Source organism: Spea bombifrons, chromosome 5 (assembly GCF_027358695.1).
Source record: "Spea bombifrons isolate aSpeBom1 chromosome 5, aSpeBom1.2.pri, whole genome shotgun sequence".
NCBI classification, from domain to species: domain Eukaryota; kingdom Metazoa; phylum Chordata; class Amphibia; order Anura; family Pelobatidae; genus Spea; species Spea bombifrons.
In genome coordinates, this window is record NC_071091.1 from 96,428,697 (window position 1) to 96,489,644 (window position 60,948).

The following is a 60,948-nucleotide window of genomic DNA, read 5'->3' on the forward strand; positions in this document are numbered from 1 at the left end:
ATTATACTTAAAGCAGTCCAGAGAGCCATACATAGGGTCCAGCCCGCTATTCACATCATATCTACTTCTAGCATTGAAAGGAGACGAAGGGGTATTGCCGGCCAACACCTCAAGTAGCCCCCGGGGTAGCTGCCCCTCTCGCCCCTAGTAGTTCCAGTCCTGGAGCACCATATTTAATCAGGTAGTTTATCTTTTCATCTCACAATAAAGACCCAAAATCACCGTTTAGTAAGTCGATCTCAGTGTCTGGTCTACTTAAACACACAATAGGCCGTTACACATAGATAGAACTAAACACATCCGGTACACGGCAGATCCGTGATCTGTTCCCATCCTCACATGGGGTTCATATGCACACCGACAGCCTTGGATATCTAGAATGTATAATGTAGACTTTACATTACAAGTATTAGGGTAAATACTTACGAAATCATCTTCTGTTATATCAGGGGGCTCTAGAACAGAAAAAGAGGAATGTTTAAGATAAGTTACTGTCCGAGATGTTACTGGGGGCCGGGCTGATGACTTCAAACAATATAACTAGGACCCAATCAAAATACACTGAGCAAACCAGTATGTGCGTTCTACTTCACTCAACTAAATAAACAGTTCAACAATTGGTTAGTTAACCATTTCACAGCACCAAAAGGGTTAAACATTGGTAAAACCCTTGTTAATGTTGTGTTAGAAACATTTAGCAATTTCTTTTGTGATTATCTTTTCTTTGTGTTTCTCTTATTTATATTGTGCTCCATGTATATTGTTTTATTGTTAGCACAGCACCGATAACTCCGCAGTATACAATAGGGATGTATCAGGCATTTTTTTGTAGGAGACTTTTCCGATCAGTGCATGTAAAGTATTGCCCTAAAGTATGTGGGGCGAGGGCAACTGATTCCTTTCCGTGGGTTTATATGTCTCCCATACAATATATATACCGTATATATATATATATATATATATATATATATATATATATACGGCCCTTCTATGTGAGCACAGACCTCCTTACCTTTTGTTTTTGTACCTCAAAATTGTTATGCACTACGTTTTATGTCCTGTTTACCCACTGTGCACCGCTGTGGAATATGGTGGCGCTATATAAATCAATAAATAATAGAGGAGTAGATGTATATCTGCGATACATTGAGTCACGTGGGAAGCCACTGCATCTAGTTTTCGGAACTCGTTATTTTGTTCATGTTTCAGGCAGTCTGGTTCGAGGTGTATCTTGGGGACCGGCTGTCATTAGAACTTTTTATGTAACTTTGTGACCCTGTGCTAAATGAACTGGGTGAGGCGCATATAAGAATATATTTTATATACAGGTACTTCATTTCTTTCACATTGCTTCCATACACATTACACAAGAAACGCCGTAATAACTTCATACCCTCCCCCCAAATATTCTGAGCTGCCACAAAAAGGGGCATCTGGGGAGGAAAGGGGCAAACAATGCCGGGGCACTTGGGGGATAGGTTTGCTAATGTTTTGCAATTAAAAGTCCTGGAAATGACAGGAATGGTTAGTATGAAAGCACCAGCGTTAAAATCAAACATATATCATTGTCAATCTCTTCACAGACTTATTGGTGAAAATAATGACACTTTATAACATCTGTAATATAATAAAATAATAATAATGGCAAAGAAAATAATAATAAATCATAACAAAAGCTGCCTCATTCCCAGATCCTCCGCTTTTTCCCACTCAGCCCCACAGTGGATTTAAATGCCCAGCTGTTAAAAAAAAAAAAAAAAATCTATCACTCGGTCATTAAAACTTTATTATTTTCTACGGGAGGTTAATGTATTAAACCGGAGTATAAAGTAAACGGATCAGTAGCTGTTTGTTACACAAAGTGTTGCCCAACTCCTGGCACGGCGATTCCACGGTGTCTGTCCTTATACCAGGCAGCTGAGTGCCCGCAGCCCACGCCAACCACAGCCCACTCTTACCGGTTGTCAACGTCTTCAGCCTCATGGTGAGAGACACAGGTCCCGCGCGGGATCTCACTGGGCTGAGTGGAAGTGATTAGGGCTCATGGTGGGATCAGGGTGGGTCACTGGGGCTGGGATCCACGCACTCGGTGCTGCGTGGGAGCTGCCTGCCCTCTTCCTGTGTGTAAATCAGGGTTGCTATGGAGTCCCTCTCTGTGGCATGAATGGTGAGACTTCCTCTCCTCCCTACTTTGTTGTTATCCCTCTCCAAGGTGCTGTCCCTGTGCTGTGAGACTTATCCCGTGATGTGAGGCTGGAACCGGCTGTTCTGCTTTTCACATGTAGCTGATCTGCAGGATTACAGGACCTTAGCAAAGGCTAGGCGTCATAGAAAGAAATTAACACGTCATTATTTATCATACACTGCCCAAAAAACACTGAACACTGACGTCACATTCCAGCTCAAAAAAAGAGCACTGACATCACAGTCCCGTTCAAACACAGACACTGACATCACAGTCTGGTTAAAAAAAAAAAAAAACACTGGCATCACAGTCTGGTTCAAAAAAGAACACTTACATCACAATCCAGTTCAGTTCAAAAACAGAACACTTACATCACAATCCAGTTCAGAAAAAGAACACACTGATATCACTTGAATGTCCAGTTCAAAAACAGAACACTGACATCACAGTCCCGTTCAAACACAGAAAATTGTCATCACAATCCAGTTCAAACACAGAACACTGACATCACAGTCCCGTTCAAACACAGAACACTGACATCACAGTCTGGTTAAAAAAAAAAAACACTGACATCACAGTCTGGTTCAAAAAAGAACACTTACATCACAGTCCAGTTCAAACACAGAACACTTACATCCCAATCCAGTTCAGTTCAAAAACAGAACACTTACATCACAATCCAGTTCAGAAAAAGAACACACTGATATCACTTGAATGTCCAGTTCAAAAACAGAACACTGACATCACAGTCCCGTTCAAACACAGAAAATTGTCATCACAATCAAGTTCAAACACAGAACACTGACATCACAGTCCCGTTCAAACACAGAACACTGACATCACAGTCTGGTTAAAAAAAAAAACACTGACATCACAGTCTGGTTCAAAAAAGAACACTTACATCACAGTCTGGTTCAAACACAGAACACTGACATCACAATCCAGTTCAGTTCAAAAACAGAACACTTACATCACAATCCAGTTCAGAAAAAGAACACACTGATATCACTTGAATGTCCAGTTCAAAAACAGAACACTGACATCAAAGTATGGTTCAAACACAGAAAATTTACATCACAATCCAGTTCAAACACAGAACACTGACATCACAGTCTTGTTCAAAAACAAAACACTGACATCACAATCCAGTTCAAACACAGAACACTGACATCACAGTTCAGTTCAAAAACAGAACACTTACATCACAATCCAGTTCAGAAAAAGAACACACTGACATCACTTGAATGTCCAGTTCAAACACAGAACACTGACATCACAGTCCCGTTCAAACACAGAAAATTGTCATCACAATCAAGTTCAAACACAGAACACTGACATCACAGTCCCGTTCAAACACAGAACACTGACATCACAGTCCCGTTCAAACACAGAACACTGACATCACAGTCTGGTTAAAAAAAAAAACACTGACATCACAGTCTGGTTCAAAAAAGAACACTTACATCACAGTCTGGTTCAAACACAGAACACTGACATCACAATCCAGTTCAGTTCAAAAACAGAACACTTACATCACAATCCAGTTCAGAAAAAGAACACACTGATATCACTTGAATGTCCAGTTCAAAAACAGAACACTGACATCAAAGTATGGTTCAAACTAGACTTGGGCACCAGGGGGCTCTTCGTGTTCGTCTTCGTGCTCGTCTTCGGGGGAAAAAAAATCTTCGTATTCCGCGAATATTCGCCCGTTCCTGTCTTCTCTTCGGGCGAATATTCGCGGACATTCTTCGTGCTCGTTTAATCTTCGTTTTCCTCCTGGTTGCCTAGCAGGGGTTAATACGGGGTTAATAACACATCACAGCAGCAGCAGCTGCCGTGAAGGTACGTGTGTGCAGCTCTATTGGTCGTTTCGGCAGGGGGCTGGTCTGGCATCAACGAGTGAATTGCAGAACTGCAGAATGCACTTCATTCGTTGATGGCAGGCGAGCCCCCTGCCGAAACGACCAATAGAGTTGCACACACATACCGAGGTGTACTGTCCATAGATGTTTAATAAAAGAATAGGGAATATTTTACATTTTTAAATTGATTTTGGACCACTTTACATGCCTAACATTTGCTACCTATTTACAATGGCATACTTTGCAACAACCCAACTTACTTATTGGACAGGACTGGAAAATAGCAGGACTGTCCACCAAAATCTTGGGTGTGTTGGCAGGTATGCTGATGGAAAAATGTTGGACAAGAACTAAAAAATAGCTTAGGGTTAATGTACGGTTATGTTTAAGATTAGTAGCAGTGCACTGGTTTGGTTAAAGATGGATTATGTCTAAATAATAATAATTTAATTTTAATGTTTTTTTTTAAAAAAAAATAGGGGTTTATTTAAATGTATTTTAAAGTTAGATTTATTATTTAGTACTTGATTATATTTATTAAATGTTTATAGTAGCGTTACCTACCGAGCTATACCTACCTATGTGTATTTGCATTTTGCATACCTAGTTTAGCTAAATTAGATGGGACAGGACTGGAAAAAAGCAGGACTGTCCCTGAAAAAGTTGGGTCTGTTGGCAGGTATGTGGATGGAAAAATGTTATAGGGTGAAGTGTGAGTTATAGTGTTAATGTAATGCTATTAGTGAGTGAAGGCCAGGGCAAATAACAAGGAAAAGGTCCTTGTGTTTTGTGCATTGTAAGTGTGTGTGTATGTGTGTTATGTGTGATGTCACTGTGTGTTATATGTGTTATATGTGTTATTGTGTGTGTTATGTTTGGTTGGTTGTGTATCAGAAGGAAAATAATGAAATGGAAAAGGAAATGGGAAAGGCAAATGAGTGGGCAATTGGCGACCCGCTCACCTGTTTCACCCCAGGGCAAAGCACCCAAACACTGTCAGTCTTAGACGTTTGGCAGCAGACTTCCAGAGCTCAGACACAAGGCCCTAGCGTAAGCTGGCCACTCCGGCGGAGGTAGCAGGCGTTGCCACACCGCAAACAGAGGCAGCCAGGGGGGAGAAACTGCCCTTACCATTAGGGACATTTTGGGCATGACTCTAGCCAGGAAGCGAACTGGCAGAGAAGAGATGCTGGCACCACCACCAGCAGCAGCATTGAAAAGGCGAATGAGTGGGCAATTGGCGACCCACTCACCTGTTTCACCCCAGGGCAAAGCACCCAAACACTGTCAGTCTTAGACGTTTGGCAGCAGACTTCCAGAGCTCAGACACAAGGCCCTAGCGTAAGCTGGCCACTCCGGCGGAGGTAGCAGGCGTTGCCACACCGCAGACAGAGGCAGCCAGGGGGGAGAAACTGCCCTTACCATTAGGGACATTTGATTCATGACACTAGCCAGGAAGCGAACTGGCATCGAAGAGACACTGGCACCACCACCAGCAGCAGAATTGGGAAAGGCGAATGAGTGGGCAATTGGCGACCCACTCACCTGTTTCACCCCAGGGCAAAGCACCCAAACACTGTCAGTCTTAAACGTTTGGCAGCAGACTTCCAGAGCTCAGACACAAGGCCCTAGCGTAAGCTGGCCACTCCGGCGGAGGTAGCAGGCGTTGCCACACCGCAGACAGAGGCAGCCAGGGGGGAGAAACTGCCCTTACCATTAGGGACATTTGATTCATGACACTAGCCAGGAAGCGAACTGGCATCGAAGAGACACTGGCACCACCAGCAGCAGCAGCAGCAGCAGAATTGGGAAAGGCGAATGAGTGGGCAATTGGCGACCCACTCACCTGTTTCACCCCAGGGCAAAGCACCCAAACACTGTCAGTCTTAAACGTTTGGCAGCAGACTTCCAGAGCTCAGACACAAGGCCCTAGCGTAAGCTGGCCACTCCGGCGGAGGTAGCAGGCGTTGCCACACCGCAGACAGAGGCAGCCAGGGGGGAGAAACTGCCCTTACCATTAGGGACATTTGATTCATGACACTAGCCAGGAAGCGAACTGGCATCGAAGAGACACTGGCACCACCAGCAGCAGCAGCAGCAGCAGAATTGGGAAAGGCGAATGAGTGGGCAATTGGCGACCCACTCACCTGTTTCACCCCAGGGCAAAGCACCCAAACACTGTCAGTCTTAAACGTTTGGCAGCAGACTTCCAGAGCTCAGACACAAGGCCCTAGCGTAAGCTGGCCACTCCGGCGGAGGTAGCAGGCGTTGCCACACCGCAGACAGAGGCAGCCAGGGGGGAGAAACTGCCCTTACCATTAGGGACATTTGATTCATGACACTAGCCAGGAAGCGAACTGGCAGAGAAGAGACACTGGCACCACCACCAGCAGCAGAATTGGGAAAGGCGAATGAGTGGGCAATTGGCGACCCACTCACCTGTTTCACCCCAGGGCAAAGCACCCAAACACTGTCAGTCTTAGACGTTTGGCAGCAGACTTCCAGAGCTCAGACACAAGGCCCTAGCGTAAGCTGGCCACTCCGGCGGAGGTAGCAGGCGTTGCCACACCGCAGACAGAGGCAGCCAGGGGGGAGAAACTGCCCTTACAATTAGGGACATTTTGGGCATGACTCTAGCCAGGAAGCGAACTGGCAGAGAAGAGATGCTGGCACCACCACCACCACCACCACCACCACCAGCAGCATTGAAAAATTGGAAAGGCGAATGAGTGGGCAATTGGCGACCCACTCACCTGTTTCACCCCAGGGCAAAGCACCCAAACACTGTCAGTCTTAGACGTTTGGCAGCAGACTTCCAGAGCTCAGACACTAGGCCCTAGCGTAAGCTGGCCACTCCGGCGGAGGTAGCAGGCGTTGCCACACCGCAGACAGAGGCAGCCAGGGGGGAGAAACTGCCCTTACCATTAGGGACATTTGATTCATGACACTAGCCAGGAAGCGAACTGGCATCGAAGAGACACTGGCACCACCAGCAGCAGCAGCAGCAGCAGAATTGGGAAAGGCGAATGAGTGGGCAATTGGCGACCCACTCACCTGTTTCACCCCAGGGCAAAGCACCCAAACACTGTCAGTCTTAGACGTTTGGCAGCAGACTTCCAGAGCTCAGACACAAGGCCCTAGCGTAAGCTGGCCACTCCGGCGGAGGTAGCAGGCGTTGCCACACCGCAAACAGACGCAGCCAGAGGGGAGAAACTGCCCTTACCACTAGGGACATTTTGGGCATGACTCTAGCCAGGAAGCGAACTGGCAGAGAAGAGATGCTGGCACCACCACCACCACCAGCAGCAGCATTGAAAAATGGGAAAGGCGAATGAGTGGGCAATTGGCGACCCACTCACCTGTTTCACCCCAGGGCAAAGCACCCAAACACTGTCAGTCTTAGACGTTTGGCAGCAGACTTCCAGAGCTCAGACACAAGGCCCTAGCGTAAGCTGGCCACTCCGGCGGAGGTAGCAGGCGTTGCCACACCGCAGACAGAGGCAGCCAGGGGGGAGAAACTGCCCTTACAATTAGGGACATTTTGGGCATGACTCTAGCCAGGAAGCGAACTGGCAGAGAAGAGATGCTGGCACCACCACCAGCAGCAGCATTGAAAAGGCGAATGAGTGGGCAATTGGCGACCCACTCACCTGTTTCACCCCAGGGCAAAGCATCCAAACACTGTCAGTCCTTGGCGTTTGGGAGCGGACTTCCAGAGCTCAGACACAAGGCCCTAGCGTAAGCTGGCTACATTGGCGGAGGTAGCAGGCGTTGCCACACCGCAGCAAGTGCAACCAGGGGGGAGAAACTGCCCTTACCATAAGGGACAATTAAGGCATGACACTAGCCAGGAAGCGAACTGGCAGAGAAGAGATGCTGGCACCACCAGCAGCAGCAGCAGCAGCAGCAGCATTGGAAAAGGCAAATGAGTGGGCAATTGGCGACCCACTCACCTGTTTCACCCCAGGGCAAAGCATCCAAACACTGTCAGTCCTTGGCGTTTGGGAGCGGACTTCCAGAGCTCAGACACAAGGCCCTAGCGTAAGCTGGCTACATTGGCGGAGGTAGCAGGCGTTGCCACACCGCAGCAAGTGCAACCAGGGGGGAGAAACTGCCCTTACCATAAGGGACAATTAAGGCATGACACTAGCCAGGAAGCGAACTGGCAGAGAAGAGATGCTGGCACCACCAGCAGCAGCAGCAGCAGCAGCAGCAGCAGCAGCAGCATTGGAAAAGGCAAATGAGTGGGCAATTGACGACCCGCTCACCTGTTTCACCCCAGGGCAAAGCATCCAAACACTGTCAGTCCTTGGCGTTTGGGAGCGGACTTCCAGAGCTCAGACACAAGGCCCTAGCGTAAGCTGGCTACATTGGCGGAGGTAGCAGGCGTTGCCACACCGCAGCAAGTGCAACCAGGGGGGAGAAACTGCCCTTACCATAAGGGACAATTAAGGCATGACACTAGCCAGGAAGCGAACTGGCAGAGAAGAGATGCTGGCACCACCAGCAGCAGCAGCAGCAGCAGCAGCAGCAGCAGCAGCATTGGAAAAGGCAAATGAGTGGGCAATTGACGACCCGCTCACCTGTTTCACCCCAGGGCAAAGCATCCAAACACTGTCAGTCCTTGGCGTTTGGGAGCGGACTTCCAGAGCTCAGACACAAGGCCCTAGCGTAAGCTGGCTACATTGGCGGAGGTAGCAGGCGTTGCCACACCGCAGCAAGTGCAACCAGGGGGGAGAAACTGCCCTTACCATAAGGGACAATTAAGGCATGACACTAGCCAGGAAGCGAACTGGCAGAGAAGAGATGCTGGCACCACCAGCAGCAGCAGCAGCAGCAGCAGCAGCAGCAGCATTGGAAAAGGCAAATGAGTGGGCAATTGACGACCCGCTCACCTGTTTCACCCCAGGGCAAAGCATCCAAACACTGTCAGTCCTTGGCGTTTGGGAGCGGACTTCCAGAGCTCAGACACAAGGCCCTAGCGTAAGCTGGCTACATTGGCGGAGGTAGCAGGCGTTGCCACACCGCAGCAAGTGCAACCAGGGGGGAGAAACTACCCTCACCATCAGGGACATTCGAGGCATGACACTAGCCAGGAAGCGAACTGGCATTGAAGAGAGACACTGGCACCACCACCAGCAGCAGCAGAATTGGGAAAGGCGAATGAGTGGGCAATTGACGACCCGCTCACCTGTTTCACCCCAGGGCAAAGCATCCAAAAACTGTCAGTCCTTGGCGTTTGGGAGCGGACTTCCAGAACTCAGACACAAGGCCCTAGCGTAAGCTGGCTACACCGGCGGAGGTAGCAGGCGTTGCCACACCGCAGCAAGTGCAACCAGGGGGGAGAAACTACCCTCACCATCAGGGACATTCGAGGCATGACACTAGCCAGGAAGCGAACTGGCATTGAAGAGAGACACTGGCACCACCACCAGCAGCAGCAGAATTGGGAAAGGCGAATGAGTGGGCAATTGACGACCCGCTCACCTGTTTCACCCCAGGGCAAAGCATCCAAAAACTGTCAGTCCTTGGCGTTTGGGAGCGGACTTCCAGAACTCAGACACAAGGCCCTAGCGTAAGCTGGCTACACCGGCGGAGGTAGCAGGCGTTGCCACACCGCAGCAAGTGCAACCAGGGGGGAGAAACTACCCTCACCATCAGGGACATTCGAGGCATGACACTAGCCAGGAAGCGAACTGGCATTGAAGAGAGACACTGGCACCACCACCAGCAGCAGCAGAATTGGGAAAGGCGAATGAGTGGGCAATTGACGACCCGCTCACCTGTTTCACCCCAGGGCAAAGCATCCAAAAACTGTCAGTCCTTGGCGTTTGGGAGCGGACTTCCAGAACTCAGACACAAGGCCCTAGCGTAAGCTGGCTACACCGGCGGAGGTAGCAGGCGTTGCCACACCGCAGCAAGTGCAACCAGGGGGGAGAAACTACCCTCACCATCAGGGACATTCGAGGCATGACACTAGCCAGGAAGCGAACTGGCATTGAAGAGAGACACTGGCACCACCACCAGCAGCAGCAGAATTGGGAAAGGCGAATGAGTGGGCAATTGACGACCCGCTCACCTGTTTCACCCCAGGGCAAAGCATCCAAAAACTGTCAGTCCTTGGCGTTTGGGAGCGGACTTCCAGAACTCAGACACAAGGCCCTAGCGTAAGCTGGCTACACCGGCGGAGGTAGCAGGCGTTGCCACACCGCAGCAAGTGCAACCAGGGGGGAGAAACTACCCTCACCATCAGGGACATTCGAGGCATGACACTAGCCAGGAAGCGAACTGGCATTGAAGAGAGACACTGGCACCACCACCAGCAGCAGCAGAATTGGGAAAGGCAAATGAGTGGGCAATTGACGACCCGCTCACCTGTTTCACCCCAGGGCAAAGCATCCAAGCACTGTCAGTCCTTGGCGTTTGGGAGCAGACCTACAGAACTCAGACACAAGGCCCTAGCGTAAGCTGGCTACACCGGCGGAGGTAGCAGGCGTTGCCACACCGCAGCAAGTGCAACCAGGGGGGAGAAACTACCCTTACCATCAGGGACATTCGAGGCATGACACTAGCCAGGAAGCGAACTGGCATTGAAGAGAGACACTGGCACCACCACCAGCAGCAGCAGAATTGGGAAAGGCGAATGAGTGGGCAATTGACGACCCGCTCACCTGTTTCACCCCAGGGCAAAGCATCCAAGCACTGTCAGTCCTTGGCGTTTGGGAGCAGACCTACAGAACTCAGACACAAGGCCCTAGCATAAGCTAGCTACACCGGCGGAGGTAGCAGGCGTTGCCACACCGCAGCAAGTGCAACCAGGGGGGAGAAACTACCCTTTCCATTAGGGACATCTGAGGCATGATTTCAGCCAGGAAGCGAACTGGCAAAAGATACTGGCACCACCACCAGCAGCAGCGTTGGAAACGGAAAAAGGTGAATGAGTGGGCAATTGACGACCCACTCACCTGTTTCACCCCAGGGCAAAGCATCCAAAGACTGTCAGTCCTAGGCGTTTGGGAGCGGACTTACAGAGCTCAGACACTAGGCCCTAGCGTAAATTGGCTACACCAGCGGAGGTAGCAGGCATTGCCACACCGCAGCAAGTGCAACCAGGGGGAGAAACTACCTTAAACATTAGAGAGAAAAAATTTAACTTTCCAAGCTAAGAGCTGGGTAACCCAATTTGGGCAGATTGAATTTAAGAAAGGCAATCTGCTCCATCAGATGAGGTGCCATGCGTGAGCGCTGTGGACTCAGTATGTTTCCAGTCATAGAAAACACGCGCTCACTTTGAACAGTGGTTGGCGGACATGATAGAAGCTGCTGCGCAACCCATGAGAGTGCAGGCCACACACTCTTCTTTTCATCCCAGTAGCTAAGAGGATCAACATTAGGAGCAGAAGGAACTTCACAGAGGTAAAGTTTGACCATTTCAGCAGCACTACTCTCCTTTCTGCTGCTAGCTCTGTCAGATGGTCCAACTATACTGCCAAGTGCCTCTTCCCAAAACGCAGCTGCTCCACTCAGCTGTGTTGTGCTGCTTGTGGCACTGCTGCTGATGCTGCTGCTAGGGGTAGCAGACCACATCATCTCTTCCTCCTCCTGCACCTCACCCTCCTCGGACAGCATTCCCATTTTACGCTGCCAGTCACGCACCTTGTTGACCAATTGCTCCCGGTAGCTACTGAGAACATTGAATTTCAAAGCTAGCTTTCCCTTAATTCTTGGATCACAAAGGCACGCTAGCATCATTTCGGGACTCTCTTCCATTCGCTTGCGAAGGTGTACTTTTAGCAGATCCTTCAGCTTCCTGACTATGGCTGCTACGTCAGGATGTAGAGTGCCACCTTGAACAGCCTCACGGTTTCCAAGGAACACATCCATCTTGCTGCCTAGATGGGAGAACACTGGGATTACCTGGGCCAGACTGGCAGTGTTTGAGCTTAAATTTTCTGTGGCATCCCTGAATGGTTTAAGGACTGCCACTAGCTGGGCGATCACTGTCCAATCCTCCCTATTCAATGGAGAGGTAATCCCAATATTGTGCTCTGAGGCAAGATTATGGATTGCCCTCTGCTGCTCCAAAATCCTCTCTAGCATGTCTAACGTGGAGTTCCACCGTGTACTGACATCCTGACGTAGGCAGTGTACGGGAAGACCTGACCTCTCTTGCTCTTCCCTCAAAAGTTGGCTAGCCTTAACACTATGGTGAAAGTGCCCAGCGATCTTTCTGCAGCGGGACAGAACTACTGCTGCCACATTAGTTCCTTCTGACATTGCTGCCTTCACTACAAGATGGATGATGTGGGCTGCACAGCGCACACCAACAATATGACCATCTCGCAGCGCTTTCACCATATTGGCACCTCCGTCAGTTACCACAAAACCAACTTCAACATTGGTGCCCGCCTCTGCTCCCACCCAAAGGCTAAACATTTTCCTCATCGCATGCAGAATGTTTTGGGAAGTGTGCTTTTCATCCATCACTTCTGCATGGAGAAGGAAAGATCGGTAGCCTGCTGCAGCAGCTTCCTTAGACACACCGGGCTGCCACCAGTGTGCTGTCAAAGAAAGAAAGGCATGCTGGCCGCTAGGTGCACTCCACAAATCTGTAGTGAAATGAACAGACTGACCAGCAGCCTTGGAAAGCTCCTCTTTCACTGCTGCAACACAGGACCGATACAATGAGGGGACAATGTTCCTGCTGAAAGTGGAACGTGACGGAACTGTATATTGTGGAGCCACAGCCGCCATCAATTGTTTGAAAGGCTCCCCTTCGATCATAGAGAAGGATGCCCCTCCAACAGCAATGAACTGACCAATCAGTCGCGTTACTTTATTGGCCTGCTGTTTGGGCATTGACCTTTTGGATTGGAATGCCACAAATTGTTCCAGGGTGGGCTGGACATGCAGTGCTCCAACCTGCCTTGGTCTCTGGCTGCCAGCACTAGTTGCTGCTGCTGCTGCTGCTGCTATTGGCTCAGAAGAAGAAGCTGTTGGGGTTTTTCCACGGCCACCAGCTATGCTGCCTGCACTAAGTTTTACCTCTGCATCTTTCCCCAATAGCACAGCGTTGTGTTGAGTGCTGAGGTGATGCTTCATGCTAGCACTGGTAAAATGGCCAGACACTTTCCCTCTGCTTATTAGCTTCCCACAATGTTTGCACTTTCCATAGCGCCCTTCTTCAACATTTTCAAAGTGCTCCCAAATTGGGGCGCGCATAGCCTTGGAGTGTGCCTTGGGTGCTGCTCTTACTGCTCGGGGTGGATCAACAGAGGCAGAACTAGTGGTGGTGGGACTGGTGGTAACAGTACTGGCCATAGTGGGACTGCTAATTGCTTTAGATTTGCTAGGTTTTGCTGCTGCTGCTGGTGGTGGTGATGGTGATGATCGTAGCGGAGAAGGTGGAGGCTCAGGGGAAAATTGTGCACTAGTCATTTGGACACTGCTCCCTGAGGAATCTGATTCCTGACCACTCATCTCCTCTACTTCCTCTGGCTCATAGTCTAGCTCTTCATTAGCCAGATCGAATGGAATTCCTGCTAGGCTGGAGCTAAGACTGATATCGTCGTGAGACTCGTGACTAGTAGTAGTGCGAGCAGGAAGAATAGACTCTGCACTTGGCCTCTCAGTCTCAGGCTCCTCTGCTACCTCGCTAGGTGGAGTTCCACTATGTGTAGCCCTCTCTCTAACTGTCTTTACAAAAATTTTGTAAGGACTTGGTGGCTTGCTAGAGGTACTAGGAGGACATGGCGTGGCGGTACCAGTGGGAACAGTAGGCGCAGCACTAGTGGTGGTAGAGGCGGGGGTGGTGGTGGTGGTGGTTTTCCCTACAAAGGAATGAGATCGCTTTGGTTTGGGACCCCTCTGAGTCTTGCTGCTAATTTGGCTCTGCTTGGTACCTTGCATGCTGCTGGTGGATGGGGAAGATGCTGCTTGGGGCAAAAGGCACTTCTTTTTAGTCACTGGGCTGGTACTACTTGTGCTACCCTTTAACTTTGAACGTGCTTCTGGTGCTTTAGGCTTTCCGTAAAAAACCATAGAGCTTGTGGGCCTAGCCGCACTACTACTGCCTGCTTTTGGTGCCTTTCCTTTACTTGATGATCCTTCAAGCAATGCTTCCCCAAATGATAAGCGAGAGCTTGGCCTACTTGGCCGACTAGACTGACGCAAAGGCTGCATCTTAGAGCTGGTGGTGGTGCTGGTGGTGGTGCTGGTGGTGGTGGTGGTGGTGGTGGTGGTGGTAGATGGAGCTTGTCCCTCCTTAGTCCCAAAAGGAGGATCCATTTCAAATTTTGTGTTGTGTGTGTAGTGTAGTGTAGTGTAGTGTAGTGTTTAAAAAACTATAAAAAAAAAATAAAAAAATAAAAATAAAAAAAAGGAAAAACGAATTAAAGACAAAAAAATTAGAGGAAGTTCTCTTCAGTGCTACTGCTTAAAAAGTAAAACTATGCACTACTGCACTGTGCTGTGTGCAATCTGCCAAAATCCTAAAGTTATTTAAATTATTAACTCAAGATTAACTATTTAATAACTAGCAGTATTTTATTTTTAATTTGAATTTACACGGGCCTAAGAGCTTAGCCTACTACTATGCTAGCCTAAAGCTATATTTCCTTACTATAAGTCTACCTCTAGGCAGACGCTCTCAAACCCACTAAGCTAAAGTGAGGTTAAATCAGATTCAGTATATGATTTATTAATTAATATTAAGTTATATAATATTAATAGATTAGAACTAATTTACTTATATATTATGTATTATAGATAGAAGAATATAGATTATGAATTAGAATTTAGAATTAGAATTACTTATATTATAGATTATGAATTAGAATATTATTATTTATAATATATTATAGATTAAGATTAAAGAAGATTAGAATTATTTTAGTACTACAGCTAGTAGCTTGAAGCTTTGCTTAGTACAGCTCGTCACAGTCAATTTTTCTTGAAAAGAATTAGAAATAAAATAAAATGTCACAGCAAAACAGTTATCTTCACTGCTTGCTGCACTCACTAGCCCAACAAGTTCACTTCACTGATGGACTGAGGTGAGCAAAACACTAAGGGTACTTTTAATAAAATTGAAATAAAATGTAAAATAAATGAGAAAATCTTTGCAAAACAGTTAACGTCACTGCTTGCTGATCAAAAAAAAACACAGCACTTATGCGGCTGCACTCACTAGCCCAACAAGTTCACTTCACTGATGGACTGAGGTGAGCAAAACAAATGAAATAAAATGAAAGATTAATTAAGAAAAATTGACTTGGTCTCTTACTGTTGCTAAAACAAAGCACAAACTATAGAGCTGCAGCACCAGTACTAATAAGATTAGCTGAACTATACGCTAGTAGTAATTAATTAATATTATTACTTTTATTTATAGCTAATTTAATTAACTATTAAGATAAGAAAGAATTAGAGAATTATTGATATTACTGATTTTAGATTAGACACTAGTAGATGTTCTGAATGTCTACAGTACACTCTACACTAGTATACTATTACTAACTATAACTGACAAATATATATATTTTATAATGAATTCAATTATTAATTATATTAATTAATATTACTGATTTTAAATTAGACACTAGTAGATGAATGTCTACAGTACACTCTACACTAGTATACTATAGTATATATATATATATGACTGACAAATATATATATATATATAATATTATAATGAACTATTAAATTATAGATTCTATTAAATTGTAATTTATAAATTCTATTTAATTTATTTAAGCAGGACAGGCAATAGGCACTAGTGCCAGCCCAGGGCAAGGGCACCCCAGTGCCACTGAGGCACTGGGTGCACTGTCAACTCAACAGCACTTACACTAAAGTTGATGACAAATTAATTTTAAAAAAATTAAATTAATCAAATTATTATTATTAAATTAATTATATTAAGTAGCACTGAAGTGAGGATGAAGTACACTGTGAGAAAGGCTTACCAGTCTCACACAGAACAGAACAATCTCTCTCTGTAACGCTCGGATGCAGCACAGCAGTGTTGCCAAAGCAGTCACAGCGAAAAATGAATGGATCTCTCAGGCAAGCTCTGGTCTTATAAAGGCGCCTTCAGAATTCAAAAAACAGCAGCACAGGCATTGGACGAGACCCTTAGCGTTACGTCACAAGAGTGAGCTGATTGGACAGACGAGGATCAGCTCACTCCTGTTTGAAATTTTGGCGGTTGCGCGGCAAAAACGAAGACGATCACGAAGAATCTTCGATTCTTCGTGATTGTGAGTCTTCGTCTTCGCCTACGGTTTGCCGGCACTGTATTCTGTTCTACGTTCCTTCGGAACGAACAAAAAAACGGCCTCTTCGTGCTCGTTTTCATGTTCGCCCGAAGACGAATGCACAAGTCTAGTTCAAACACAGAAAATTTACATCACAATCCAGTTCAAACACAGAACACTGACATCACAGTCTTGTTCAAAAACAAAACACTGACATCACAATCCAGTTCAAACACAGAACACTGACATCACAGTTCAGTTCAAAAACAGAACACTTACATCACAATCCAGTTCAGAAAAAGAACACACTGACATCACTTGAATGTCCAGTTCAAACACAGAACACTGACATCACAGTCTGGTTAAAAAAAACACTGATATCACAGTCTGGTTCAAAAAAGAACACTGACATCACAGTCCAGTTCAAACACAGAACACTGACATCACAATCCAGTTCAGTTCAAAAACAGAACACTTACATCACAATCCAGTTCAGAAAAAGAACACACTGATATCACTTGAATGTCCAGTTGAAAAACAGAACACTGACATCACAGTCCTGTTCAAAAACAGAACACTGCCATCACAGTTGCGTTAAAAAAAACAGAACACTGACATCGCTTGAATGTCCAGTTCAACATGAGTAACTGGCCCAGGCTGCATTTAGGCTATTATGCTAATGTGAGGTTGCTGTATGACTACATGGACAATTCATGGCAGTTGTGTTTGTTTATTCAGTTTATAAAAAAAATATGTATTATATAGGAAGGGAGTAGGACACAGCGGCCATTATATACACTTTAACGCCTCTAACAGCTGCGTGGTCTCTAAATCTACCCCATATCCGTTTGCTCCTGGAAATGTAACTTTAACAATCTTTTTAGACGTTGTGGGGGTCCTCAACCGGGTCCTACACCAAAGATACATTCAATGGGAGGCTGTGCCAAACTGCGTCTGGTTCTTTGGGGTGTAGTCACTCACATTAACCCGAGCCAACTGCCCACAAAGAAGAAAGAAGTCCATCCAATTCCCTATATGCTGTGTATATATATATATATATTGTATGTTATGTCTTGCAGGATTTTTTCGCAGATTGCCCCGTATTGATGTCTAGAAGTTGTAGCAGTCCTTGTGAGGCGTGATTTGCACACTTTGCCCCAGGCAGACACGCATTCTGTATGTGTCATTCACTTGTTAACGTGTCTCCCAGGAGATGGAACACGCTGCATTCTCACCACACAAAGAGAGGTGGATGGGAAATTGAGCCAGAGATTGCCCCACACCCAGATCTCTTCACTGTAGCGTGTGTTTTGAAATACAGATTTAGGGTTTCGTCATGCATGGCCCCTCCAATAAATGTTTTGTCTGGTGAAAGAAAATATACTTATTTGTTCTCCCTGCTCAAACATTTATATTAGAATAAATGAGGATGTGTTATTCCCCTCTGTGCTTCGTAGTTGACCCCTTTGCTTCCAGCCCCAGCTCTAACTTTTGGAGAGGGTATGATTTACCCGCATGCCACTCTGATTGTGTAAAGGACTCCTACACCGCCATTTCCTCTGTATTTATATATCAAGCACCTATATGAATTTGTTGGCTATCCCATTCCAAAACCCTTCTATAACAGCTTCCACTCTACTGGAAAGGATTTCCACAAGATTTTTGGGTGTTTCTGTGTGAATTTCTGCCCATTCATCCAGTAGAGCATTTGCGAGGTCAGGAACTGATGTTGGATGAGAAGGCCTGGCTCACAATCTGTTCCAGTTCATCCCAAAGGTGTTGGATGGGGTTGAGGTCAGGGCTCTGTGCGGCCGGTCAAGTTCTTCCAAACCAAACTCATCCAACCATGTCTTTATGGACCTTGCTTTGTGCACCATTATATGGACAAAAGTATTGGGACACACCTCGTAATTACTATAATCAGGGTTTGCGCCCCTTAATTTCAGTGAAGGGAAATCTTAATGCTTCTGCATACCAAGACATTTTGTCTTTGCAGGACGTTTGGAGGATACCCTTATCTATTCCAGCATGACTGTGCCCCAGTGCACAAGGCAAGGTCCATAAAGTCCACAGAAACTTAGTTTCAGAAGGGGTGTCCGAGTCTGTTTCCCCATTAGACTTTGCTGATGTTTTGAGTCAGATGGTTCCTAACTGAAAAAGACTTCTTGGACCTTCTGCTAGTCATGGGGTTGCCGAGGCTGTACACACACCTCTGACAGATAAACTACCCGCTGAACGAAACCCATCAGGAATATGCCTGCCAATGCCTTCTTTCTATAATGTCATGCATGCTTCTGTTTTCACAGTCTTTTTATTTTGCTTTTGATTATTTTGGGAGTATGATGTCAGGAAACTCTAGACAATCGTAAACAATGAGTTTGAATTGGGGATTACATCCTATATCATGACGTATTACACATTTTAACCCCTGCATTTCAAAGATCTCTCTTCTAAATTTCAGGTTGCGAGTCAAAAGATTTTTTTTAGAATACTGTTCCTCTGGGAATCTGTAGGCAAGTAAAAGGGATCAGTAGATTGAATATTACCTGGAATGCATACACCACAGCCCTATATGTATATATTTAAACCGCGTTATAATACAGTTTAGCTCATTCTTTCTCTACATGTAGAAACGTATGTGCGTATTGATAAGTGTAGCTATCCTAAAAGAAGTGAAGGAATGAGTGCTTACGGCATAAAGTGGATTATAAATAACAAGCAAAGGAATGCACGTAGGGGACTAGATGTTCTACTGAGTTCCAATGCTTCTGATGGCGGTGATTAAGTGATGACCTGGCATAGTGGTTCATTTTTAGCTCTTTGCACACAAATTGTTTGTATATAACCCCTATTGTGCCTGAACATATGAATGAAAGTATCCATTTTTTAACCTGGACACAAATTGTGGCATCAATATACACTAAACTGCAGTGCGATGATCTTAATACCTGGTCATAATAATGGGACCTACAATAATGGGAAATCCACCTTAACAGTGAAAATATGGGCATCCATTGTACAACGTTGCAGAACATGATGGTGCTATATAAAACAATAAATAATTGTTTTAAGTAATCTAAAAAAACAAACATGTTTCCAGTAATATAAATCCAATTACTTACTGCCCTCCAGTGGCTGGATCATTATATTGGAATAAGCAGAAGACGTGATTGGTTATTTGGAAAGATTTAAATGGAAAAGGATGTTAGAAGCAAATGTCTTTTACTGGGGTCTTTGAAAGCGAGGGCTGTCAGAGTCAACACATATGGTTTTCAGTTTAACTTATAGGATGTGTGGCATAGGCTCTGCCCATCCCAAGTGACACATCGGTCTCCTACATCCAAAACATTTTTGAGAACTCAACAGATCTGGCTAATGGTGTTTATAGATTTAAATAATGTGACAAAAAAAGGATTTTTACTGATAAAAACAGTTTCCTGGCTATCCATGACAAACATGGAGCTCTTCCCCTCTCGGCTGATAAGACAGGGAAACTGAAAGAAGTATTTTTCCTGTCCTCTCAGTCTGACAGGTGATCTTCAACTTGGCTTGCCTGTCCTAGTCTCACTCTCCTTGACGCCCTCAGCATTTACCTCCCATACCGAGAGCAAAGGGCCAAAACAGAGACATGGTAAATATGTTCGATCTGAATATGCCAAGACAGAATACTCAACCTTCCCCCATCCTGATTGAGATGAATCTTAATCATTGTTGAAGATTGAAATTTCCACAATCTTCAACAATGTGGGGTAGAAGGGAGATGCTTGGTGATTTTGTGGGAGCAAGTCACTGGCCTGGCCCAGGAATAGTAGCCCTTAGGCAAGAAAAACAAAAAAACAAGTTTCACCTAAACCCTGAGACTCCAGTACAGTAATCCCGCCAAGAGCAAGATGACAGGCAAAATGACTCCGCAAAATTGTCTGCTGGCTAAAAAGTAATTGATCAGATCCCCATTCATGCTGTTGCATTCCAAGCATGGTGCTTAACCCAGCTTCAAGGAGCATATAGCATCAAAGTGCCATTAAAATTAAAAACTTTTAGAACATAAAATGAACAAAAAATAAAATGGATACAATGAAAAAAATCCCTAGCTGGACAACTGAGTAAACTGGCATAAAAGGCACATCTGCAGTAGGCCAAGTCACCAGAACGACTGTTTGGTACCACACCCCACCGAAGAGGGGAACATAAATTTTAAAAATTAAACTGGTAAAAGAATTACTATTGCAACAACGCATAAGTTGGGTAAAACTAACCTACCTCATGACTAATGACAGAAAGTGTGTGTGTGTAGACTTATTTTGTACATTAATCTACTGAGAGCCAGTGTTTTATGGGTATTATGGAGGCATCATTCCTGTGGTGACCCGTTCTGCAATGAACAACAGAGGAGGAACGTCCTGTAGGAAGTCATTGTGTAAATCGTAATAGAAATAGCGTTTCATTATTTACTTAAACTGAAAACACACACACATACACACACTTTAGGGAAAAAAGGGTTGAATGTTAGGATATGCTCTACAGAGACAGAGGGTATATCTAATAAATCTAAATACACATCCATGTTTAATTGTCTACATATTATATACACACACACACACTTAAACTATTGAACAATTAACAGAATAGAAGAGATCTGCTAAAATATTTTTATTAAAAATAGACTTCAATAAAATTATATAAAAAAACAAGACATTAAAAACAAGTTACAGAATATGTGCAAGTTAATGTATGTACACAAAATAAACGAGAGATCATTTAAATATGCTGATACAATATACAGAGCTAAAAACACCCAGACGCGAGAGAGCAGTAACAAGTGCTATACATGAAATGCATTAATTGTGTTATATGCCCCTGATCTGCAGCAGTGTGTCTAGCTGAATGCATTGCGGTCCTTTACATTATAAATTAAAAAACATATAGTCAGTCAGATGTGTACGCCACCATTGTCCTCCAAGACACGGATAAAAACTGGAAAAAGGGTCCCAAGATGAGAAGTCAGAGTCTTCTGAGGTTCCGCTTACTCTGGGCACTACCAGGAGGTGCATCCTTTTTGTGTATTCTCTTTGCAGAACCACCACCACATTCTTTTGAGCCATGAAAAGCACACAGACACAGACCGCAGAAGTTAAACCCACAGTCTTTCCTACTGCACGTGCCTTGCTTCTTCAGCGGCTGGTATTTTGCAGGGTACTGGCATCGTGGGCAAGGCTTTAATGCTTCATCTGTAAAGAGCGTTTTGGCTACCTGCAGATCAAGGAACACAGCATTGCATACCTCTTTATTTACAGAGAAATAAAACCGAATTGGCACTTCATTCATTTGAACCAACAATGAACATTTATTATGGTAGCAACGCTAGAGACATGTCAGTTTTAAAGAGAAATCCTCTATATTCCAATTACAAGCCACAAAAATTGTAAAAAAAAATAAATTTTTAAACTATACAAACCTTAACATACTCTTGTTGTTTTCTTGATGAATGAGCGATGGCACTTGTGTCTTTTGGAGTGAAAGTAGAGTTTGGCGTCTGAAAAGAAGACCTTGCCTGTGCCTGAACACATTTCAACGCAGAGCGACTTAAAAGGTTTAATCTGGTTGCAGCATCTTCTGAAGACAGTGATCGCCCATCCTACAGTGGAATAAAAAAAAATCTGTGTAAATCTGCCATAACTGCGATAGATTATGTACTTGTGTGTAATAAGCACCCCGGTCCAGTGATAAATAAAAAAAAAAAAGTAAAGAGATCGTACAGTAGTCTAAACAGATTGAGCGACATCACTAAATAGTATGACGCGGGGCGAAACCGGTTCGTAAAACGTTACCTGTGCTTCAGCTCTCTGCTTTTTCAGGAATACCTTTCTTCTCTGATGCGCACTTTTATCTTGAACTACTATTTCACGCCACTCTTTGCTGACTTTCCAAACGCTGTAAAAGTAGACCGTTTTCTGTTAAGAGTCTTAAAAAGTCTAATTACGCTGGAATTGACCAATAATATACATCATGGTATCATTTTGAGACGTTTAACTATTTTGGAGTAGCCATTTAGACTTTGCTAGGAAATTGCCAGCAACAAAAGTCACTTAACGATATGCATAAAAAGAATTAACAATTTAAACCTCACATCCTCAGTTTTATACCAGCTTACATGGAAACTCTCACAGGAAAGAAAGGCTTATATACTGCCCAATCTCATTTAATTTCTTCTTAATAAAGCTCAATATAGCATCACATGCCAGATTACCAAAATTGCAAACCTGAGTGGACTGGAAGTTGAACAAAATTTATATAAAATAATCATATATCCAGCTGAAGATATCCACAAGCTCCTATTTTCTCACACTGGCATAAAAAAAAACAAAAAAAAAAAACACAAGAGTAATAGGTGGGAACCTCTTTAAAAGAAAAGAAAGTTTTTCTGCATTATAGGTGGGCAGAGTGACCAAGAAATGGCTTAGGACAATACACCTTTCCAAATTGCTGCTCAAGCTATCTGGTACTTGCTCATTTGACTTTTTCTTACCTGCATAGACTTTCTACATTTAAAGAGTCAAATATACAAGCAATTACATGCTTCAAATTTCTGTATTTCAATTCTGCTAAAATATCTAGGTTTTCTAAGCCCATTTTCCTGCCGATCAGTCTTGTAAGGGAATCGTCTGACAGCTCAGAACTATCCAGGCTTCCCAAGATATCTTGCACCGATGCATGTGGTTTCCGTTTATGGCTGCTTCGGACAAACATCTCACGGACTATACGCAAGGCAGGTGTCCCGGTCAAATCTTCAATCTTTAGAAGAGAGCCCTCCCTGCAATCATCAAGGCTGGATTCAACTTCTTCATCAACTGACTCTCTTGCCACTTTTGACTTGTATTCGAAACTCAAGAGTTGCGTTTCAGCCCATTCTTCTTCTACTTCTGACTGTGAGCCCCTCTCTCTAAGTGTAGATAATCTTTTACATCGCTCTAGTTTCCTTAGACGATTTTTATTCTGAACTGCCTTTGGGGTCTCCTTTTGTTTTTGAATCAACTCTTGGAAAGAGCCCTCATGATCGGTTAAAGAGTCTTGTGATTTATCAAAGCTGAGAGAGTGAAACGCGCTGTCCTCTGCCGCAGAGGAATCAAGGTCAACTGCTACAGGGCCAGTAGGCGTACATAAATCAAAGTTAAACTTTGCAACAAGACTGCTAATAGGAGTCTGAAATTCTTCTTTTGCCCTAGAAATTAGGTTACAAATTGGAGTTTCGGGTAATTCAGTAAGGTTTTCTTCATTAATGCTCAGAATGCTATCGTCAGTCACACTGTCTGAAGAATGTTGGACCGGAGATAGGTTTTCTACTTCTGGGAAAGGAACACCGTCACATTTAGAATCATCGAAGGTCGATGTCCTCTGCTGAGCAAATGACAGCCTCCACTTTTTGCACGAAGTTCCTGATTCAGCGTCGGCTTTTAAAGTGCTTGTTGCGATTGGTTTGTATGTAGGATCTCTTGGAGAGTGACTAAAAGCCTTTGAAACATGGTCTTCAAAGGTAGGACACCGCTGAAGAGATTTCTTCCTTTCAGAACTCTTTGCTGAACAGTCCAAAGCATCAAAATCTAAGTTACCACCAGATGTGGCTTTAGAAAGAAGAAGTCTCCTGCGCAGGGAAAAGTCTCTCTTAATAACTCGTGGAGTTTCATAAATTCCTGAAGTCATCTGTTTTGGCTCCCATGCTCTCTCCCCGCTGATCGGAGAGAGCACCAGAGTAGGGTCTATATTCTCAGAGTTCTCACATTCGTGTGTCAGACTTGTTTTTCCCAGAGACTTACTGCTGCTTTCACCGCAATGAGGGCTGAAAGACTTTAAAGAGTCATATCCACTGTCCTGGGATACACAGGAGGAAGTGTCTGCATAGCCATGCTGCATCTTCCCTTCATTTATTCTCCTCGTTATATTCCTAGGAAGGCATTCCAAGGTTGCCCTGTTTGATGCCATGTCCTGTTTCTTCCTATTGTAAGCCTATAAAATAAACAAGCAGCATTAAGTTTTTATTCACACATTAATCTTTTTCTAACTTGAATACCAGCAAAAATAAAAATCCAGTCATTCCACATTTATATTTGCATGCGCACACACACATATATATATATATATATATATATATATATATATATAAAATAAAAATCAGTTTAATACAGTGTCAGGATTTCATAGGCATCTCCAGCCAATTCCCTGAACCTGCAGCTCGATTCCCAGGTAGACCCACAGGCTGTCCCGCGCAGGTGCTACAGGAAGACTTGTGCATTCGTATTCGGGAGAACATGAAAACAAACACAAGTGTTGCGTTTTTTTGTTCAAACTGAACAAACAAATATGGCAGCGGATAAATGTACACAAGGAATCATTGTGACACACACACACACACGCACACTAGGCTAGCCTATTAGTTAAGAAAAAGATCCCTTAATATCTCCTAGCTAATCTCCCTGGTCCCTTCCTCCATACAAGTCGCTACTTCTAGCCTATATTAAGTCTTCTGGGTTATAGCAGGGGTTAATACAGGAATTCATAGGATCCCGCCAGGATTTAAAAACTGTCCGTAAGAGCGACTCTTATCGGTAACCGGCATCAACCAATGAAGAGCTGCGGCCCTGAAAATCCTGGTGCCAAAGCCATTGGTCTCCCCACGGGGGGGCTAAAAATCCCCATTCCTCCCAGGCTAAAGGATGAATGGAGAAGGGCATCTTCTCTTCATTGGTTGATGCCAGACGAGCTCCTTGCCAGCAACCAATAAAGTCGCTCTTACAGACCTTTAAATCCCGTATTAACCTCTGCTATACTACAGAGGACTTAAGACTAGAAAAACCGGCAGAAAAAAAAAAAAGAAAAACGAATACGAAGAACCTATACGAATATTCGCCCCAAAACAAAAAAGGCAAATGTTCTTAGAAAATTAAGATTTCTGAGGACAATCACGAAGACTTCGCAGTGCCCAAGTCTAGTTAAAGGCACCTATATGTGGTGCACCAAGTGCATTCTCCCCTTGAGCTGCACAGCACGAGATATACAATATATAATCATATCGTCAATCTATATATTATGCTCACCCACACACACAATTGGAATATGTTCCTGCCCCAAAAGGAACAAAGTACAAGCCAAAGCCAGGCAACAGGCTCTATAGGTTTTGCTGGTATTTAAAGCGGGCAGGATTATTATTGTAATACATTTTCAGTAAGTGCGGTATAGAACTGTAGGTAAGCCTTCTTTAAAGGGACTGGCAGACAAATGATGGGATTACTCTCTGTAAATTCATAAACCTGTGCTCCATCCCACGCAGCACAGAGGACAAAGTACACCGTCAGGCATTGCTAGGGGCTCAGCGGGCAGACAATATACAGAGGCAGGTGCGCAAAACAACTATTGGTTTTCTTTAATCAAATCAAAATATGCATTAATTTTGCCAGCCATTCATATTACAAAACTAAACAGATTGTTTCAGAATAAAAGCCAGTTCATTATTCAGCTCATCGATCTGTAATAACGATGGAAATACACACAGACTATTGTTTGCAGCTCAGGCGTCTATTACACGACTCAGACGGCAGATGAGAACCATTATTCATCCACTCTGCACGTTTCCTGATGCAGAGACCCAGACCTCAGTACTCGGACTCATCTTAGATTCAGAATCCATGTGTCTACCCAATACATATTAAATCCCCTCGATGTATTGACTTTTACCACTTCGTCTGCAAGGCTGTTCCACTTATCTACCACTCTCACCATAATGAGAAGCTTCTTTACATTCCACCTAAAAACCAACCACAAGGTGCCACCAAACAATATTGTCACAATATTATACACACACACACATATAGATATACACATGCATACACATAGCGCTACGGAATTTGATGGCACTATATAAAACAATAAATACTACACACACTTCTACATATACATGCACTACATACAAACATCATAATATCCAAAGCAGCATTAATTTAGAGAGAGCTGTAGCTCTTTACAGTATAAACAGTATGTATGAAATAATATTTATATTAAATAGTGCCCCAGTAACAGTGAAATAACAGATGTGCAGCCCCAGCTCCCCCGGTCACCTTCACTCCACAGAAGAAGCCCCAGCAGCCAGGGCCACATCCCGCCTCCATAAGAAGAAATCAGAGATAAAGACAAACACACACCGGTACAGTGACAGACAGTATGGCAGCTGATCCCTGCCGCCTGTCACCAGACGATGAAAAGCCCTGCAGAGATTTATTATTACTACCAATGGCACTTTCCACATTTCCTATGGCAACGCCAATCCCTGAGCCAGGCTATTCGCCATGGGAACGGTTGGCCACGGTACGCGTGCCACAAGCCATCCGTTCCCTCACTTAAATTCAAACTGCCCGCCATTCCCCAACTGTCCTCTGCCTTGGGAAGGCGCGCTCAGTCGCATTTAGACCGCCGCTTGCTTGGGAGCGAGCAGAATGCCGGTGGCGCGCTCGTCGATTGCGATGGACCATTACGTTCTCTAGAAAGAGCGGGGGCGCGCTTTGCAAGACAAGCTGCGGCATGTTTTCCAGGGGCGCGCACGAGTTGTGGCGGTGATTCTGAATGAAGACGCGCGCCTAACTCTGGGCGTGTGCACGAGAAGGAAGCTTAATACTACGGCTAGTCAAATTTTACGTTTTTGCGAGAGCTTTCGCTTGCTTGCCGAGGGCCTTTCATCACAGACACTCCCGCCTACCCATAACACGAATATACTGGAAGTTAATTAGTAGTAACAAAAAAATAACGAAAACGTATCACATCCTCACAGCCCCAGGGTGTTGAGAAATATTATTAAAGGGACACTCCAGGCATCATATGCACAATATCCAAGTGGCCCCTTTAAGTTTACAGGGGTGCCCCCCCATCTGGTTACCCAGCTTAAATCTGGTATACGTACTGCCACCCCAGCTTCAGCAATGGCTTCACAAAGCAGAGGGGAGGCTAGTGCGAACCCCAATGCGAGTGATCCAAAAGTGCTCCACACATGTCAACAGGGGTCTTTTCCTGCCGCTGATCATGTGCTTCAAGCATCCAATCAGCGACATGATTTACCAGACCAAGGAGGAGGTGGGAAGCTGCAGCTTTAAGTCCAAGTTTGAAGCACACTTTTTAAAGTTTTTTGATATACAATGAAGGGCTGTCTGAGACACTTCCATTTATAAACAGAAGCAAACTGAATTAAGACCGAAGGCCCAACCCTGGTAGCTTCTAGAACATGTAACCAAACATGCTAAGCGTTACATGAGAGACTACAGGGGCCGATATACAATCAAATAACCAATGTCTTCCCCTTTAAGGGCAATTTCTCACAGAACATGGAGAATACACTGTAATAGAGACAGAGGGCTGTTACCAAGGCGTTATCAATTAGCCTGCCAGACACAAATTGCCCCACCTGGGTTCATCAGGAGGAAACTGCTGGGGTACTTTAAGGCCAAGTTTCTCAGAGTTTGTATTAAAGGCACACTCCAGCCCTCATACACACCGATATTTATTACCAATCAGAATTCTCTCTGCCCAGCTAGTTAAACCAACATGAAACACATTCCATCACGGTGAACTAATATTCAGAGGGTTTACACTACTCTTCCAGGGGTCTAATGAGCCCACCATGCGCAACCCCACCAAGTTCAATGGGAGCTCATTACGCAGCTTCAAGCAGCCAAAGCTCATACAAATAACATAGGGAGGGGGTGATCTGTTGGAGCTGCACCATTTTCAGAGAGCAAAAGCATTTTTCACATTAGTACAGATTAAGTTAGTTTAATATGCATTTGTGTCCGTGGGGCAGTATACTGTGCCTTAAAACTAAAATGTGCACGCAATACCCACTAGCTGCATTCACCCGCCGTTTCCCTCCTAAGGACGCGGTTTCCCAGGTCGCAATTAAAGGCACTGTTCCACTTATTAGAAGAAACATTATACCTTCATTGGAAAGGATTTATGTGAAGGTTTGGGCTGCTAACTGCAGTAGTTGGGCAAATCAACCATCAGACATCAAAGATAAGCATCAATATATTTTACAGTCTCAATTTAGTTTGTTGCAGATATAACACACTAATAAATATATATAGATCTATATATATATATATATATAAAGTTATAGGACATCCTCTATAATACAGACCTAAATATACCAATCGCAGAAACCGTCGCCTTCCCCGAGGAGCTGATATGGAGTCAGCCACTTCAAACGCAAAGAAAATGAGAACTCAGGACTAGAAACAGATAGAGTCCTACCTACTGGTTTCAAATTTGTGAGTTCTGTTGGTCATGTGATTCATACCCATCAGGACATCTATTTAAAGGAACCCCACGCGCCAATATGGATTTGTAATTCAGTCTAGTAGTTTCAAGGGACCGGTTATCGTGACTGTATATGTAATAATAAAATATTGCATGCTTGTGTGCGCGCAATAATCACCAGGAAAATAGCCGTATGTTTTTCTAAATTTTGCTGCAAAATGTATCAGTGAAGGGAAATGGTTATGGCTGTCCCTTTAAGGTTCACAACTATCATCTTCTTGACTTTATTTTAGATGTTTTAGGACCAGGAATATATTTTCACAAATAGAAATTCAGGTGTAACGTGAGAAAAGTGGATAATTCAGTAAGGTCACTCCGTTAGTTGCTGTGGTGGCTGCAATACCGTTTGCACTGGGGCTTTATACACTTTATTCCCTCACAGTTAAAATTAGTTTATGTCAATATTTGTTTTTTTCTGAGGGATAGGATTGGGTTAAATGTATAGAATTTTCACTGCTCAGTCCTAAATACTCTGTATACGTTAGCATTTAATATTATAGTGGGGGTTAATATTTATATATATTTGTATATATAATCTATCTCAACTCCTGGCAGCTCCCACGAACCTATGATTAATGTAACGGACCTCTGGTTAAGAATATAGTTTAATACAAAGATGCAAATAAACCATTAAATCGATTACTAGATTCTTGGATTTCATAACTGCGCGACTAACACACATAAGACAAAAGCGCGAATGAATAAGTACAAGTCAAACCGGTCTGCCCTCTTCAAAGATGGCCGCTGGGATTGATATCCGCCATAACACTTTTCGTTGTCGTCACTGATAGGCGACTGGCGACATTTTTTTTTACAGCACATTGTGGTGGTGTAGGTTTCAGAAGATATTGTCTTGTTCGGGGAGGTATGTTAGTAAGAGCTTTCCGGGATTCCGTGTGTTATTCTTGCATATAGCCAGCGGCTGTCACCCGATCACCCATTTGTAATGCCTAAACGTTATGTGCCCGTTTTATTTTAGGATACTATGGAAGCTCCCAAGGATGCGCCTCCGCCAAAGCAGCAACCGATGATCTATATATGTGGAGGTGAGAACTCTTGCTCGGGACTGCTTCTGAGTATTGAGTATTTTTCCTTTAATATGTTTTAATATTGATCAGTTTATTTAGATCTATGAAATATATATATATATATATATATATATATTCATTCATTCATGAGTGTCTTGTAGAAGGTAATGCTGCCATTGTTTAATTCCCCCAAGATTGTAAGCTTGCCAGCAGGGCTCTCTCCACCTAATGTATCGGTTTGTCTTACTCTTTCATTTCTCGTCTTGTCAGACCCCTTGAATAGATGTATTGTATGAAGTGCTGCGTAAATTGTTGGTGCTATATAAATAAAAGATACTAATTATTATTATTGTCACAGCCCAAGTAGTTTAAATGTTTAATATTTGAAATCAGCTGAAGATTTCATATTTAGAATAATTACCTGTCCGATTAGTAAAACTGCTGTAGCAGAACTGATTTTAGATTAATAAGTTAATCACTCATATTTGGAGAACTACTTATTGTTTCATGTAACTAAAACAATAACGTTATATAGCATAAATATTCTTGCATTTGCTTAAACGTCAATGTTAATTAACTGAAGTAGTTAAACAAAATATCTTTTAAAAAATCGACATAACTAAGCTCTAGATAGATTTTTTCCTCCAAAAGCATTACATTAAAAATACAGTACAAAAAAAAATTGATGATTTAAAAAATAATAATAAAATCAGATGTTTTGGTTTAAAACCAAAACATCTGATTTTATTATTATTTTTGAAATCATCAAATTTTTTTTTATTTTTTTTTAAATCCACCCTGCATATTCCATTCTGGTGCAAGTTTCGAAAAGTGGTCTTATTACCATAGTAACCAATAGAATGGTTCCATCAACAGGGACATCCCACTGTTTGCTGTAGTAATAGGAGCATTAAGTGAGGATGGCACTGAAATATAGTAGGTAGGATTTAAAAAAGACATTCTCATTTGCTAAAAGTGAATTTGTATGTTTTATATACACAAGTCCACGGGCACCAAACATTCAATTTAGGCAGTAAAATGAGCTTTCATGCTATGGTCTCCATGTGTAGACAGTTTGTGTATATATATAATATATATGCTTTATATAATCACTTAAAAACCATGTATTAACTGTTGACTGGGTTAGATTTGAATTTGAAATATACCTTAACATCCAAGCTAATAATATCCAAGCTAATAATATCCAAGCTAATAAGTAGTTTTGACTGTAAACATATGAAAAGTTTTGTGTTCCTGACTGCAAACCCTTAACTGACCTTCCCCTCTCTCGTTCTCTAGAATGTCACGCGGAAAACGAGATAAAAGCCAGAGATCCGATCAGATGCAGAGAATGTGGTTACAGAATAATGTACAAGAAAAGAACTAAACGATGTATCCTTTTCCTGTTGCTACTTTGTTTCCATCTTAAATAACCTTTAAAGTCCATTCTTGTTGGTACAAGTCACAATAAGCTATGTGTTCTATTATTATTATTATTATTATTATTATTATTATTATTATTATTGTTTTATATAGGAGCATACCCTCTCTAAAAATATAAAGGAGCATAGCATAGGGCAATTTACTCAACTAAAGCACTTAGAGTGCCACTATTTCTATTATTAATAAATGTAATACCGGATGCCTATCAGCAATTCTGAAGCCTTGGAATCAAGCGTAATCGCTTACAAGACTGCATTATGGTTTCAGCAATGGTGGAAAATACGCTATAGTGGTGATCTAATGATTTTTAGATAGGATAGTATTATCCGTATTGCTGATAGGATCGCTCCGGCTTCCCGTTATAAAGAGGGCTTTGCTTGCTACACAAACGCTTCTTTCTTCCTTTATGGAGATGCATATTGAGAAAGCATCTATTCCCCTTAAGAACAGTTGTAAATTTATTTATTTTAACACAGGGTTAAATCTTTATGCCAGATCTGTTGTTCACTTCATTTTCCCCTTCACTTGCTTTTTTCCTTAAGTCATAATACTTCAGTGGTTGTATTTGACGCCCGTTGATGCGACAGAACGTTTTTAGGGTTTTTGGAATGCATTCACACCATAGTAAATATTTCTATTTGTTTATGTTTTTGAGGCAATAAAGCGATGTGTAATGTTTCAGTTTGGAAATGTAAGTTATTACATGTTTTGTAATAAAGGCTTTAGAACTGAAAATATGATGAGACTTCTATGGTTATATCTATTGAACGGGATGTTAGGTCTGATACAAGGAGTGTTTAATCACACTATAGGAACCACAACTAAAAGGGCTCTGCTATATTTGCCACCACAGCCATTTAAAACTTGACCTTAAATTCTATGCACCCCATCAGTTCCCAGCGGTATGTAAAATTCAGACACCGCATTCAGTCTATGGGAGCGATTTATTGACTCGTAGTGGTCAAGGTGGTAACTTCACCAGTGCCCTGCAAACTTTTTCCGGTACGAAACACTCTGCAAAACCTTGTGCCTGTCCCTTGTGCATATGTAGCAATGTGATACTCTCACACCCACCAGACATAATGACAACTGAATATGAGAAAAAAGAGGCGTTAAGACCCCAAAAAGGGACTGATCCTCCATAAGACGATGCCAGTGGGCATATGCAACATACACATGATTAATAATGTTTCATAAATCTCCAATTTCCATTGTCCTTCATTCAAACCATGATAAAAGACTGAAAAGTGAGTGTTGTCAGCATGTAGAGAGATAAATATATTTAAAAGAAGGAGAAACATCAGGACAAGGTGAAAACCAGAGGGTGAGCGGCTTTTCTGTGGATGTGTGCAGTGAGTAAGTACGACGCATTTTAAAAAATTCATAGAAATCTATACATTTCCTTTGCTTACCCGCTTACCCTCCATCTACTACCTGTATACTTAATTTGGAGGATGAGAAACTCAAACCGAGAAGTTATATCCGGAGAGGTGTATAAGCCTGCACTGTCCTGATCATTGATCTATAATGCTGGGCTTCTTGAAGTTACAAAATAGTTTTGAACAAATAAACGACCAGAGGGCTGATGTCCGATGTGCCCGTATCCCAAATCGCAGCTGCACGGAGATTATATATATATATATATAAAAAAAAAATATAGCTTGGGGCCAAAATCTGCAAGGGATGCCGCCTTTTCAGTAAAAAAATAAAAAAAACCTCCCATGGTATTCATTTTATATGAATATTACTGAACCTGTTTTCTACTGGGCTGTCGGTAAAATACAAGCATCTAAGTTTGCGAGCCGCGTCCTCTATAACTAATGTATCGGTTTGTCTGTCGGTTCTAGTTTTTCATACCCTTGAATGTATGCGTTGTAACAAGCACTGTGTAAATTATTGGCGCCATATAAATAAAATATAATATTTTTAATCTTGCATCATTACATCAAGTTTAACCTTTCCAAGATATCACCAGTTGTACCGATCCAGAGGCAATGAAGCCAACATTGTTTATAAAGTCACGATAATTTTGCCCAGACGGGGTAAAAAGAAAAACTTTCAGGGTTGTCAGAATAATGACTGCATCAACAACCCATTGTGCACCCATAAATATCCTTTTAATTCAGTCAATTATTAAGTTCTAATAGTACCTTCAGTCACCACCACCAAAGGCAGTGCATTCCAGGTCTTTACGGTGTAAAGTGCTTTAGCTTATATCTTTTATTATACTATTGTACCCCTGTAATTTACATGGAACTGGAAAAAACATATGTGAAATATTTGCCTCCACACAATACACAGTTTAGTGGAGCCAATAACAGAAAGCGTCGTAGAGCTGGTCTCCGGAAATATGGTGCCTACATTCAGTTCGGCGCGTGCACTTAGAGTCAGTTCTGGAACTGCAGTTTATGTTCTCTAGTATTTATACCTCCATGCAAGCCCAGGCTGGGCAGTCATGGGGAGGCGTGTCGTGTCAGCGGTAACAGCAGTTGTTTTTTTTCCCATTGGTTGCTTGAGAATGGGCAGGGCTTCTCCTTGGCAACTGCAAACACTAATATTACCGGTCCGTGAAACGTGCGAGGAGCCTTGTGTTTGTTGTTGACCGTGGCTGTGAGGCGATATCCAAGGTAAACATCATTATTACAATAATAACAATAAATGCTCTCAGTGCCTTATTTATTACATAACGCAACCGGGGTCAACGGGCTGCCCCGAGCCCTGGCTTACGTTCAGTCTGAACTTGGTAGGTTTCCCTCTGGATGTTTGCGAACTTCCCTATCCCGATGAAACTAGGTTTCTTCTTTATTCTATTTATTAATCATAATAAACCAGCACGGGTATTAATTAAATGGTTATTAAGACTTGATTAATAATATCTGGTCCTTGTAAAACAATATATAGGGTGGATTGGTATCTTATGATTGAGAGACACCTAAGCAGGGCTTAGCCCAGAGGTAGCTCTCTCTCTTGTGTAACTCCCATTAAGCTCAGCCAAAAGCATGTTCCTTTTTTTTTTAATTGTGTTGCCTGTGCATCATTATGCTGTAGTTCCATTGGCTATATTGGTTATAGTAGCCATTGGCCACTGCAGGGCCGGACTGGAGAGGATGAGGCATCCTTGGCACTTTTAGGCTGTGTAGCCGGCGGCTGGATATGCGAGGCGCACGATACATCCAGCAAGTGTTGGCACATTGCAGCACCTACTCGGGTGAGTGTGGAGTGATGTCTGCCAGCGGTCCAGCAGGCATTTGCCCAGCGTGCCAAACGGCCAGTCCCGGCCTGGCTACATGTGCAATGTGTAGCATAATACGGTGAGCGCTAAACCTAAGTCCGTTACGGTCTCATTACCAACACTAACGACACACTAACGACACTATTTAAAAGTAAGAAACATTTTAACCCGTTTGCTCAGTGCTTGGAGGGGCTTGTCTGTGTCTTCCATCTTCTTCTAGACACGGTAGGTGGGGATTTACTCCAGATCCCAAAAAAATTTGAAATTAAATAAAATGTTCAAGAACCAATAAATTGATTTGTTTTTTAACCACTTCAATTTTCAGAAAATATATACTTTTATTTTGTATTTCTGCTGTATTTATTTTTCTCCTTGGCATTCGTGACTTCTCTTATTATGAATGAATTGTTCATTATTCATGAACCTCCAGGCGATGAGTGCTACAGATGTTTCGTCAGCAATGAACTACGGGACGACTAAAAGATATGAAATTCCCATTGACCATCTTGACTACCGTTTCATAGAGAAGTGCACAGATGTCAAGCACTTAGAAAAGCTCCTGCTTGTTCTCAGGTAAAATGCTTTTGATGCTTTATTGTTATATGAGATTATTCTAGTAGTTCAATCCATCGTTGGCCTCTCTGTGATGTTCAGGACTAAACTGGTCACATAGTCCTGCATCAGTGGTGTAGTTAGCAGTCCCAGTTTTCAAAGTGCACCGGAATACCTTTTTATACATAACATCCAATGACCTTAAAGTCATTTAAAATTAGTTTATCTTTTTGATATTCGAACGTGTGTGAATAATCACATTTTCAAATTATTTTTTAAAATAAGGTCTGGGGAAGAAGGACATTACCCGGATCTAACCGAATTCTGCGAAAAGCGGATTGCAAGTCTGTCTCCTCAAAGTCGAGCTCTTCGGAAAGACAAACCTCCAGCGACCGCTGCTGACTTCTCCATGGATGAGTGGCAGGCGATTAATGCCGATTTAAAGGTATGAATCATTTTGTTGTAGTTTAGGTGTGTACATATCTCAACAACAGAGCTTTATGTCTGTACGCTTATGTGCACATATACACAGTGCTACATGAGTGAAATATAACAAGCCTCTGTGCCTTTATTCTTAAATATATACTTAATTATTATTTTCCTTGACCATAAGATCCAGCGCTGTACACAGTAATGTAGGTCGGCATTGTCAAAAACCTGGTTTTATCTTATTTTGTTTGTATATCTGCAGTCCTGAAGGCTGCCATTGTTGTCAGTTGTGTGATATGTTTGTGGGTGACGTTCCCTGCACAATCACTACGCTGAGCTGATCCTTTATGGCAATGCTAATGAAGTCAGTTCCTCCATAGAGTTTCATTAGTCAGAGAGTCCGACTCTGTGATTAATAATGAGCTATGCTATTGGGTTGTTTGTCTAGTAGATAACGGAGCTAGAACACAAATAGCTAATATGTTGCTGGCTTAATTGTTTGGAAACATTATTTACATCTGAGTTCCCCTTTAAGCTGACTTCTAAATCTAAATTGCATTTCTGACACCTTAAGAATGATTAAAGTTCAGCTCCATTACTCGAATAGGAAGGCAGAAGCATCATGCTCTTTATGGAGGAACAAACCCATGTGGTGTTCAGTCACAGTACGTCTCCTTCACAGGATTTTAAAATGTACATAAAACAATGAATTACTAAAACAATTAATTTGTACATTTTTTCATTTTTTTTCAACCCAGAATTGGTTAACTGATATAAACATGAAGGATCAACAGGGATCTGCTTTACCACTTGAGGCTGAAAATGTGCCCCCGATCCGTAGCTATACCAGCTGTCGATCTGCTGATAAGGTATGTCTTCTTAGAAACCAGTACTTGGGTATGAGTCCTATACAAATATATTTCCCTATGGGGGTAAAGGCATTTTTAACCGGGTACGTTGTGGGATAAGCATCTTCATCTGTTACTAAAGATTGATTATAAGCAGACTAAGTGGAACAGTACTGTTAATAAGTAGAAAGTGATTTTAAAAAGGGAGAATGGTTTCTTTTCTGACAGCGCTGTTTATGTAGATATCTCATCAGGTTCACCAATCAATCGATTGTATTGCATTTCCTCTTAATCGCTGAATGCATCTCTCTACAAAGATCTTAGTTCCTATCTCAAAGCGCACTACACATCTTTCCTTCTGTTTTAACAGAAAGCAAAACAGAATAAAGAAATAAAGAGCAAAGCCCCTCGGGATTACAGAGATTGGGACAGGTAAGAAGTGTCATTTATAGTTACTGTGAGAAAAACATCGATTTGTGCCAGTTAATAAAAAAATTTAAAAAATTTTAAAAAAAGAAATGAATAAGAAATCGGGGAAGTATATTCTTTTCTTCAGGTAAATTCAGAATTCCTTTAAAAAAAAAAGATTAATAAACATGGTTACATAGGCTGAAAAAAAAGACACGCATTCATCAGGTCCAGCCTTTCTCATATTTATTAACATCCCCTTTAAAACTCTAGTGCACTATTCTAACTCATCACAACATCAAATAACACTTAAACTGCTTTAAATATTTGGGAGGTTCAGTCTGCTGGTCTGTCCATCTAGCCCTCTCTTATTCTTCTATTTTTCTTCTAGGTTTGATGTGGAGAAAGAAATATCCAAGATCGAGGAGCAACCCAAAGAGGATGTACAGTCACAAACTGTAGTAAACAGTACGACATCAAAAATAAAGAAGAACATAGACACAGCAGGTCACTACTACTGAGTGTTTTCAGTGGCAGTGTTTTGTCTGCCTTATTGCTTATTGCTATATTGTCTTTTTTTGTAATGGTTTGGTATACGCTGTGAATTTAGCACAAGAGGTCATTATCTAAAAGCAGAATGTCAGAGGATTCACATGGAACGTAAGCAAGTTTTACGTTACTGATAGGGTGGTATGTACGTCTAGCAGCCTTTCAGAATCTCCTTAGGACATTCATGCAAATAAATCAATGGAGCTACTGATACAAAATATGACATGACAGACTTCAGATCTGGACTTGACTACAAACAAAGGAGCCTATTTTTTGTTTCATATGCTAGGATCTTCTGGATTAGTAATTCCATCTCATTGGAACATATTTTGTTAATGTCAACATCTCCTGTAGGTCTTAGTGAAGAGCAAAGAAGTTTTATTGCAAACCATGAAAAGGAAAAAGGAAACGAGGCATTTCGATGCGGGGACTACGAGGAAGCAGTGTCCTACTATAGCAGGTAAGCGCCCTGTGACGTATGCACTGGGTAGACTTCATGTAGTTACACATGAACGCTGGAGAGCTGGATACTTTCCTACCGGTAATGTCATGTAATCTGTTGTGTGCATCTGGCTAGTATGATTGCCCTAATACATACAATATAACACTTTACCAAAACTGCCGTTTGTGAGGTTTTTTTACTTTTTTATTACAAAAGAAGAAATTTATTAGGATCTCTTGGGTTGTGTATTTTTTCAATGCAATCCTCCATTAAGGAGGGAATCTGATCACCCTTTTTCCCGGTGCCTTTCTTATTTTTATTTACTGCTGGCAACATGCTGAATTTTCTTTTTTGCGGCCGGCAGAGGGCAACACCTGTTTCTGAAACATGTTCTGTATTTATCTTTCAATGATTTATGAAACAAGGAATACTTCTCTTGGTAATTGATTGGTAACGTCTGTTTGCGATGCAATTACTGTTTCTGACTAGTTATTGTTCCTATCGGCCGAAAACAAAACCAGGGTCCTGCTGATCAGGCTGCTTGATATCTCTTAAAACATAAAGGGTTTTTAACAGTATTTATAAAGAAACTCATTAATTTGAATGTAAGAGACATATAATGTAGCAAACGTACAGCAGGTGTCGTCCTGGCACTATTACACCCAACTGAGCCACATGACTCCAGTCGTATGTATGAACAGATCTGTGTGACGCATGTCACAATCACGTTTAGCATTTAAAGTACGGTGCTCTCTACCTTACTGAGACCGTGTCGTTTTTTCATCCAGCGTTTATGTGCTTTTTCATTGATACTTTTTTACTCAAAAAGCTTTAGAAAGGTGAATTGCCGCACATATTCGTTCATCTTGGGGTACTTTGGTTGCCTTCTGAGAGAGAGCCCTGTAGTTAATGGTACTGTACACACATTAACGATTATGTATAAAGAATGAATATGGTGCAAAACCATAATAACATCCATCAGAATGTTTCTGCTGATTGGGTCATTCCCTTGCTTGCAATGTTGCACAATAATTATTTTTTTAAGGTAATCCCAGAAGACTTTTGTATTCTCTAAAAACCTTAATGTTCATGAATGAATGAATTATTGTTAACCTACACTTGTTATTAGAGGTGTGAAAAGCCATTACTAACAACCATATGGATGCTCGCAAGGACCAAATTACTGAAGGGGAGATGTTTAAGTCGGCTCTGTTCTAGCTCTTTATTTCTCCACTTCTGTTGAGCTGAATCAAACCAAAGTTTGCTTACCCATATCTGCGATTTTACTCACATCAAGTGTTTTTTTTTCCCTCATTTTTAGGAGTATATCTGCCTTACCCACCACAGCAGCATATAACAATAGAGCACAAGCTGAGATCAAACTGAAGAACTGGCAAAATGCCCTGAATGACTGTGAAAGAGTCCTTGAATTGGAGGCAAGCAATATGAAAGGTGAGAGCATAACAGATGTTATGTATCTCATGTATATGATATATGTCATATATCGCCCTCCAGGCCCTACCTCGCAGTTCTTTGACCACCTTTCTGCCTGGCTCCCTTTCTTCCTCTCTACTAATATTCCCTGTCTTATTCTGGGTGACTTTAACATCCCTTTAGATATATCTAACAACTCTGCAAGTTCCAAAACTCCTCTCCCTGACATCTTCCTCTGGTCTCTCTCAATGGACTAATTCCCCTACGCACACCGAGGGACACTCACTTGATCTGGTTTTCTCCAGATCATGCTCCCTTTCAGACTTCTCCATCTACCCCTTCCCTCTGTCTGACCACCACCTCCTATCTTTTTCTCCAGTGCTAACCCCTAACAAGACAAACTTACAGCGCTCACCTCATACTTGTAGGCCATTACCAGAAAATACCATTACCCAACTGTCAGCCTCACTCGAACCTCTCTTACCTTCCATGTTAACCCTTTCCTGCCCAGACACAGCAACCTCTGTTTACAACAACACACTTGCTTCATCCCTCGACACCATAGCTCCAATTACTACAAGCTACCCCCGACAACTTAAACGCCAACCATGGCATACCAAAACCACACGGTATCTTCAGAAGTGCTGCCGCACAGCTGAGCGCTACTTCAGAAAATCAAAATCCAGCGAAGACTTTACTCATTATAAATTCATGCTTCACACCTACAACTCTGCCCTCTCTCTCGCCAAACAGCTCTACTTCTCCACTCTCATATCCTCTCTTTCTTCCAACCCACGACGCCTTTTTTCTACTTTCAACTCCCTTCTCTGTCCCTCCACACCCACACCACAAACCTCTCTCACTGCCCAAGATCTTGCTACCTACTTCAAAGAGAAGATCGAGACTATTAGAAAAGACCTCTCTTCCTTACAACTCCCTCCTACACCACTCACCACCACCCTCTCTACTCCTACTATACTAACTGCCTTTTCCCCTACAACCGAAGAAGAGATAGCCACTCTTCTTTCTTCCTCTCACCCAACAACCTGTCCCCTTGACCCCATCCCTTCACACCTCACAAAGTCTCTATGTCCATCCCTTGGTCCATCACTTACCCACCTATTTAATCTTTCTCTATCATCTGGATCGGTACCATCTGCCTTCAAGCATGCGCTAATCACACCAATTCTAAAGAATCCTTCCTCAGACCCCATCTGTTTGACTAACTACCGCCCTATCTCTCTGCTTCCTTTTACCTCTAAGCTGCTTGAACGGATTGTGTACAATCGCCTCACTAACTTCCTCTCCTCTAATTCCCTCCTTGACCCTCTACAGTCTGGTTTCAAACCCCTTCACTCTACTGAAACAGCTCTAACAAAAGTCTCCAATGACTTGCTCTCTGCCAAAGCTAAAGGTCACTACTCTATTCTAATTCTACTGGATCTCTCTGCTGCTTTCGATACTGTTGATCACCACCTTCTTCTTGACCTACTTGCTTCTATGGGCATTCGAGATACAGCTCTCTCCTGGATCTCCTCATATCTGTCTAACCGTTCCTTCTCTGTCAGCTTCTCTGGCGAGACATCATCGCCCCTTCCTCTTTCGGTTGGTGTCCCCCAAGGTTCAGTCCTTGGTCCTCTGCTGTTCTCTCTTTATACTTCCTCTCTTGGCAAACTAATCAACTCATTTGGCCTCCAGTATCATCTATATGCAGATGATACCCAAATCTACCTGTCTTCTCCTGATCTCTCTCCATCTCTCATGTCCCGGATCACCAGCTGCTTGTCTGCTATTTCTTCATGGATGTCACAACACTACCTGAAACTTAATCTTTCTAAAACGGAACTCATTATCTTCCCTCCCTCCATCTCCACTCCACTATCTGAATTCTCTATCACCATTAACAACACAACTATCTCTCCTACTAACCAGGCCCGATGCCTTGGGGTCATCCTTGACTCAAACCTCTCCTTCATCCCTCACATTCAGTCCCTCGCCAGATCCTGCCGCCTGCACCTAAAAAACATCTCTCGTATCCGCCCATTCCTCACCCAAGAATCCACAAAAACTCTGGTTCATTCACTTATCATTTCCCGTCTTGACTACTGCAACACTCTTCTGGTTGGCATTCCACTGTCTCGACTCTCTCCACTACAGTCTATCCTTAATGCCGCTGCTAGGCTCATCTTCCTTGCACGTCGCTCCTCTTCTGCTTCCCCCCTCTGTGAATCCCTCCACTGGCTCCCAATTACCTTTAGAATTAAATTTAAGATCCTGGTACTGACATATAAGGCCATCCACAATACTGCTCCTCCGTACATTTCTGACCTCATTAGCAAATACTCTCCTACTCGATCCCTACGTTCCTCCCATGGGCTAAGGCTCTCCTCCTCACTCATCACCTCTTCCTTTTCCCGTCTACAAGATTTCACTCGAGCTGCCCCATATCTCTGGAATCTGCTCCCAAGGAACCTTCAGAATTCAACCTCCCTCCCGACATTCAAGAAACATCTAAAAACCCATTTCTTCAGAGAAGCATACCATCTTAGCTGCTAGAACATCCTTGTCATTGATACCCCCACAATACCTCTCACCCTTTCTCTATGCCTTATGTTTATCACCCCATTTTCCCTCTAGATTGTAAGCTTGCGAGCAGGGCTCTCTCCACCAAATGTATCGGTTTGTCTTAGTCTGTCAATTCTTGTCTTGTCATATCCCTTGAATTTATGTATTGTATTAAGCGCTGCGTAAACTGTTGGCGCTATATAAATAAAAGATAATAATAATAATAATAATAATAATAATAATAATAATGTATCTGTTATCTGTAGTCCTGCAAGGTCATGGCAAGACTTGTTGCATACCACTATCCATTGAAATACTCTTAGTTTTGGTTATTTGACCCAGTCATTTTGAGAAAGCAACTTGTACTGTATCCCTGATGGCAGAATTCCAAGTAGCTTAATTAGGGTTTTTTTTGCCTTCCTTTGGATCAAGAATATGAAGATTAGGTAGAAGGGTTGAACTTGATGGACTTTTTCAACTTTACACAACTTTTTCAACTACTATGTAACTATGTTACAAGCTGCTTTCTTAGGGGGATGATAGTGATGGCCGCTAACTGCTCCCTGTTATTACTGAGATTAGCAGAGGGACTCCATGTACGGTTTAGCTGCTGAAAGAAGAATTCCTTACTGTGGAAGTAGAGAATTTTGGACAGTATCCAGTCTGGGATGCTTGAAAATTACAGAAGCTGCATCTCTTTTTCTAAAAATTGCAACAGGAAATGAAAAATGTAATGGATGTTATAAGATGCTGTTCAAACCTACACTATAAGCACAATGCCGAAGGGTTTTGTGTATGGGTGTTATCTATTATCATGTTTCTCAAGTTTCCATCAAGTAATATGACTTGTGAATCCATTGTTCTGCACAGCATTGATGTATTGTTGAAAAACAAATGGCTAGTTTATCTCACGGTAAACTCTTTTACATACTGTGCATTCACAGTCAGTCACTAATGATTTATATTCATCTATAGCATTATGTACATGACCTGTTTTGGTTATATTTTTGTCAATTTTTCTGACATTATTTAGAGTTCTAAATACTCCTTTTTCTGGGATTCTAGCTCTCCTAAGGCGTGCTACAGTTCACAAAAACCTATGCAATTACCAGGCTTCATTAAGTGATCTGAAGAACGTGTTACATCATGAGCCAGATAATCCTATAGCTAAGGTAGGTGTACGTGTTAGTCTGCGTCGGCTGTTTCCCATTTCTTTCAGACATAAGAAACCTTTTTTAACATTAGCTCAGACTAATTGTTTCTAATTCCCCCATATGGCCCCACCAACAAAGAATGCATATTGAAATATATTTCCCTTTTAATAAGAAAAACTATTTGAATGATGAAAATGCTGCAGTGTTGTCCCAGTCCGTCCATTTCATGCCAGTTTCAAACACTGGCAGGAAAACACTAAAACATTTAATCCAATGGGAGAGATTTCTGCACATGTGGGGGTCCCTTTAGAGTTACTTTAACTCTTGGGCAAGGCAGCACTGGGAAGCTGCAATATTTTTTATTTTATTTTATTTCTGGACAAATCAGAAAGTGAAGGAAAGGTGCATAATGGAAAGCGATATATTTTTATGTTATGATTTACTCATATATGAGATATCATTATAGTTCTATAATACGTACACTATCTATCCAGCTTCCATTGTCTTCAACAAAGATTACCTATTTTTCAGTAATCAGGGGCTAAAAGTATTCAGTAATGACCTCATATAATTGAGTTGAGTTTCTCTTGCTATTGATTGTGGGCAGAAAATTTTGAGTGAAGTTGAGAACCTTTATGAAAAAGCTGAAGAGGAGACTGCAACCAAAGGAGTGAGAATTGCTATTGAGGAAATAGAAGGTTCAGCCGAGGAAGAGACAGGTTGTGAGAAAGGTAAAAAACAAAACTATATTGATCGATTGACCTTTGTTGTCTGTGGAGATTTATATTTTGAGCCACACACGAGGTGATGGGTACCAAGATACTCAACACAATCTTTGAATCTTTAGAATCACAGTTTGCAAACAAACATCATTTTTTATGGTGAAGAAATCTGAAAATATTTGCTTTGCATTTATTGTGCCAAGAAAAAAAATAATGTTGCTGCAGATTGCCTGTGATTGCTATATCTGAATGGATAACCTGTTAAACCTGTTTAAAAAGAAATGATCCCAAAATGCATAAAAGTAACTTATTTTATATGGACTTGTATTGAACATTTTTGGCATTTACCCTTCATATTAAGTTAAGCAACAGATCTGAACATTGATACATGCTCCTGTCCACATACATATAACCTATACATAGTCTGAGGGTCCCCAGTTGACCCACCAGGATCTATCTGAAAGTAAGAATAAGACCTATTCAAGGTGAAATGTATATTCAAATACATTATGTACTTTATAGGCAGCCTTGCATGATTCTACATGGTATTATTTTGTAACAGAAATACTATATACAAAAAAAACATAATGTGTACATGACTAAAAGATGTTATAGGCTTTTATATCTCTATATCTGAATCAGGCTTCTGATCACAGAAACTGTCAATCATATTGGGTAGGGTTTGAAGGCAAGGTGCAAAGATAAAACACTTTGTACAACATGATTGGTCCCAAATGCACCCAGGGTTCCAGTTACCACTGGATCCAGTCAGCAGACACAATGTACTGTTACTTTATCAAAGATTTAGCAAGGCCTGTATCCAATTATCTTACATGTTTACTGGTTGCTGATGTATGTAAGTTTATTATATTACAAAATTAGTTATTTACCGGTAAAATCTTCTTACAGCAACTCTAGTGTTTTTGCATAGAAAGGTAGGAAAATCTATGGACTAGACTATTACCTGTTCTTTTTTTCGTTTTCTTTAGTTTTGATAATGTTATAAAGGCAACAAAAAAGGCTACTTCTGCACTCAGGAGTGGAAAAACTCACATGTGGGGAACCTCTGGGGAGACAACTACGGAGTATTTAACTATACTTGCCTTTTAACTTCCACTTCCACTCCAAAAATGGACTGTGTCTCACAATGACAAAGGGGGCCTCTTATCCGCATCACGCAAGGGTTGGGGGGGTTCCAGGTAGCTGGAGCCAGAGAGTTCTCATGGATTAACATAGCTCTTTATGCCATAAATAAGGGTAACCAAGCCCTTTGTGTAGGTGAAGCTCTGTGTCTGGTAGTAAATAGAAATAATATTTTGGTTCATACCAACTTGCCCACCCTACTGTTAAAAGAACAGTCATGTCAAAAATCTTATTTTGACTATGAATCTTCTATTTTAGTGAGAACATTAATCCACCCTTCCTCACAACCTACGTGAAATGATCAGCACTTAACCCTTGGATAACATGTTGGCTGACGTATTTAAATGAACATTATAGTTCATGTATGAACAGAAAACATAGTGACCAGGGCAATGAAAAAATGAAGTTTCTCGTAGAAGTGCTGCTCATTTAGCACTAAAACAGGGATCAGCCCGGTAATCCCAACCTGTATATTGGGCTATTTAAAAACTAGTCTCGTATTAAATTAATGGTACTCTCAGCTTGATTGTGAAATCCTGCTTGTGTCGGCATTTTAATTCAGATAGACACATGGATGGAGATTAGTGATGGGGTTTAATTAGATCTCCTGTGACAGCAGAGGATTAAGGCTTCTATGTGACCCCCCCCTAGTTAGGACACCGTACTGAAATGCTTCTTTGCATTGACTTCCATGGAGCTCTAAGTATGCGCATGTGTATCCCTTGATGTAAATAGGAAATACTTGGACCGCACAGCTTGTGTGTGCCAGATAGTGGTCTTACCCTGGGAGAGATGACGACTGAGCCATCTTAATGACAGTTACGTAACGATGGACAGCTTTTTGTCATATCGGATGTCTTGATCTAGTTTGCTCTATTGATTTGCATTTGCAAAAAGTAACACTGTGTGGGAAGCTGTTCTCTGTTGCATCAAAGTGTGAATTCCAGTTCTTTAACGATATAAAGTGTAAGTCACAATGTGTTCCAGTGCTGCTGATTTATAAGCTGTGGTGATCGCTTTAGGTGTTTTTCAGATGAAAACAGCTCGGGTAATGATGAGCCGGTTAAGTCATTGAGAGTTATGTATAAAATGTAATTCTGGGCAAAGTTTGAAATTCGGTTTATCACCAAAGCAACCAATGGAATTGTCCAGTCAGCTAGAACATTTAGTTGCTATAGTAATACGTGATTTTCCAAACAGTGTACTAAAATCTCTCTTAATAATAACAACCAATTAGTATATTTGGGGACGCCTATCCGGTACTCTTCATAGATGTATCCTTGATTTACAGCAGGGTGCCGTTGTATAACATTAATGACCATTCCTCCCAGCTGTCCCATATTTCAGGCACTATTCTGTTGATCTGCTGCATTGTCCCATTTGTCCCAATAGATGGTCATTCCAGCCCCATAGCTCTGGTCACCTCGCTCCAAAGATGTGCTGCTGAGGACACCTGAAATGTCTGGAGTATAAATGACTGTTAATGGACAAAAAGGGGCTTTATGTTATGACCGTAAATCCACAATAGGCGCTTCTGCAGCAGGAAGAGCTTGGCTGGCCCTGTATAATGTATAGTTAAATCAATACGATTTCTTTGTCTCCTCGCCCATTTAGCATAATCCTCAGCCCTTCTTTCTGGAGAAACATGCCGTTCCTGGTTCTTCATAATGAATAGTGAAGCGGGTTAAAACCACAACTCTTCTTTTAGTGAAAAGACCCCGGAGTGCTAAATGTATATATAATTTAAAAAGGTGTGTTTAACCCAGGATCATAAATCCCTGCGCTACATATCTGTGTACAAAAAATCATTACTAAAATATATTATAAGTGCCCAGCTTTTTTCATTCAGTTAAATCCTGGAATAGGAGTGGGTTAACCCTGCGGTATCTCCAGCATGTAATGGGTTAGCAGCAGGAATGAGGATTACTCTGGGTGTTGTGATTCATACAGCATCAGGGGCGGCCATTAATATACGCCGGCAATAACCCGGCCTGTCCTGAAATTACTGGGACCAGAGCCCTGTGTGTTGTTCGTTTAGTGGCGCTTTTAACTAGTGCTGCCGTGGTGATAGGCCTCTGTGACAATAACAGCTAATTGTCTTTCCCAGTGACCCCGTGCCTCCCCCCCCGGCTGTGCAGTGGTTTGTTCTGGTGATGTAGACGCTAAACTTGTAACTTCCTTGTAGAAGCCGGTGTGACAGAGGGAGGAGAGGCCGCCGGGCAGCGCACGGCAATGGGGAACGCACAGAAAAAGTCTCCCAAGAGAAGCCAGCACAAGGACGAGGACTGCCGGCTCCCGAAACACAAGAGCGGCGCCTCGAACGGGCTGAGGAAGGACTGCGGCAACGGGCGAACCGCAAGCAATGGAAGCCTGGAGCAGAACCGGATATCAGCCGCCGACCAGAGCAGCAGCTCCCAGCCCAAAGAACCCCTACTGGCCGCCTCACCGGCAGCCGCGCTCAAAGCAGAGGGCAACCGGCTCTTCAAGAACGGGCAGTTTGGGGAGGCGGCGATCAAATACTCGGAGGCTATTGAAAATTTGAGAAATGCAGGTAACCGTACTGTAGGGGGTGGAATGCCCTCCTCGGGGTAGCGGGCTATTCGGTATGCCGCATTCATATGCCGTAGTGCCGTACAGCGGCATCCACAGTGCTTCCATAGCAGCCCGTATGACTGTGTGATGGGGCATTCCATGCGGCCGTGGCTGTGATTCGGTGTCCCCGGGCTGCACACTGCGTTGTGCTGCAGTTCCACTGCTTCGCCGTGTCTTCTTCTCATATATCTGTGTGATGTTGCAGGAGCTGAGAATGCGGAGGAGCTGGGTGTCTTATTCTCCAACAGAGCGGCGTGTCACCTGAAAGACGGCAACTGCAGGGACTGCATTGAAGATTGTAACCGGTATGTTGTTATAATGTATATAAAAATTATTATAAAAAGCACGCTTTAAATGGTTAAAGGTATATGCGCGACCTGCAAAATGCCATGAAAATGCAAAAATACCTGCCTCAGGATCCTAAAGTGAGGTTAAAGGTCAGGGTGCGTGTTTAAGATGTCTCAAAACAGACTAGTTTTAACCAGATATCCAGGCTCGCTTTTTATCTAGAATATAGCGAGGTCCGTTTTCTATTTATACTGATAATGATAAATTAGGCATTTTAAGGCGTTCTGATTAGCTCAGATCAGATATTTTTGTTTCCCGGCAGACAATCTTTACATATTGTTACGCGAACTGGCCGGCTGTATAAACGGGGGTGTAAATAACAGCGGAGACGATCTGTTTCCCCGGCGTTGCTGTCGTGAGCAGTTCTGTATACGGTGCGGGAAGCCTCGGGCAGATGCCTTCGCTGTATTTGATTTGCGGGTTTTGGTCGCAGTTTCCCTTTACTCGGGGTTATTGCGTAATTCTGTTTCACAGTTACTTCCTGTGGATCCTCATGCTGGATGGCAGTGATCATTGTAACTACTGACCTTTAATAACATCACTTCCTTGCAATGAACATTCAGACGGATCATTTGAAGGATATGGCCGCTGTTATTTCTCTGCTAGGAATTACTTGACGTTAAGTTCATTGATTGTTTGATACAGAACTTATCACTTATCACTTATCTGTTTTTTCCGTACGTTCTCATTGTTTAGCTCGGGGTTAAATTCACATTCCTTTCCAGACACACCTTTTCACTGGTTACTCACAGAAAAGCCATTTTTTGTCATAAAAATCAGAAAGAAAGCTGCTATTATGAGGTTTCTTCTTACATATTGAGATCAATTATCAGGAAAGACTAAATGATCTCAATATGGATAGCAAGGAGGAAAGACACGGAGGAAAAACTATTTCAGAGGAGAAATGTTAGAATAAGTCTACAACTAACCCTAAAGTTTTAATGTAAGGAAGGTTTACTTTTTTGAGAGGGTAGTAGATTAATGGAACAGCCTCTCATCAGAAGTGGTAGAGGCTAATACAGTCCACTGAATGCAGTCTGAGTCTACATCAGGAGAAATGGACAGGCTAGATGGGCCGAATGGTTGTTGTCTGCTGTTGAGTTCTGTTTCCCTTGGATTAGAGGTGTAGATCCTTTCTAATCACATAATTCATGGAGGCTGTGTTTGTCCGCTCCGCAGAGAATCAGGATTGCGTCTGATGAATGGATCTTTACAGACAAATAATACTTTAAATATAAATAAAGCAGTTTTTTTTGTATCTGGGCATGGAACAGGCAGGGTTTGTTATATGTCTGGTTATGTTACCTGGTCTGGTTTGTCCACAATTCTACATTTAGCTTTAAAAAGTAGTTTGTGGTTTTTAATGGGAAACGCTACCTGATTGTAACTGAGGGAATCGCCTAGTCCCCAAAATTGTATTTCTATCGCACACAGGAGTCGATTGTATAGCAACTTATATCACGGATTCTTTAACTGTTGAAGCTTGAAAAGGAGACTTCTGTCCTATTTAAAGGGAAAGCTTCACAGACAAATAGTTTTCAGGCCTTAAATACAGTCTTGTGTGATGTAGTTGTGCATTGAAGGAAATTTCATTCTTTGTATATAAACCTCGTTTATCTGCAGACCTGGAGACTGCCATAACAGACAGTCATATGATGCACCACACTGAGCAAACGCTTTACGGCAATGCTAATGAAGTCCTGCCTGTCCGGTGAAGTCCTTTCCTTCATAGACTTTGGTTAGAGTGTCAGTGTCTTGGTGTGATAAGGAGTCGAGGGGTTAATGGGTAATATGCAGCTGTCTGGATATGTATGTGATACAATACAAAAACTGCAACTGTTCTGAAACATAAAATGATACAATACTCATTTTTATAAGATAATTCTAATTTTTTTTATTTCCCAATCCTCCCTGGCTGCTTCTACTGAAAGCAGGAAGCATTAGTATGTAAATTTCCTGCACATGCTCAGTTGCGCTCCCATTGAAGTCACCGATGCAGCAGCGGCCAATAGCACGTGCTTATTGGCTGCTGTTACTTTCAGTAGCTTCTATTGACTGGGATGGGAGTTGTATTGAGCGCGTGCGAGAAGCATACCGAGGTACGCTGGGAGGCAGATGGGATCGGAGTCACATGACGAGGAATTCTTTATCAAACGCCAATACCTAAAAAAAATAATATAAATAAATAAATAAATGCGTGCACCAATTTGCATGCAGGAAAATGTTCCGGAGTCCATGCAAATAGTACTCCGATACGCATTTGGAATAAAAATAAGGCCGTAGTGTAGTAATAAAAGATTTCCCCAAGACTTGGAGAACCAGTCCTGCCAGTTCAGAGAGAGAATACACATTGTATCAATGTTTGTTGCATCTTCTTTTATTTTTACCTTAAACACGGAAAGAATTTACGCGATGACTTCTGAAATCTACTACCTGGTAACTAAGTAGGAGGATTACTTTGTTCCGAATGGTTTTAGAAAGTAAACTGGGGGACCGGCACTCGTACAGAGCTAGTTGGGAAATGTGGTCACAAGTTGGGAAGATTGTATACTTATGTATATATTTATTTGGCAGTAACGTATGTACGTGTTGCCTTATAGTTAACAGTACAATAAAGGGAGAGTACAGCAGACGTGGGGTACAATAGGCATGAATATATTAGGAATGCAGGTTCCTGCCCCAAAAGAGCTTGTTTAGGGGGACTGTTCATGTTTTACCGAATGAGCTAATAACCCCCTTTCCATGGTAATCCTTGTAATAGATGTAGTAGATACTTTGCACAGAGTCGCTTATGAATACCCCATTCTGTTTACTCTGATGTACCTTATTACTGAGCAGGAACACATTTATGCTCTAATTTATCCATACATTTGTCTGCCCTGTCTGTGTAATTCATTGTGTTTTACTGTATTGCAAAGTTTGCAGTAGTCCGGCTCAGTGATAACTATTGATTAGCTGGCAGACATGCGGAGGAACATCCAGGTGGCTAGGAGTAGCCTTTAGTGAATTCTCCATTGGCCAAGGCAACTCCTTCATCAGGTCTTCTCAAGAGGCAGCCGCAGAAACACTGCAGAAAATAAAGTATGGTCTCCTCATCGTTCTCCGCGGATGCTGTAGTGATAAGACGTCTCTTTAAGCTTCACCGGAATCACTATAATTAGGGCTGAAACAACTAATCGATAATGAAAATCGTTGTCAACGATTTTCATTATCGATTAATTGAATAGATTTTTATCGATTTATAAAAAGAGGTTTTTTTTCAGAGCAAATGCTCTGAAAAACTCCTCTCCTTATATAATCCGATCTCAAACATAGATCGGATTATAACACCGGAATCCAGATCCCCCGCAACGCTGCAGGAGACCTGGATTCCCCTCACTGTCGGCCGGTCTCTCACTTCCGTCTCTCTCCCCCTCCCATCTGCCTCCTCCCCCCTCCCATACATCACTCTGCCTCTCTACCCGGCTCCGTTACTGACAGGCACTTTCCCTGCAGCTTCATAGAAGCCTCAGTGTAAGTGAAGGTAAATAACGGAGTCTGTCTGTGCGATGCAGACCCTCACCGGCTGACAGAGAATCATCCTCTCTGTCAGGAGCCAAAGTGATGTATGGGAGGGGGAGGAGGCAGAGTGGTGTATGGGAGGAGGCAGAGTGGCGTATGAGAGGGGGGGCCAGAGTGGTGTATGGGAGGGGGAGGAGCCAGAGTGGTGTATCATAATGAATTTCAGGGCATATAGGGGTTATAAGGCATATCGATATTAGGCATATGAGGGGGTAAAAGGTATATCAGGGTGCTCAGTTGCATATCACTGGCATATAAGGAGTATAAGGCATATCAGGGGCACAGTGGCATATCAGGGATCACAGTGGAATCTGGCATATAAGAGGTATAAGGCATATATGGGGGCAGAGTGGCAAGCTGGGGGTCAGATGTGCATAACTGGGGGCAGTTTGGTAAATAAAAAAAAAAATCTCAGTTTTGATTAAATATGAAAAATAGTTAACATGAATTAATATTTACTAATAACTTTGTATTAAAACCTAGTTTGAGAAACACCGTGTTTGGGTTCTTGTAGCTTTTATTATTATGTCAGTAAAATAAGAAGGTGAATAGAGAGAGAGAGGCCATTGCAATAAAGAGATGAAAGTGTAAATTGTACGGTTTTTTTTGCAATTTTTCTTCAATTTAAAATAATGTATTTTTTTATCCGATTTAATCGATTAATCGGCCAACTAATCGATTATTAAAATAATCGTTAGTTGCAGCCCTACTTATAATAAATAACCTGTGATAGCTTTAGATGTCTACAGTAACTGCCGGAGAATTACGGTAGAACGTTTATACATTGGAGCTTTCTCCAACATCCGGACGGTTCTGAAGCTCCACTGGAGGCCTTTGAAAGTCTTTTCTTCGAGTCGGACTTGTAAGGGAGCTCACTGGGGTTCAGCTTGGGACATCTTGGAATTGTACCAAGCTGCCAATAGACTACTGAATTCGAAGACCATTCATAGCCAAACTCATTAAATTCCACAAAACAGTCTTAGTAGGTAGAATTGTAAAGGTGGAACCTGTTTATTATATCGAGGGTTCTTTCTCTCTTCCTAAAGAGCTCTTGAACTTCAGCCGTTCTCCGTGAAGCCTCTGTTGCGTCGAGCGATGGCCAGTGAGTCTCTTGAGAGATACAGAGAAGCGTATGTGGACTATAAGATCGTTCTCCAAATCGACAGCGGGATGCAGATGGCAAATGACAGCATCAACAGGTGTGTTTTGGTATTTAAACTCTGAATCGGTCTTCTGAGTAACCTCAATTGCAGAGTATTTCCACATTTTATGGAAATAATTACAGGCGCACATTATATATGATGGAAAAATCTATGTAAACAATGTGCATGTTCCATTTTCAGTTATTAAGGTACAGTTGATGCTTGAGCACAGGTTCGTTTGATCAGAGACATAGCTTAAGCGCTGTGCTGCCTGATCGCCCAGTAAGGTGATCTGTCCCCAGTTATGTAGCAGAGGGGCCGTCACCCCCTAGACCTGCCGTCTGAGGCCTAGGCCAGAATACACCAATTGGCTTGAGCTTTAATAACTATATAAGGGAGCCTCATATTGGTAGTTTCTTGGTGATTTGTTCTTCACTATCCCCCCTCCCCCCATGCTTCGGACACATACACTCCAAATGGCACGTAAGGGAAATGTATATGTATACTTAGTGCGGATAATGTGTATGTATCGCGTTAACACGCCGTGTGTCCTTCTCCACAGAATAACAAGAACGTTAATTGATCAAGATGGGAGCGGCTGGAGGGAGAAGCTTCCCCCAATTCCGTCCGTACCCGTCTCTGTTCTCTTACAACGGCACGAAGGCAATGCTGCAGCATCCGGCGGCACCCATTCAGTTAATCCAATTAAAGATAATGAGACCGAAAACATAACAGGTTTGTTCTGTAATATCAAATTACCCAGCAGATGCGCAACTTATTAAAGGGCAACCGTCACTCCTGCAGTAAAACCAAACTAAAACCTATTAAAGGGACACTTCAGCCCATCATATGACTTTAATGTTTATGATAGCTGACTGTACCCTTTAAATCGTTTTCCCTTAAAATCATGGAGGGATTCGTGAAAATCCCTCGTTCCCTGCCCCAGCTCCTTGGCTTGCTGGAGATCTGTGCCTTTTGTGACGGAACGAGTGCTTACTGTACGGTGACTCAAACACGGCTTGTAGTAAATTCTTACTGACACGCAGACTATAAACCCGTGTCATGATCCGTTAGGTGGTTTCAGATCCCCGTGACTTATTTCTAAATGTGTTTTTCAGGTAAATCAGCCGAGGAGAGGTTCTTGTCTCTGAAACTGGAAGGGAATGACTATGTGAAGAAGAATCAATACAGAGAAGCCGAGAGAAAATACACTGAATGTCTGACGCTAAATTCTGAAGAATGCACCATATACACAAATAGGTAACACAATAGTTCAAGTTACCAGGTCTTAAAACCTTTTCATAGCGTATCCCGTGTATATAATAAGGTGTGTTGTGTATGTTCTGTAAGGTTGGGTTGGACAGTCCATATTGCTGCAGGTTTTGGCCACAACTATATCAGTGTTTCTGCTGTGACGAGGCTTGTGTTGGATCTTTATCGTTTTTTTGCTTTGAAATGATCTATTTTGTTCTAATGAATTCCTCACCGAGTGCCCGCAGACAGTAAGACTTGGTGAAAGTGCCCAGCTGGCGGATGGTATTGTGTTTGCTGACTATACATTCTGCGTTGCAGGGCGCTGTGTTACTTGAAACTACGCCAGTACGAAGAAGCCAGACGTGACTGTGAACGCGCTCTACAAAGGGACAATTCCAATATCAAAGCTTTGTACAGACGCGCTCAGGCCCACAAAGGATTAGAGGTAACGGCCGCATTAACTGCCAAAACATGACCGCTTTGCTTCACAATGTTTGCCACCAAAAGCTGCCGCTTCTGTAATGTGATGTGGAAGTTACTCCTGTTTTGGCACCACCTGTGTTTGATACGCAGGCGTTTATTATTATTATTATTATTATTATAATTATTATATATTTTGCTGCGCTGTACAGATAGTGCCTCATAAAATCATTTACTAAAACAAAAAGTGGACTAATGTTTAGTCACTGAAGGGAAAGTTGAGTTTCAGCTCCTTGACTTCATTATACGCTGTGAAGGCCAAGCAACCCCGGCGAGCTTCTGCTGCATGAAGAGCTTGGCTGGCCCTGTATAATGTATAGGTACATTTTTAATGCTTCTCCAGTCCCTTTCCACCCGACTCGGGGGGAAATGCCGTGTTCTGTGTAAATAGAGGGCAAATCACTGTAGTTACTAAAAATATAAGGGATACCTTAGGCCTTCATTAAATAATTTACCTTTTGTTTTAGAACTACCAACAATGTGCAAATGATCTCCAGAAAGTTATCTCGCTGGACCCCGCTACATCTGAAGCACGGAAGCTCCTGGCGGAAATAACTCCGCTGCTTGCTACTAATGATGCTACAGCAAATAACCACGAGAAACCACGAAAGAAGATTGTAATAGAGGAGGTAGGAGCTCGATTTCCTTACTGGGCAGATTCTTCTCGTTACTTATCATACATGCCCCACAAGCGTTCCTTTTTCTGGTTATGGCTGTATGTAAGGACGTAAATGTACTCATACTCTAGGAGCAGATGTCACAGATTGCCCCTTCAGGTTTTGCCCCCTCTGAGTAGGTAGTTCCACCCTTGACAGGTTGGTTACATTGAGTCGCAGATTATCCTCAGTTGATCTTTGTCATGAATGGCGGTGTGTGAATATAACGCGAGAGCTGATTACTATCACCAGAAAATGCTTCTAAAACCAGTTATTGAGCGCGGTTTATCAATGGAATCGTCCTGTGATGTGATGGCCGTTTATCTGCTTCATTTTCTCTCAAGGTGTATGAAAAAGACGAGGCCACCGGTGACTCTCAACACAATGAATCCGTGTCTACCCAGTCATGCGCCAATGGTGGCTATGAAAATACGCCGTCAGCAACCCAAGTGAAGCCTCAAATTACGAAGCCTACCAATGCCTACGAGTTTGGCCGGCTAATAAATGAGATGAACGCCGTGAAGGATACAGCGGCCTGCGCAGAACTATTGTCTGCCATAGAACCAAAAGACTTACCGGTGTTCCTGAGCAACAAGCTGGAAGGAGACGTTCTCGTGCTTATCATGCAGTCGCTGACGCAAGAGCTTCTGGAGAAGAACCCCGCATTGGTTTACCAGCACCTTTCACACCTGACAAAAGCGGAACGGTTCAAGGTATATCCACCAGACACTGTGTGTGTAAGTGTGTGTAAGTGTGTGTAAGTGTGTGTAAGTGTGTGTAAGTGTGTGTAAGAAATGGCTTGTGCGCTTTGCTGAGACCAGACCTATTACAAACGCTTTTATATTTGTTAGTTTAGCTGAATCATGGCATACATGTTCCTATCGCCAATGACGCGGTGCTAATAAATACAGCTAAATGATGCTAAAGCGTTTGGATTAACCCAGAAATACACATTACAGGAACAGCAAGGGCTAGATCCAACCCTGTCGATATACTTTTATATGTAGCTTTAACTGTGTCAGTCCTGGGCTGCACACCTAACTGTTGAATACTCTTATCGCTGTTTGCTGCGTTTCCACTTGTTTTGCTGCATCCTTTATTTCATTAACTTCTTACGCAGCGACAAAGCAGACTAGGTTTTTTTTTTTTTTTTTTTTTTACTAATCGCGTCCTATGTGACATCGCGTTGTGGACCCCGGCGCTACACACTGGTAATCCCTGCAGTCGGCTGCCATGCATATTAATAATACGCCGCATTCGTGTCTTTAAGGTGGTGCTCATGCTTCTGAACAAGGATGAAAAAGCGGAGGTTCAGCGTCTCTTCTCCTCTCAGTCTGAAAAGCAGTTTGAAGACATCAGCCCTGCGGATGTCCGGAGTCTCGCAGATGAATATGAAGTGTGATTATGCGCTCCCCGGGCGCTGTGATTTATGGCTATACTATGCAAATTTAAAAGGGTGAGTGGGCAGAGGTAAATCATCAACCCTTTTAATAATAATAATTACATTTGGCTGTTTTACATGAAATTCACACTGAAACAACACCCTGGACTGGAATAATTTTGTAGGCTGTCACCGGGATTCGTTATCCCTCCCCAGCAGGAATGGTTTGGAGTCATCTGTCCCCAGTACTCCAGGAGAGTTCATTCTGCGGCAGATATTCGATTAACAAGTAAATTACCCCACTGCTGATTTATTGAGCTCACTGGTCCGAAAGGCTCAGCGGCTACAATCCATGGACTGTACAAAATGACTGATGTTTAAGATGTGCTCATAAAGACGGTTTGCCCGGCTGCACTAATTTAAGTCTTGCACGGATGCCTTAAACACGCAGCCCTATCCAGAATAGCATGAACTACCTGTACCTGTGGATGTTTGTTTATAGAACAGTAATAATTTAAAGAGTCGTACACCTTGTTTTCTATCCTCTAATACATTAAAACACCCCTTACTTGCATTAAAAATGAATTTTCTCCGCTAAGGTGTGAGTACATTTAACTGGAGCAATCCCCGCCCAGCCTATCTGCCCCATCTGCCCCTGCTGGGGTGATAAGCAGAGCCGCTCGCAGAATGTACGGGTGCTGGCAGTGTCCACACGCGCCGTGAGATCAAACTGTTGGAAGTGAGGATGCGACGGCACGCATGGACACTGACTGCACCTTTACAGCCTGTGACCAGCACCGCTCCCAGGGGGAGAAGTCAAACTACTGATAAATGTACTGGGGTGAAGAACGGATATCTATATTCCATCTGAAGACGGGACCTTTTGAAATCTCGGGAGTCAGGATATTTAAGACTTCCTTTTAATGTAATGTATTTATCCAGAACTGGAATGGGCATCCCCTGAACGAAATGTTATTTAATTGGATTTTATTAAAAACCCAAACAAACGTTATATCTGGCCCCTAACAGTTACAGACCGCTGTAGAGGTCGCAGATCAATGTGGTGCCATCTGCGGCATGAACCACTGTCCATGAAGTATGAAAGTACAATAGCAAACAGTCCGTGCGCTCCATTTATAAAACACGATCAAGGTAAAAGAAAAGGGCCTGCAGCAAAGCCCTGACGATGGGTAACTTTGCTGCCTATAGCTACTTGTTTGCCTTTTCCTTGGGGTTAGCGGAAGGTCTGGGCTCAGGCTCTATAAATCTTAGCCCTATCTCAAAGTAGGGAGGGCCGGAGGATGCTCGCTTAACAGGACGTTGGTGCGTGGTCATCATGGCAAATAATCTGAACGACCCAGACCGACACACAAGAAATATCTGCCCTACGCTCTAATTAAATTTGTGTCCTGGAGCCGGTCGGCCCGTCGGCTCCGATTCTCAGAGAGTATTCAGTCGGAAAAAGGGTTGCTAGAAGAAAAAAAAAAAACCCTCAAAGTAAATTTGACTAATTCTAGAAAATGCTTTTAAGGAACTGTTATATAAAGTCACGGCTTTACGAGCCATTACTATAGAATCTACGATGTGCTTAAAAATCTTTAACTTAAAATGTACCTGATCTGTAAATTTCATTTTATTGTCCCATCTGAAAAAGACTTTATCTATGTTTACAAATACCCATCACCGATCACTTATTAAAACGGGGACTAGGCAATATCCGTGATATGAGGACGGTGATGTTCTAAATTATTCCGGGTAAATATGGTAAATCCACTGCTTTAGGCTAAGGTCTGAGCTAATTTCACTTTCTTTTGTTTTTTAATTTTCAGATTTATTGTAAATACTTTAGCTGCTTTCACCAAAAAGATCTTTATTTTAAACAAAAATGACTTATAATATTTTGAATATATGTGTAAATTGTGGCAAACGTTTGCATATATTGCCTACAGCATATTTATCATGGTTAAAATATTTGTTAAACACGTTTTTCATTTGAGTAGTCTGTGTGGTTTTTTTTTATATTATATAGCTATATATATCTCATTCAGCGCGGTGCCCTTCTGGTATAGAGCGGGTGTGGGAATGAATTGGGCCAGATGTTTGGGGCAGCATAGTGTCCTAATCAGTCCATGTTCTTCTGGTGATCTTGTGCCTCGTTCCAGGGCTCTGGTACCCCAGACTGCAGACAGGACCGTCCCTGAGGGGGTTTGGGCCCTTGGGGGCCCTCTGTCAATGAGAAGCATGATCATTGCTTTTATGGTCCTACTTGCTAGTCTATAAGGGCCACATTCTGAGTATGAAAAAGCTTCTCAAGGTTTTCTCACAGACTAACCGGTAACATACTAACAGGCTCAGTTACAGCACAGGGTATAAAAGATGGCTCTGCCTGCCCGACCGTCCATCGCTCCAAAAGGAGTGAAGCAGAAGTCTTCTGAAGAGTATTACACAAAACACTCTTACAGCCTGAATTTCAAAATTCAAAAAAAAAACAAAACAGAAAATTCAAAAAAAACACAGAAAAATACCAAGTGGAATGGTGGTGAAAGTAGGGAGTGTAGGTTTGAATAATTATGCTTGTTGTATGAGTTCTAATGCTTTTTATTGCTAGCGATTCCTTTGTGTTCAAAAGAATACAAGCACCTTGCAGCCGCAGGAGTCCGAGGGTCATTCTGCATTTCTGTCTTGCTTAGTCACTTCCATACAGCGCAAGCAAAACCCCTGAACCACAGACAAGACGCACACAAGAGGGGGCAAGACGCACACGAGGGCCGCGTCGGCTGGAGTTACAGCAGGAAAACATGAATGCATCAAAAAAAAAAAAATAAAGGGAAATCATAATCATAATAGTTTTACACAATTTCACATAGAAGTTTGTAGAATGTTAAGAATTCCCAGAATCTGATTTGTTCTCTTCTAGTCTGATACATAATGGGAAAAAAAACACTAAGCCAATGTACAGCTTTCTAGGGTGTCTTTTTAGACCCTTTAAATGGGTTAGTTTTTTGAATCATCTATATTATGACCCTCTTCCTGTAAACTTATTACATGACCAGTGTCTTCTTACACACCAATATAAAATCCCGCTTGGATCTTATGGGTGAAGAGAAGACTTAATACAGAATGCATTATGAAATGGGTTAGAGCCGGGCATTTTATTAGAGAGGAACAACTTCCAGAAGGAGACACTGAAGGTACGGTCACAGAATTATGTTTGATAGCCAAGAGACCGCCGTGTTACAGATGTCATGATCATGAAGGATTTGCAGTAGAGGGAATGGTCATTGTGAAAGGCTGTGCACAGGTCCAAGGGTAGAAGCCGCGAGAGGTGAACGTTTGTTTTAGCAGCAAAGAGATGATTAGTAATTTGGAGAGGGCTGTCTAAGTGCTATTGGTGGAAGCAGGATTGGAGATGGTCAAGCAGGGAGTTAAAGAAAGTAAGTTTAATGTTCTAATAGTTTAGAGGCCAGAGGGAGGGGAGAAAACCTAGGGTAATTGGGATCAAGGGAATGTTTCTTTAGAAATGATTGCGTGCTTGAAGGGGTTAATGAGATTGGTGTACGGACACCCGAAAGAGATGGCAGGAGATGTGAAAACAGGGTCAGGTGGGAAGATGAGGACATCACAAACCTCAACAAGGGTGATGACACTGAAACAGCTGTGGGTGGCTTTTGGCAGAGAGGGGTTAAGGTACAGTATTAGCAGCATGGGGGAGGATGTTATCCCTAATATTTTCTATTTTATTTTTACAATTGTTAGCGAAAAAATGGGCCGGAGGAGCCGGGGGACAGAGGAGCGTTAAAAGTAGAAAGTTGTGGGAGGAGATTAATGAAAAAGGAAATTTGAAACATTACATCCCATGTGCTCCTGGAAGCAGAAGGGGACACAAGGGCATTGCCGCAGGGTGGCCCAAGCGTGTCCATCACCTTAATGTTCCTGTCGCAGCCACCCCTCTTACACCAAATGTGCCTCAACATCTTTTTCTATAGGCACACAATAAAACCCTTTGACTACAGACAGCATTTACTGAATACAACCATGTTTTTGGAACTTCCCCTTTAACCTATAGAGACCCTGCCTCTCAATCTCTGGGTGATGTCCTAAGTTCAGTAATAGCATTAATAGCAGCAGTTACAGTTCTTGTAAGTAGCCACACGTGGGCGCTCTATCCACATCACAGGCCATGTTAACAAAACTGTTTTGGCTTCAGAACCTGAATGTTTGGGCTGAGACTCTGCAAAATATGAACCCATTTATAGCAAAAAGACCCGATTTACTTACTAATTCTGAAAATTAAATGGCGGCCGTTGCTCATCGTTGCTTTTTTAATCTTAAGACTCAAACGTTGTGAGAGCTGTGCAATTTATTAAACGCCAGCCCATGATGTATGTTCTGAGAACTCCTCGCTGGCCCGTGAACAGGGTCAGATTTGCATTTAAAATAACAAACCTTTGAAAACACTTTGCTCGGCCTAATCCTACAGGCCTTTCTTTCACAAGAAATTATTTAATCGCAGCTGGTGAATAAACACAAAAGCTCCGATAATGGCCGACTCAAAGTACTTTAATCTACATTCTTCCAAAACATAAAAAAACACTTACCTGAGGTAGAAGCTGCAGTCTTGCTACTGCAGCTTCCCTCCACCTCTGTTTGATGATTCTTGCCAGTGGTCCTCTGATTCAAACAGCTAAAGAAGTGGCTGGAAATCATGGGAACAGCGTCCCCCAAACACCTGCAGGAATGATGTATATCACATGGTAGTAGGTGTGTTCTGTAGAAACGCCTCCTCGAAGAGGGGGTCAAATGTAAATGGGGGGGGGTTCTGCATGATCCTCTTTGTATTTGCAGGGAGGCACCATCCGCATTAATATTGACTACCCAGCTAACATGCGTAGACATGTAAACCAACATGTAAACCATCCAAGTA

The 60,948-nt window shown here is 42.6% G+C and overlaps 4 protein-coding genes across 5 annotated transcripts in view; 2 read left to right on the plus strand and 2 right to left on the minus strand.

The window, feature by feature from the left end:
• Positions 1–2,055, minus strand: part of RGS22 (regulator of G protein signaling 22) — a 33,430-nt gene extending 31,375 nt beyond the window's left edge. For both annotated transcript variants that reach the window (XM_053467750.1, XM_053467751.1), the window contains exons 1-2: positions 1,959–2,055; positions 427–455 (exon numbers count right to left, since the gene is read on the minus strand). In XM_053467750.1, the coding sequence (XP_053323725.1) occupies positions 427–455; positions 1,959–1,983 (54 nt within the window). In that variant the 5' untranslated portion in view covers positions 1,984–2,055. The remainder of the gene's footprint in view (positions 1–426; positions 456–1,958) is intronic.
• Positions 2,056–20,951: 18,896 nt separating this feature from the next.
• Positions 20,952–26,716, minus strand: FBXO43 (F-box protein 43). The gene is made up of 5 exons (XM_053467195.1): positions 26,417–26,716; positions 22,837–24,311; positions 22,139–22,241; positions 21,766–21,945; positions 20,952–21,560 (listed from the first exon to the last, which is right to left on the minus strand). The coding sequence occupies exons 1-5, from the start codon at positions 26,465–26,467 to the stop codon at positions 21,312–21,314; spliced, it is 2,058 nt and encodes a 685-aa protein (XP_053323170.1). The 5' UTR covers positions 26,468–26,716; the 3' UTR covers positions 20,952–21,311.
• A 2,728-nt stretch (positions 26,717–29,444) lies between these two features.
• On the plus strand, positions 29,445–31,867 carry POLR2K (RNA polymerase II, I and III subunit K). Its single transcript, XM_053466544.1, has 4 exons — positions 29,445–29,526; positions 29,641–29,707; positions 30,989–31,081; positions 31,689–31,867. Exons 2-4 carry the CDS (start codon positions 29,647–29,649, stop codon positions 31,709–31,711), a joined length of 177 nt encoding a protein of 58 aa, XP_053322519.1. The 5' UTR covers positions 29,445–29,526; positions 29,641–29,646; the 3' UTR covers positions 31,712–31,867.
• A 1,830-nt stretch (positions 31,868–33,697) lies between these two features.
• Positions 33,698–56,583, plus strand: SPAG1 (sperm associated antigen 1). Its single transcript, XM_053466049.1, has 19 exons — positions 33,698–33,759; positions 34,795–34,937; positions 35,202–35,361; positions 36,104–36,214; positions 36,564–36,625; positions 36,993–37,108; positions 37,505–37,610; positions 38,914–39,044; positions 42,657–42,763; positions 43,353–43,476; positions 46,796–47,161; positions 47,408–47,507; positions 52,158–52,310; positions 52,816–52,988; positions 53,372–53,513; positions 53,826–53,952; positions 54,455–54,616; positions 54,988–55,356; positions 55,914–56,583. Exons 2-19 carry the CDS (start codon positions 34,798–34,800, stop codon positions 56,043–56,045), a joined length of 2,781 nt encoding a protein of 926 aa, XP_053322024.1. The 5' UTR covers positions 33,698–33,759; positions 34,795–34,797; the 3' UTR covers positions 56,046–56,583.
• Positions 56,584–60,948: the final 4,365 nt, after the last annotated feature.

Coding starts and splice junctions, on each gene's coding strand:
- FBXO43 (XM_053467195.1), bottom strand. CDS start 26,467: ATGGAGGCGGGATGTGGCCCTGGCTGCTGGGGCTTCTTCTGTGGAGTG. Junction 24,312..26,416: donor GCTTCTTCTGTGGAGTGAAG/GTGACCGGGGGA, acceptor TTTATTTTATAG/GCTTACAATAGGAAGAAACA. Junction 22,242..22,836: donor AATGTAGAAAGTCTATGCAG/GTAAGAAAAAGT, acceptor CTACTTTTACAG/CGTTTGGAAAGTCAGCAAAG.
- POLR2K (XM_053466544.1), top strand. CDS start 29,647: ATGGAAGCTCCCAAGGATGCGCCTCCGCCAAAGCAGCAACCGATGATC. Junction 29,708..30,988: donor GATGATCTATATATGTGGAG/GTGAGAACTCTT, acceptor CTCGTTCTCTAG/AATGTCACGCGGAAAACGAG. Junction 31,082..31,688: donor CAAGAAAAGAACTAAACGAT/GTATCCTTTTCC, acceptor ATAATACTTCAG/TGGTTGTATTTGACGCCCGT.
- SPAG1 (XM_053466049.1), top strand. CDS start 34,798: ATGAGTGCTACAGATGTTTCGTCAGCAATGAACTACGGGACGACTAAA. Junction 42,764..43,352: donor CAGATAATCCTATAGCTAAG/GTAGGTGTACGT, acceptor GATTGTGGGCAG/AAAATTTTGAGTGAAGTTGA. Junction 43,477..46,795: donor AGAGACAGGTTGTGAGAAAG/GTAAAAAACAAA, acceptor ACTTCCTTGTAG/AAGCCGGTGTGACAGAGGGA.